The sequence below is a fragment of the Phyllobates terribilis genome, unplaced genomic scaffold, assembly GCF_046119375.1.
Source record: "Phyllobates terribilis strain yellow unplaced genomic scaffold, ASM4611937v1 Scaffold_12__6_contigs__length_324123572, whole genome shotgun sequence".
In the NCBI taxonomy this organism is placed as follows: domain Eukaryota; kingdom Metazoa; phylum Chordata; class Amphibia; order Anura; family Dendrobatidae; genus Phyllobates; species Phyllobates terribilis.
This window is the reverse complement of record NW_027362772.1, coordinates 31,205,719-31,277,807: the sequence shown is the minus strand read 5'-3', so window position 1 is coordinate 31,277,807 and position 72,089 is coordinate 31,205,719. Positions and strand designations below refer to the sequence as shown.

General features: G+C 42.7%; 1 protein-coding gene across 2 annotated transcripts; it reads right to left on the bottom strand.

Moving 5' to 3' along the window:
• Positions 1–14,579: 14,579 nt before the first annotated feature.
• On the bottom strand, positions 14,580–67,167 carry LOC141171985 (phospholipase A2 inhibitor and Ly6/PLAUR domain-containing protein-like). 2 transcript variants are annotated; one of them, XM_073655732.1, is made up of 5 exons: positions 66,583–67,167; positions 53,073–53,207; positions 40,342–40,488; positions 38,090–38,233; positions 14,580–15,183 (listed from the first exon to the last, which is right to left on the bottom strand). In XM_073655732.1, the coding sequence occupies exons 1-5, from the start codon at positions 66,623–66,625 to the stop codon at positions 14,996–14,998; spliced, it is 657 nt and encodes a 218-aa protein (XP_073511833.1). In that variant the 5' UTR covers positions 66,626–67,167; the 3' UTR covers positions 14,580–14,995. The 2 variants fall into 2 exon arrangements, with proteins under 2 accessions (XP_073511833.1, XP_073511834.1); XM_073655733.1 differs by lacking the exon at positions 66,583–67,167 and adding an exon at positions 56,031–56,064.
• Between the last annotated feature and the right edge of the window lie 4,922 nt (positions 67,168–72,089).

Here is a 72,089-nt window from a genome sequence, read left to right as displayed (position 1 = left end):
TAGAGGAACAGCCTACTTTTCTCCTTCCACAGTTGCTTAGTCTCCTCTGGGGCGTCTGGGTCCAGACTGGCATCGGCTTGGGTCAGCATTTCCTTCACCAGGCGGACTGCAGGATCACTGTCTTGCGTCTCCGCCCAGTTGTAGTGGGGCAAGGGATTGAACGTCGCGGAGCGCCTGTCCTTCACACGGTTGGAATACAGGGTAATCCCATGACGGTGGAACGCAGGGAGCTCAACTTCTTCCAGATCTTCTGGATCTTCCCCTACGTCCGGTAAGTTCGGCATTCTAGACAGGGCATCCGCGTTGGCATTTGAGCGTCCTACCCGGTATTTGATGGTGAATTCAAAGTTGGACAGGCGGGCCATCCATCTCTGTTCCAGGGCACCGAGCCTTGCAGTGTCCAGGTGTGTCAACGGGTTGTTATCCGTGTACACAGTGAATTTGGAGGAGGCAAGGTAATGCTTGAAACGTTCGGTCACTGCCCACACTACTGCCAGGAACTCCAGCTTAAATGAGCTATAATTCTCAGGGTTCCTCTCCGTGGGCCGTAGCTTTCGGCTTGCGTAAGCGATTACCCGTTCTTTCCCCTGCTGAATCTGGGACAGTACGGCTCCTAGCCCAATGTTGCTTGCGTCCGTGTGGAGGATAAAGGGCTGGCTGTAGTCTGGATATGCCAGGATTTCATCCCCCGTGAGGGCCATCTTCAGCTGGCAGAAGGACTTCTCTTCCAGCTTTTCCCACCTGAAGGGCGGCTTCTGGTTTTTGGCTTTCCGAGATTGACCTATCAGGAGGTCCTGCATAGGGGCTGCCATTTTGGTGAAACCGGGAATGAATCTTCGGTAGTAGCCTACCAACCCGAGGAACTGCCGCACTTCCTTTATGCTGGAGGGTCTTGGCCAGTCCTTAATTACGGTGATCTTATCAGGGTCGGGAGCCACTCCGTCAGCACTCACCACGTGTCCCAGGTATTGCACCTTTGGTTTCAGGAGGTGACACTTGGAGGGTTTCACCTTTAGGCCGTAGTTTGCCAGAGCTTCAAACACTTCCGCCAGGTGTTTCAGGTGATCCTCGTAGGTCTTGGAATAGACGATGACATCGTCCAGGTATAACAGGACCGTCTCGAAGTTCCGGTGTCCCAGACAGCATTCCATCAACCGTTGGAAGGTTCCTGGTGCGTTGCAGAGCCCGAACGGCATACAGTTAAATTCGCTGAGACCCATCGGGGTGGTGAATGCGGTCTTCTCCCGGTCTGCCTCTGCTACAGGAACCTGCCAGTACCCGCTAGTGAGATCCAAAGTAGAGAAGAAGTTAGCAGATTTTAATGCAGCTAAGGACTCTTCTATCCTTGGTAACGGGTACGCATCTTTGTGTGTGATACGGTTGACCTTCCTGTAGTCTACACACATTCTCATAGTGTTGTCCTTCTTTTTCACTAAGACTAGTGGAGCTGCCCAGGGGCTACAGCTGTCCCTGATTACCCCGGCCTCCTTCATGTCTCTAAGCATCCCCTTGGCGTGTTGGTAGTGTGCAGGGGGTACGGGTCGGTATCTCTCCTTTATGGGAGGATGGTCTCCCGTGGGGATGTGGTGTTCTACCCCCTTTACTCGCCCGAAGTCTAACGGGTGTTTACTAAACACTCTCTCGTACTCTTGAACCACCCGATAGACTCCCTGTTTCTGGTGTGAGGGAGTGGAGTCAGTACCCAAATGTAGTTGCTGACACCAGTCCTCCATTGGTTTCTTAGAGCCGTTACCTTCCTCTGGTTGAGATGGAGGCAAGGGTTCCACGGCCTGTACAGAATTCTAGTTTATGGTGAACAATTTAGCTAGCGTGGCATACCGGGGCAGGTGTACTTCTCTCTCACCGATATTTATGATGCGAACGGGCACCCTCCCATGGCGTACATCGACCACCCCCCGTGCTGTCAAAATGGTGGGCCTACTGTCTGAGTAGACGGGTTCTACCATTGCTTGGTAGTCTCTACCTCTTAGACCAATAGCTGCCCGGCACCAAATCATCATCTCACTTTTTGGGGGCATGGCAATAGGGAACGGGTCACACATTCTCACGCTACCTATCTCACCACCAGATAGTTCCACCTGTTGCCGCTTCATCAGTGCCCGGATCTCTTTTTGGAGCACACGCTGCTGGCCGGAACTGGCGTTCTTGGCAACCTGCTGTAAAATGAGAATCACCTCTGCAAGACAATTTTCAATTACATTGGTTCCCAGGGTGATTCTAGGGTGACTCTCATGACGGTCTATGTCCACTATAATCAGTCCTTGTGCCGCCAGTTCGACTTTACCGATTTTAATGGTCACCTCCTTGAATCCCACCTGCGACACGGGCTGACCATTGCTGGCGATGATACTCAGGTCGTCGTCTGGGTAGCGGGTTATGTCCGAATCATTCCAGTACTGCTTGAAGAGCACGTACGGGATGGTGGTGACCTGTGACCCAGTGTCTAGTAGGGCACTCATAGGAATGCCATCCAGTACCACAGGCAAGATTGGACGTCCCCCTACATATTTATCACGCCAGTTTGATGGGCCTGATGGTCTTATGCCTGGGGGTTGGCCCTCTACCCCAGGTTGTGCCCGTTTAAATGACAGTACCTTGCCACATGTCCGGGTTGATTACAGCGGCGGCAAATAGGTCGTCCGTCCTCGTTGTATCGATCGCTGGGTCTTTCTCTGGCCGGTGGGGTCCTCCTTGGTCGGCGCCACGGGATGTCCTCCGGTCCGGATGCCAGCTCGATCTTCCCTGCAGTAGAAACCTGTAAAGACTGCACAGTTCGGGTTAGCGCGGCAACGCTTTTAGTTAGCTCTTGGACCTGATGGTGCAGGTCTGTAGCCGGGTCACTGTTTAAAGCCTGCGCATCAGCTCCCACAGGCCCTGCAGACAAGGGCGCCGTCTCCTGGTGATAAGTGATAGCAGGGCGCCTGTGGGTCACAGCGCCACCTGGTGCCGGTTCTCGGAGCACCCGGATGGCTCTGTCCTTGAACTGTGCAAAGTCCAGGTCAGGGTCCTGTAAGGCCATTGCCCGCAACTGGGTTCGGTGGGCATTGCACAGTAGACCCTCAATGAATTGTTCAGTCAACAGCTTATCTTCATTTCCCACGCTGTCAGGGTCTGCCTGCTTAATGGCTCTCAGGGCCTCTTGTAGATTTAGAGCATAGTCTCTTATACTCTCATGTGCCCGTTGTTTGCACCCATAAAATCTTAGTTCTATTTCGGCTGAGGTGCGGGTGTCAAATGTGTCTTTCAGCCGGGTTAGTATGTCTCTGACAGTCCTCTTCCTCCCAGGTGGCCAGGACTTTACCTCCCTTTGGGTTGCCCCGATTAATTGGGCCACCAGGATGCTCACTTTTTGCGCCTCCGTGAGGGGATACACCTGGAAGAGGCTATCCAGCCTTTCTCTGAAGTCATTTAGGGTATGTGACTCCCCTGAGTACTGGGGTAGCCAGGCTGCCCACGGGATATAGGGCATGGTGAAAGGCATGACCGCAGCAGCGGTGGCGCTGGCGGCGGCTGTGGCGGTGAAGCTCTCCTCCGTATCCGACATTCTCCTCCCCCCTAGTGGACCGTGGCCTACCTTGCGATGATCCTCTTCCGTAGGCCGCGGCTCCGCAGTGGATCGTCAGGGTTGAGGACCTTCCGTCGCGCTCCTGTGACGTCGGCGTCTGCTGGGCTCCTTCCAGGACCTTACGCAACATCCGGACGTGAGGCGGGGCTTCAGTTCTCGCGGGCTTTCGGAGTCCACGCCCCTCTTCTTCCCGCGCGGCGCCCTCAAGATGGCGTCCAATGGCGGGAAAACTCCACGGATGGCGGGAAGAAGGCAGAAGATGGCGTCGGATGGCGGGAATCGGCTCCAGATGGCGGGAAACGACTCCGGACGGCGGGAAACTTCACCACAGGTAAGTATAAAAGTCTCTTTTTTTTAGCAGGCACGCAGTACCCGGTGGTTGCGGGCACGTAATCCTGCCGACTACGCCAAAATTGACTCACCCCCTGGGCCAGTGCTGTAGTGCGGTGCGCGTGCGCGTGGGGGATACCCGGAGCCGGATCCGATGGGGGTAGTAGTCTTCGTGTGGCGGTGACCCGGTCCGCGCCCTGGGTGGTCAAACTAAGTGGCGGTTATTGGTATGATGGTATTAGTGTCAGACTACGCCACCCGTTGAATGCGGTTATGAAACCGCCGCTGCAGGGCAGACCGCTGAGGCCTTGGTATAGGTGTGCAGCAATGTTGATATAGCCCCCAACGGGAGAGGTATGGCCTCAGGGCAGCGGATGTGGATGATGTTGGGAGTGATGGTGTGGATGTCCCAGCACTAACGGTGCGACAAGGAAGCACGGAAACGCGAGGGTACAGTTCAGGGTCTTTACTGATGGTACAAGGCAAATTCCCCCCGGGAGTACTGGCTAGTAGTTGGGGCCTGGTTAGTCTGCGAGTAAGCCGGAGTCCCCCTGGCCAGGTGGAGTTGTAGGCCTTCCCGTTAGTCTGTACCCTTCCTGGCTACCCTGCTTTCGGCGGTTACAAGTAGCCCACGTCCCTGGGTATACCGTGTGGTGCTCACCCGTATGGCTGGTGACCTGGGGCCTCCTATTAGCCTCCGCTCCGGGATGGCGGTGCTGGTCCCTTCGTTGTGACTGAGCCTCCGGGCTTTTATGGCCAGAGGACCTGGAATCCCCTGCCGGATGGATTCTGCTGCTGGGTATATCTTAGTCCCCACAGCCTCGGACTCCTGTGTCCGGTTTTTGTACCTTCTCCCAGGGCGAGCTCTGCACAGCTCCAGCCCCTGGCGCTTCTCCTTGGCTCCTACAGAGCTCCTGATGTCTATCTGTCCCTGTTTCTGCGTGTCCAGACCAGACTCCGTCTCTGTCTGGAACTCCTCTCCCTAACCCTGCCTCAGCCCCAGTTTATATAGGGGAAGATCTTCCCCTCCCAGGACTGGGCAGGAGGTGTGGCATGCTTAGGATTCCTGCCCAGGAGACCTCCCACCTGCTCACAGACGTAATATTGCTATTACTGTGGAAACCAGACCCCTGGGGTGCCACATATGTCTCTCATCCTGAGCTCACCTGGTATATATGTCCCCCATCCTGGGTCCATCCTGGTATACATATGTCTCTCATCCTGAGCTCATCCTGGTATATATGTCCACATTCTGCTATATATGTCTCTCAACCTGGGCCCTTCCTGATATATATGTATCTCATGCTTTGCCCATCCTGGTTTATATGTCTCTCATCCTGAGCTCATCCTGGTGTATATGTCTCTCGTCCTGGGCCCATCCTGGTATATCTGTCTCTCATCCTGGGCCCATCCTGGTATATATGTCTCTCATCCTGGGCCTATCCTGGTATATATGTCTCTCATCCTGAGCCCATCCTGGTATATCTGTCTCTCATCCTGGGCCCATCCTGGTATATATGTCTCTCATCCTGGGCCTATCCTGGTATATATGTCTCTCATCCTGGGCCTATCCTGGTATATATGTCTCTCATCCTGGGCCTATCCTGGTATATATGTCTCTCATCCTGGGCCCATCCTGGTATATATGTCTCTCATCCTGGGCCCATCCTGGTATATATGTCTCTCATCCTGGGCCTATCCTGGTGTATATGTCTCTCATCCTGGGCCTATCCTGGTGTATATGTCTCTCATCCTGGGCCCATCCTGGCATATATGTCTCTCATCCTGGGCCCATCCTGGTATATATGTCTCTCATCCTGGGCCCATCCTGGCATACAGTTTATGTCCCCCACCCTGGGCCCAGCCTGGCATATGTCCCTCATCCTGGCATATATGTCCCCCACCCTGGGCCCATTCTGGCATATGTCCCTCATCCTGGCATATTTTTCCCCCATCCTGGGCCCATCCTGGGATATATGTCCCCAATCTTGGGCCCATCCTGGCATATATGTCCCCCATTCTGGTATATATGTCCTCCATCCTATGCCCATCTTAGTATATATGTCTCTCATCCTAGGCCCATCCTGGCATATATGTCCCCATCCTGGCATATATGTCCCCATCCTGGCATATATGTCCCCCATCCTGGGCCCATTCTGATACTCTAGTGAGGTGCAGTTTCATAGCATATAATATATGATTCCCTTTTACGAGTAGCTGTTTCTAAGCTTACAATCAGTGATACTCTCAGCCAAGCTGCTGTTTCATGGTGGATCAGTAGCTTGCCCTATATTATTGCTTAGCAGTTAGAGCAGAAATTTTTCAGCTTTGGGGTCCTGGGTTCAAATCCCATTAAGGACAACATCTGCAAGGAGTTTGTATGTTCTCCCTGTGTTTGCGTCTGTTTCCTTCGGGTTCACCGGTTTCCTCCCACACTCCAAAGACATAATGATAGGGAATGTAGATTGTGAGCCCCGATGGGGACAGTGATGATAATGTCTGTAAAGCGCTGTGGAATTAATGGTGCTATAAAAGTGAGTAAAATAAATAAACTATTTGTAATGCTCCCACTTTATTGCTTCATCTTACGTTTCTTTTGGTAATTGTCACCTGTGTTATTCCTGTGTGACTTGTGAGGTTTACACTCCGCTGCGCGGAGCTGTAGACAGAGAGGATCATGTGAGCTCTGCTAAGAGCGAGCGGCTGGTGCTGCACATGTGAGAATCCACGCCGGACACAGTCATGAAACTAAAATAAGTCTGAACTTGTCCTCCATGATTCATTTCAACTGTTCCTAGAAAACCGTCTTGCTTTGACTTATTTAGATTAATTAATAAACCAAAATCACCACCTTAATCATCAGCAAACTTCCAACAGCTCAGCCGAGCACCTGTAATGCAGCGGGGCAGGTCAGTGTCAGATGAATGAGCGATCACTGGAGAAAAGAAGACAATTCCCAAAGCGTAAATCACTATGACTGAGAAATATTATGCTGCAGAATTATTATTACAGCTCTGTTGAAAAATATGGGGTTTATGTATGTACACAGTGACTGCACCAGCAGAATAGTGAGTGCAGCTCTGGAGTATAATACAGGATGTAACTCAGGATCAGTAATGTAATGTATGTACACAGTGACTGCACCAGCAGAATAGTGAGTGCAGCTCTGGAGTATAATACAGGATGTAACTCAGGATCAGTAATGTAATGTATGTACACAGTGACTGCACCAGCAGAATAGTGAGTGCAGCTCTGGAGTATAATACAGGATGTAACTCAGGATCAGTAATGTAATGTATGTACACAGTGACTGCACCGGCAGAATAGTGAGTGCAGCTCTGGGGTATAATACAGGATGTAACTCAGGATCAGTAATGTAATGTATGTATACAGTGACTGCACCAGCAGAATAGTGAGTGCAGCTCTGGAGTATAATACAGGATGTAACTCAGGATCAGTAATGTAATGTATGTACTAAGTGACTGCACCAGCAGAATAGTGAGTGCAGCTCTGGAATATAATACAGGATGGAACTCAGGATCAGTACAGGATAAGTAATGTAATGTATGTACACAGTGACTGCACCAGCAGAATAGTGAGTGCAGCTCTGGAGTATAATACAGGATGTAACTCAGGATCAGTAATGTAATGTATGTACACAGTGACTGCACCAGCAGAATAGTGAGTGCAGCTCTGGAGTATAATACAGGATGTAACTCAGGATCAGTAATGTAATGTATGTACACAGTGACTGCACTAGCAGAATAGTGAGTGCAGCTCTGCAGTATAATACAGGATGTAACTCAGGATCAGTACAGGATCAGTAATGTAATGTATGTACACAGTGACTGCACCAGCAGAATAGTGAGTGCAGCTCTGGAATATAATACAGGATGGAACTCAGGATCAGTACGGGATAAGTAATGTAATGTATGTACACAGTGACTGCACCAGCAGAATAGTGAGTGCAGCTCTGGAGTATAATACAGGATGTAACTCAGGATCAGTAATGTAATGTATGTACACAGTGACTGCACCAGCAGAATAGTGAGTGCAGCTCTGGAGTATAATACAGGATGTAACTCAGGATCAGTAATGTAATGTATGTACTCAGTGACTGCACCAGCAGAATAGTGAGCGCAGCTCTGGAGTATAATACCAGATGTAACTCAGGATCAGTACAGGATCAGTAATGTAATGTATGTACACAGTGACTGCACCTGCAGAATAGTGAGCGCAGCTCTGGAGTATAATACCGGATGTAACTCAGGATCAGTACAGGATCAGTAATGTAATGTATGTACACATTGACTGCACCAGCAGAATAGTGAGTGCAGCTCTGGAGTATAATACAGGATGTAACTCATGATCAGTACAGGATCAGTAATGTAATGTATGTACACAGTGACTGCACCTGCAGAATAGTGAGCGCAGCTCTGGAGTATAATACCGGATGTAACTCAGGATCAGTACAGGATCAGTAATGTAATGTATGTACACAGTGACTGCACCAGCAGAATAGTGAGTGCAGCTCTGGAGTATAATACAGGATGTAACTCAGGATCAGTACAGGATCAATAATGTAATGTATGTACACAGTGACTGCACCAGCAGAATAGTGAGTGCAGCTCCGGGGTATAATACAGGACGTAACTCATGATCAGTACAGGATCAGTAATGTAATGTATGTACACAGTGACTGCACCTGCAGAATAGTGAGCGCAGCTCTGGAGTATAATACCGAATGTAACTCAGGATCAGTACAGGATCAGTAATGTAATGTATGTACACAGTGACTGCACCAGCAGAATAGTGAGTGCAGCTCCGGGGTATAATACAGGATGTAACTCATGATCAGTACAGGATCAGTAATGTAATGTATGTACACAGTGACTGCACCTGCAGAATAGTGAGCGCAGCTCTGGAGTATAATACCGGATGTAACTCAGGATCAGTACAGGATCAGTAATGTAATGTATGTACACATTGACTGCACCAGCAGAATAGTGAGTGCAGCTCTGGGGTATAATACAGGATGTAACTCAGGAACAGGACAGGATCAGTAATGTCATGTATGTACACAGTGACTACACCAGCAGAATAGTGAGTGCAGCTCTGGAGGATAATACAGGATGTAACTCAGGATCAATGCGGGATAAGTAGTGTAATGTATGTACACTGACTGCACCAGCAGAATAGTGAGTACTGCTCTGGAGTATAATACAGGATGTAACTCAGGATCAGTACAGGATCAGGAATGTAATGTATGTACAGGATCAGTAATGTAATGTATGTACACAGAGACTGCACCAGCAGAACAGTGAGTGCAGCTCTGGAGGGTAATACAGGATGTAACTCAGGATCAGTACAGGATAAGTAATGTAATGTATGTACACAGAGACTGCACCAGCAGAATAGTGAGTGCAACTCTGGAGTATAATACAGGATGTAACTCAAGATCAGTACAGGATCAGTAATGTAATGTATGTACACAGTGACTGCACCAGCAGAATAGTGAGTGCAGCTCTGGAGGATAATACAGGATGTAACTCAGGCTCAGTAATCTAATGTATGTACACAGTGACTGCACCAGCAGAATAGTGAGTGCAGCTCTGGAGTATAATACAGGATGTAACTCAGGATAGGTAATGTAATGTATGTACACAGTGACTGCACCAGCAGAATAGTGAGTGCAGCTCTGGAGTATAATACAGGATTTAACTCAGGATCAGTACAGGATCAGTAATGTAATGTATGTACACATCGACTGCACCAGCAGAATAGTGAGTGCTGCTCTGGATTATATTACAGGATGTAACTCAGGATCAGTACAGGATCAGTAATGTAATGTATGTACACAGTGACTGCACCAGCAGAATAGTGAGTGCAGCTCTGGAGTATTATACAGGATGTAACTCAGGATCAGTACAGGATCAGTAATGTTATGTATGTACACAGTGACTACACCAGCAGAATAGTGAGTGCAGCTCTGGGGTATAATACAGGATGTAACTCAAGAACAGTACAGGATCAGTAATGTCATGTATGTACACAGTGACTACACCAGCAGAATAGTGAGTGCAGCTCTGGAGTATAATACAGGATGTAACTCAGGATCAATACGGGATAAGTAGTGTAATGTATGTACACTGACTGCACCAGCAGAATAGTGAGTGCTGCTCTGGAGTATAATACAGGATGTAACTCAGGATCAGTAATGTAATGTATGTACACAGTGACTGCACCAGCAGAATAGTGAGTGCAGCTCTGGAGTATAATACAGGTAGCACCTCAGGATCAGTAATGTAATATATGTACACAGTGACTGCACCAGCAGAATAGTGAGTGCAGCTCTGGAGTATAATACAGGATGTAACTCAGGATCAGTAATGTAATGTATGTACACAGTGACTACACCAGCAGAATAGTGAGTGCAGCTCTGGAGTGTAATACAGGATGTAACTCAGGATCAGTAATGTAATGTATGTACACAGTGACTGCACCAGCAGAATAGTGAGTGCAGCTCTGGAGTATAATACAGGATGTAACTCAGGATAAGTAATGTAATGTATGTACACAGTGACTGCACCAGCAGAATAGTGAGTGCAGCTCTGGAGTATAATACAGGATGTAACTCAGGATCAGTAATGTAATGTATGTACACAGTGACTGCACCAGCAGAATAGTGAGTGCAGCTCTGGAGTATAATACAGGATGTAACTCAGGATCAGTAATGTAATGTATGTATACAGTGACTGCACCAGCAGAATAGTGAGTGCAGCTCTGGAGTATAATACAGGATGTAACTCAGGATCAGTAATGTAATGTATGTACACAGTGACTGTACCAGTAGAATAGTGAGTGCAGCTCTGGAGTATAATACAGCATGTAACTCAGGATCAGTACAGGATCAGTAATGTAATGTATGTACACATTGACTGCACCAGCAGAATAGTGAGTGCAGCTCTGGGGTATAATACAGGATGTAACTCAGGAACAGGACAGGATCAGTAATGTCATGTATGTACACAGTGACTACACCAGCAGAATAGTGAGTGCAGCTCTGGAGGATAATACAGGATGTAACTCAGGATCAATGCGGGATAAGTAGTGTAATGTATGTACACTGACTGCACCAGCAGAATAGTGAGTACTGCTCTGGAGTATAATACAGGATGTAACTCAGGATCAGTACAGGATCAGGAATGTAATGTATGTACAGGATCAGTAATGTAATGTATGTACACAGAGACTGCACCAGCAGAACAGTGAGTGCAGCTCTGGAGGGTAATACAGGATGTAACTCAGGATCAGTACAGGATAAGTAATGTAATGTATGTACACAGAGACTGCACCAGCAGAATAGTGAGTGCAACTCTGGAGTATAATACAGGATGTAACTCAAGATCAGTACAGGATCAGTAATGTAATGTATGTACACAGTGACTGCACCAGCAGAATAGTGAGTGCAGCTCTGGAGGATAATACAGGATGTAACTCAGGCTCAGTAATCTAATGTATGTACACAGTGACTGCACCAGCAGAATAGTGAGTGCAGCTCTGGAGTATAATACAGGATGTAACTCAGGATAGGTAATGTAATGTATGTACACAGTGACTGCACCAGCAGAATAGTGAGTGCAGCTCTGGAGTATAATACAGGATTTAACTCAGGATCAGTACAGGATCAGTAATGTAATGTATGTACACATCGACTGCACCAGCAGAATAGTGAGTGCTGCTCTGGATTATATTACAGGATGTAACTCAGGATCAGTACAGGATCAGTAATGTAATGTATGTACACAGTGACTGCACCAGCAGAATAGTGAGTGCAGCTCTGGAGTATTATACAGGATGTAACTCAGGATCAGTACAGGATCAGTAATGTTATGTATGTACACAGTGACTACACCAGCAGAATAGTGAGTGCAGCTCTGGGGTATAATACAGGATGTAACTCAAGAACAGTACAGGATCAGTAATGTCATGTATGTACACAGTGACTACACCAGCAGAATAGTGAGTGCAGCTCTGGAGTATAATACAGGATGTAACTCAGGATCAATACGGGATAAGTAGTGTAATGTATGTACACTGACTGCACCAGCAGAATAGTGAGTGCTGCTCTGGAGTATAATACAGGATGTAACTCAGGATCAGTAATGTAATGTATGTACACAGTGACTGCACCAGCAGAATAGTGAGTGCAGCTCTGGAGTATAATACAGGTAGCACCTCAGGATCAGTAATGTAATATATGTACACAGTGACTGCACCAGCAGAATAGTGAGTGCAGCTCTGGAGTATAATACAGGATGTAACTCAGGATCAGTAATGTAATGTATGTACACAGTGACTACACCAGCAGAATAGTGAGTGCAGCTCTGGAGTGTAATACAGGATGTAACTCAGGATCAGTAATGTAATGTATGTACACAGTGACTGCACCAGCAGAATAGTGAGTGCAGCTCTGGAGTATAATACAGGATGTAACTCAGGATAAGTAATGTAATGTATGTACACAGTGACTGCACCAGCAGAATAGTGAGTGCAGCTCTGGAGTATAATACAGGATGTAACTCAGGATCAGTAATGTAATGTATGTACACAGTGACTGCACCAGCAGAATAGTGAGTGCAGCTCTGGAGTATAATACAGGATGTAACTCAGGATCAGTAATGTAATGTATGTATACAGTGACTGCACCAGCAGAATAGTGAGTGCAGCTCTGGAGTATAATACAGGATGTAACTCAGGATCAGTAATGTAATGTATGTACACAGTGACTGTACCAGTAGAATAGTGAGTGCAGCTCTGGAGTATAATACAGCATGTAACTCAGGATCAGTACAGGATCAATAATGTAATGTATGTACACAGTGACTGCACCAGCAGAATAGTGAGTGCAGCTCTGGAGTATAATACAGGATGTAACTCAGGATCAGTAATGTAATGTATGTACACAGTGACTGCAGCAGCAGAATAGTGAGTGCAGCTCTGGAGTATAATACACGTAGCACCTCAGGATCAGTAATGTAATGTATGTTCACAGTGACTGCACTAGCAGAATAGTGAGTGCAGCTCTGGAGTATAATACAGGATGTAACTCAGGATCAGTAATGTAATGTATGTACACAGTGACTGCACCAGCAGAATAGTGAGTGCAGCTCTGGAGTATAATACAGGTAGCACCTCAGGATCAGTAATGTAATGTATGTTCACAGTGACTGCACTAGCAGAATAGTGAGTGCAGCTCTGGAGTATAATACAGGATGTAACTCAGGATCAGTAATGTAATGTATGTACACAGTGACTACACCAGCAGAATAGTGAGTGCAGCTCTGGAGTGTAATACAGGATGTAACTCAGGATCAGTAATGTATTGTATGTACACAGTGACTGCACCAGCAGAATAGTGAGTGCAGCTCTGGAGTATAATACAGGATGTAACTCAGGATCAGTAATGTAATGTATGTACACAGTGACTGCACCAGCAGAATAGTGAGTGCAGCTCTGGAGTATAATACAGGATGTAACTCAGGATCAGTAATGTAATGTATGTACACAGTGACTGCACCAGCAGAATAGTGAGTGCAGCTCTGGAATATAATACAGGATGTAACTCAGGATAGGTAATGTAATGTATGTATACAGTGACTGCACCAGCAGAATAGTGAGTGCAGCTCTGGAGTATAATACAGGATGTAACTCAGGATCAGTAATGTAATGTATGTACACAGTGACTGCACCAGTAGAATAGTGAGTGCAGCTCTGGAGTATAATACAGGATGTAACTCAGGATCAGTACAGGATCAGTAATGTAATGTATGTACACAGTGACTGCACCAGCAGAATAGTGAGTGCAGCTCTGGAGTATAATACAGGATGTAACTCAGGATCAGTAATGTAATGTATGTACACAGTGACTGCAGCAGCAGAATAGTGAGTGCAGCTCTGGAGTATAATACAGGATGTAACTCAGGATCAGTAATGTAATGTATGTACACAGTGACTGCACCAGCAGAATAGTGAGTGCAGCTCTGGAGTATAATACAGGATATAACTCAGGATCAGTACTGGATCAGTAATGTAATGTATGTACACAGTGACTGTACCAGCAGAATAGTGAGTGCAGCTCTGGAGTTTAATACATGAGCATAGCGGAAACAGCTGTATTATTAGAATCTCCGTTTTCTGTAAGACAGAATTTGAAGTTGTGTGAGTCATAACAAGTCAATGGTAGTGAAACATTTATGAACGTCTAAAGGGAATGTGTCTTTTTTGTTTAAATCAGAACTTGATTATAGGGTGCCAGTCATGTTGAGCATGTACCAGCTATTGCTGTCTATGCTCCATGTGGCTCCTGTAAAGCATATCCTTCAATGCTATTGTCAACAGCTGAGACGGCCATCCTATAATCAAGAATGAAAAAATAGCAATAAAAAAAATCAATTAAAATAATACTATCAGAAAACAAAGAGAGATTGCAAAAAAATATGCAGTTTCACTGTCTGATTGTAACTATTCTAATAATATAGGTGACACATTCCCTTTAAAGTAGTTTTCTCATCATTTCCTGGCTCACTCGGGTGGTAGAAAGCAAACAGGCAAAGTCAAATTATTGTTACAATTTATGACATTAGTAACTAAAGTCCATCAATTTGGTATTAATGATCAGTCTTTTTAATGAAAAAGCAGTGCAGGAAACATATATATTAAATATTAATTTTTCACATTACATTTTCGGTGGTCTACATAAGTTGCAGATTTATGGAGTAGGTTATGATCACTAAATACATATATTTCATTGGACAAGGACCGGCTGTCCAAAAAGTTACAAAAATGATTTTAATTGGCTTCTCAATGACCATACTGGTTGACTGACTTATATAATACCCAATCCCCCGATGTTGGTTGTGTCTAGGTCTAAGACTAAGCTTCTGAGATCTGGTCCTACAAAAAAACAGAATGTGAAATTTTCATTTTCGAAGTCCTTTATGAAGCATTTGGTTAGTGAGGTCTTTGAGAACAGATACAATGAGGAATCCCACAAGTCATCATTGCCAATCGATGACCCTAGTGCGAGTATATCGATAGTGTGATGAGCATAGCCAGGAATGGTGGAAGAAGAGCATTGTGTCTCAGAGGCTCCACGTTATTTTTGTTGTCCCCATGCACAGAGACTGAACATCCACGGAAAGCAGCTGTTCCTTGAGATTTTTCCATGCTTTCCGAGGCACAACCGGCCACCGTGACGGTAGATCCTAAAAGAGAACATATTAATCAGTCATCATTCTACACTCTGAAGTTTGATATTACATAATGGTGGAAATGGTTTAGGTCACATTACATTTAGCAAAGGACAAAATGGAATATAGAGAGTATTTTCTCTAATAAAGAGGTGTTCCAGAGATAGTCAACGATATTTTTAATTTTTCTACAAGATAAGGCTAATTGGCTAATTAGTAGATCGGTGGGGGTCTGATAGCTATGACTCCACCAATTTTCTGAACACAGAGCCCGAAATGCCTGTGTAAATTGAGTTGTGGTTGAGCATACGCCTTCCATCTATTTACTGATGATGGAACACTGATAAAGATAACCAAGAACAATAATATCCCCAGCAGCTCCATATACTGTGGATAGATTAGTAGAGCTCATTCTCAGCCTCCGATCTATTATGACATGGAATTTAGGAACCACAGTAATGGTGACTGGTTTGCACCCCAACCGATCTACCATTTTTCACCAATAGAAGGGGGAGAGCAAACCTCAAAGGATTGGCGATCCATCACAATTGAATATAAAAATATTAATTTTATTGAACCTAACAATTGGGGTGAATAAACGTATACAAAGTCACACTGTGGATAAAAATGATGCGCGCAGTAGAGACAGAGATATCATACAACTATGATTGTGGTAATTCCTGCTGTATATGATGATATCCACCTGCCCACGGGCAGACTATTGCAATGTGAATATATGACAATTATTACCTTTCTACTAAATACTGCAATATGATAGATACTTTTAGTATCAGTGTGCAGGTTAATATGCAGGTCAATATGTACATGTCAGGAATACCGATTTTTACTATGAATTTTTGACAATTTGATTACCAAACATATCGTGACAATCATAGTTGTATGATATCTCTGTCTCTACTGCGCGCATCATTTTTATCCACAGTGTGACTTTGTATATGTTTATTCACCCCAATTGTTATGTTCAAAAAAATTTATATTTTTATATTCAATTGCTATGGATCGCCAATCCTATGAGGTTTGCTCTCCACCTTCTATGCATGTTATGTTGTGGTGATCATCCTTCATTATCTGGTCTGAGGTGGGTGGCATACTATGATGGAATTTTATATATACAATAAGTATATTATATATTTTCTGCCCAAATCTGTCAGATTCCTCTTTCCATTTTTCACCTATGCAGTGAAAAATAGTAATATTGCTTGACAGCTTTGAATACACCTTTAATAGGTTTTTAACCACTTCGCACCAGAGCCTGTTTTTGCCTTCTTGACCGGGCCAATTTTTTAAATTCTGACCACTGTCAATTTATGAAGTAATTACTCTGGAACGCTTCAACGGATCCCCCTGATTCTGAGACTGTTTTTTCGTGACATATTGTACTTCATGATAGTGGTAAAATTTATTCGATATCACTTGTGTTTATTTATGAAAAAATCGAAAATCTGGTGAAAATTTTGAAAATTTTGCAATTTTCAAATTTTGAATTTTCATGCCCTTAAATCAGAGAGATATGTCACACAAAATAGTTAATAAATAACATTTCCCACATGTCTACTTTACATCAGCACAATTTTGGAACCAAAATTTTTTTTTGTTAGGGAGCTATAAGGGTTAAAAGTTGACCAGCGATTTCTCATTTTTCCAACAAAATTTACAAAAACATTTTTTTAGGGACCACATCATATTTGAAGTCACTTTGAGGGGTCTTTATGACAGAAAATACCCAAAAGTGACACCATTCTAAAAACGGCACCCCTCAAGGTGCTCAAAACCACATTCAAGAACTTTATTAACCCTTCAGGTGCTTCACAGGAATTTTTGGAATTTGGAAGAAAAAAATTAACATTTAACTTTTTTCACAAAAATGTTACTTTAGACCCAATTTTTTTTATTTTCGCAGGGGTAACAGGAAAAAATGGACCCCAAAAGTTTTTGTGCAATTTCTCTTGAGCACGCTGATACCCAATATGTGAGGGAAAACCACAAATTGGGCGCACTGCAGGGTTCGGAAGGGAAGGAGCGCCATTTGACTTTTTGAATGTAAAATTTGTTTGAATATTTAGCAGACGCCATGTCGCATTTGAAGAGCCCCTAATGTGCCTAAACAGTGGAAACCCCCCACAAGTGCCACCATTTTGGAAACTAGACCCCTTAGGGAACTTATCTAGATGTGTGGTGAGCACCTTGCACCCCCAGCTGCTTCACAGAAGTTTATAATATTGAGCCGTAAAAATAAAATTTTCACATTTTTCCCACAAAAAATGTTTTTCATTCCCTAATTTTGCATTATCATAAGGGTAACAGGATAAATTGCACCATGAAATTTGTTGTTCAATTTCTCCTGAGTACGCTGATACCCCATATGTGGGGGAAAACTACTGCTTTGGTGTACCGCAGGGTTCGGAAGAGAAAGGAGCGCTATATTGGTTGGGATAGGTTGCAGACACCATGTCACATTTGAAGAGTCGCTGACATGCCGAAACAGCAGAAACCCCCACAAGTGACCCCATTTTGTAAACTACACCTCTCAAGGAATTCATCTAGGAAGTAGTGAGTATTTTTTAATTTTTAAATTTATACCATTGGGCAGTGAAGAAAACATAATTATATTTTTACCACAAAAAATGTTTTACCATCAGATTTTACATTTTCACACAGGGCAATGGGTAAAAATGGTGCCGAAATGTGCCACACAATTTCTTCTAAAAGTGGCAATACCCCATATGTGGCTGTATCATACCGCTCAGCCATACGGCGAGATCTGGGGGGGATGGAGTGCTATTTGACAATTGGAGAACAAATTATTGTAGAATAGACATTTGGATTTGGGAGCACAAAATTTTTTGAATTTCTTTTGGGGGGCAAGGACCATTTCGCTTTTCCAGTGCCTTTCTGCTACCAGTAACTTGGAAGTCCCTTATATTTTTAACAGATGACGGACCTGAGTGGGGACTAGCTTTTTTTGAGGACTGAGTTGAAGCTTTTATTGGGAACATTTTACGTAACATTTATCCGGCGCTCTAGGCTGAGCACTTACATCGGGGTTTCCTTCTAAATTTCCAAGTGATGTAATTCAGATGAAACCCCTGCGGGATCCATTCACTGTAATGAGGCAGCAGAGTTACTCTGGACTCCGTCTGGCCTCTGTTTAGCGGTGTCCTTTTTTTCAGAAGTGCACAAAACTGTGGCCAACCGCACTTTTATGCACGCCTAAAACAAATGACACCGTGGGATCCCAGGCTAGACGGCGTCCACAGTGGCCTATATGTGGTCTGAATCACGTATTTCAGAGATTTACATGGAAACTCTGGTGTAAGCGCTTAGCGCAGAGCGCAGGATAAATGTGAGCAGAGCCTTACTGCGATCTTTGGGAGACATAATAAACAAATCAGTAGCAGGTGAAGAATTGGTTTTATTTATTTTTTACGCCGTTCCTCGTGCGGTATAAGTGATGAGATTACTTTATTCTTCGGGTCGGTGCGATTACAGAGATACCAGATTTATATCGGGTTTTTATGACTGACAGCTTTCACACACTAAGAGACGCTTTTTTTTGCAAAATCTAGTTTTTGCATCGCCATATTTTGAGAGCTATAATTTTTCCATATTTCGGCTGACAGAGTCATGTGATGGCTTGTTTTTTGCGGGATGAGTTGACATTTTTATTGGTACCATTTATGGGTACGTGACGTTTTTTGATCACTTTCTATTCCGTTTTTTGGGAGGTAAAATTAACAAAAACCAACAATTCAGGAATTGTTTTTTGAGGTTTTTTTTATGCCGTTCAGCGTGTGGTAAAAGTGATCAGGCAGCTTTATTCTTCGGGTCAGTACGTTTACAGCGATACTACACTTACTGTATATTTTTTTTATGTTTTGGCGCTTTTACACAATAAAACAATTTTATAGAAAAAATATTTTTTTTGCATTGCCTTATTCAGAGCGCTAGAACTTTTTTATTTTTCGGCTGATGGAGCTATATGGCGGCTTTTTTTTTGCAGAACAAGATGACGTTTTCAGCTGTATCATTTTTATTTCCATTTTGCTTTTTGATCGCATTTTTTTCCCCTTTTTGTTTGGCGATATGATGAAAAAGCATATTTTTTTGCTCCGTTTTTTATTTATTTTTATTACTGTGTGCACAGAAGGAGTTAATTAGTGTGACAGTTTTATAGCTCGGGTTGTTTCGGACGCGGCGATAGCAAATATGTGTACTTTTTTTGGTTTTGCATAAATATACGGATTTATTGGTTTAATATTTTATTTATTTTTATTTATTTTGTGATTTTTTTTAACAGTTTAAAAACATTTTTTTTTACTTTTTTTTACATTTTTACTTAGTCCCTGTATGGGACATTAATTTTTATTTCTCTAATCACTGATCTCATCCAATGTAATAGACATGTATTACATTGGATGAGATCTTTGCTGACTGTTTCACAGTCAGTGTGTCCTGCCAGGCTTCAGCTGCAGGCTGAGCCTAGCAGGACACCATATATGGCAGATCTGGAGGCGGTCATGTGACCTCCAGCTGCCATAGCAATGCCAGGTCCTGGAAGGTATCAGGGGTCGTCGGAGAGGTAAGTATGCGACCCCCTCTCCTCTCACTATATTCTTTATGCCGCGATCACTATAGATCACGGCATATAGAACATAGCAAAGGGTTAACATCATTGGGACCTGATCCAATCAGGTCCCGATGATGTCCCCTGTCAGAGCTATCGCTCTGCACCGGAACCGCAGAGCTTGCAGGACCCTGAGGGTCCTGAGCGCTGCGGGACCACCCACCGTTTTTAAACGTCTGCGCTGCACAGAGCCCAGGCAGCGCGGACGTTTATCTACAGTGGGCCGTCGCGAAGCGGTTAAAATTGGGCGATGTACATTTAAAATAGTAAAATTACTCGGCTGACAAAAAATGATGACCACAGTTTAGCTCCTCCTTCTTCTTCTCCCTCTCTGCGCAGTCACCTCTGCACATCTCACAGAGTATGCCAACTGCACTCTACCATAAAATACTATACAGTGGGTACGGAAAGTATTCAGACCCCTTTAAATGTTTCACTCTTTGTTTCATTGCAGCCATTTGGTAAATTCTAACAAGTTCATTTTTTTCTCATTAAAGTACACTCTGCACCCCATCTTGACTGAAAAAAATAAAAATGTAGACATTTTTGCAAACTTATTGAAAAAAGAAAAACTGGAATATCACATGGTCATAAGTATTCAGACCCTTTGCTCAGACACTCATTTTTAAGTCACATGCTGTCCATTTCCTTGTGATCCTCCTTTAGGTGGTTCTACTGCTTCATTGGAGTGCAGCTGTGTTTAATTAAACTGATAGGACTTGATTTGGAAAGGCACACACCTGTCTATATAAAACCTCACAGCTCACAGTGCATGTCAGACCAAATGAAAACCATGAGCTCAAAGGAACTGCCCAAGGAGCTCAGAGACAGAATTGTGGCAAGGCACAAATCTGGACAAGGTTATAAAAGAATTTCTGCATTACTCAAGTTTCTTAAGAGCACAGTGGCCTCCATAATCCTTAAAAGGAAGAAGTTTGGGACCACCAAAAGTCTTCCTGGAACTGGCCGTCCAGTCAAACTGAGCAATCGTGGGAGAAGAGCCTTGGTGAGAGAGGTAAAGAAGAACCCCAAGAAAACTGTAGCTGAGCTCCAGATATGCAGTAGGGAGATGGGAGAAAGTTCCACAAAGTCAACCATCACTGCAGCCCTCCACCAGTCGGGCCTTTATGGCAGAGTGGCCCGACGGAAGCCTCTCCTCAGTGCAAGACATAGGAAAGCCCGAATAGACTTTGCTCAAAAACACATGAAGGCCTCCCAGACTATGAGAAATAAAATTCTCTGGTCTGATGAGACGAAGATAGAACTTTTTGGTGATAATTCTAAGCGGTATGTGTGGAGAAAACCAGACACGGCTCATCACCTGCCCAATACAATCCCAACAGTGAAACATGGTGGTGTCAGAATCATGCTATAGAGGTGTTTTTCAGCTTCAGGGACAGGATGACTGGTTGCAATTGAAGGAAACATGAATGAGGCCAAATACAGAGATATCCTGGATGAAAACCTCTTCCAGAGTGCTCTGGACCTCAGACTTGGCCGAAGGTTCACCTTCCAACAATACAATGACACTAAGCACACAGCTCAAATAACAAAGGAGTGGCTTCAAAACAACTCGGTGACCATTCTTGACTGGCCTAGCCAGAGCCCTGACCTAAACCCAATTGAGCATCTCTGGAGAGACCTGAAAATGGCTGTCCACCAACGTTCACCATCCAACCTGACGGAACTGGAGAGGATCTGCAAGGAAGAATGGCAGAGGATCCTCAATCCAGGTGTGAAAAACTTGTTGCATCTTTCCCAAGAAGACTCATGGCTGTACTAGCTCAAAAGGGGGCTTCTACTCAATACTGAGCAAAGGGTCTGAATACTTATGACCATGTGAAATTTCAGTTTTTCTTTTTAATAAATTTGCAAAAATGTCTACATTTCTGTTTTTTTCAGTCAAGGTGGGGTGCAGAGTGTACTTTAATGAGAAAAAAGTGAACTTTTTAGAATTTACCAAATGGCTGCAATGAAACAAAGAGTGAAAAATTTAAAGGGGTCTGAATACTTTCTGTACCCACTGTAGGTAATTTTTAGGGATGAGCGGACCCGTGGAAGTTCAGGTTCTGGTTCACGACCCATACTTTATTTCAAAGTTTTGTTGGGGTACCAGAACAGTACCCAAACTTTAACCAGAACCCAAACCCCACTGAAAACAATGAGGACCCCAACTTTTGAGCTGGAAAATTCACTCTCTCTCACTTTCCTCGGAACTTCGAACATTGCAACGTACTTCTGGGTGAAGTCTGTGTTTGGTGTTTTGCACTGTCCGGTATGAGCGCTGAACTTTAAACTTCTGGTTTGCTCAATTCTAGTAATTTTTATTAATTTTCTTACAATTAAAAACAAATTAGTTCTTAAAAAAGAGAAGAAATAATAAGGTCATTTTCACCCTTTAAATAGAGGTGACATTTCAAGCCTCCAATTACTGAAGTCCTCCATAAGCTGCTTACTTTTATTTATGGCCCTGACTTCTACAGATGTATCTGAGGTTTAAAAAGCTTTTATTTCTCATGTGTGAGACTGAAGATTCGTTATACAGGGTGTGACCTGTGAACCTAAGACACAGACAAAAGGTTAAGACATTGTGAAATTGTTACTTCTTCCAAAATCTGTTGGGAAATTCGTACAATTACAAATTTTAACTGTAGTAATTAGTAGTTGCGACATGGCTCCTAACAATAAAAAGGCTTCTGTCAAAAACTAGTATGAGTCCAAGCCTAATCATTATTTATTACTTACAAGGCAGTAGCACTTCCTAGCTAAAGATTTCAAAGTTAATGGATGTGGAAGAAGACTTTGGACTTTGTTACCACCACATTGGCTTCGCTCAGCCAGACCCTTATTCCACCCAGCCCAATGATAACGCATACTATCTGGACATAGTTGACAACATTCGATGCCATTCTACTGTGGTCAAGTATGAATGAAGCCCCTAAATCTTACGTGCCAAACTCTGGCCCATGGGCCAAATCTATCCCTCAGGGTGATTATATTTGGCCCGCAACACCAGAACCACCACCCCTATGTCAGGCCCATTATTCTGCATGGAGGACTATGTGGGGCCTATTATACTGTATGGAGGACTATGTGGGACCCATTATACTTCATGGAGCACTATTTGGAGCTCATTATACTGCATGGAGGACTATGTAGGGCCCATTATACTGCATGGAGCACTATGTAGGGCCCATTATACTGTATGGAGCACTATGTGGGGTCCATTATTCTGTATGGAGAACTATGTGGGGTCCATTATTCTGTATGGAGCACTATGTGGGGCCCATTATACTGTATGGAGGACTATGTGGGGCCTATTATACTGTATGGAGGACTACGTGGGGCCCATTATACTGTATAGAGAACTAAGTTGGGCCATTATACTGTATGGAGGAGTTAATGGGTCAACTTTTCTGCATGGAGGACTATATGGGGCCATTATTCTGTATAGAGGACTATGTGGGGTCCATTATACTGTATACTGGTTGGCCCATGACTTTAACCAAGTTTTTCATTTTGGACCTCTGTGTGTTTGAGTTTTACATCCCTGCCCTAAACAGAGATGAGGGAACCCAAACTTTAAACTTTGGGGGTTTTACCAGACAGCTAGTTTCTGTTGCTGAACTCCAAACATGGACTTCACCCAGAAGTCTTAGGCTAAGTGCCCACGTTGCAGAAATGCTCCGGGTATTTCCTGAGCGTTTCTGCATCTCCCTGGCAGAAAAAAAGCATGCGGATTGTACATGTATTTTTCCTCCCAGGGACAAGCGGAAGTGAAGCGTTCTTCACATGCATTTCCGCATGCAGGTTGTCAAGCGCTTTCCAAGCGATTTTAGCATCACTTGGAAAGTGCTTGACAACTTGGTCACACTATATAAATCCATGCAACTGGCATGGATTCATATAGTGTGACTGTAAAAGAATGGTAAAAAATAAAAAATAAATATTATACTTATCTTCTGATGGCCCCCGGAGTCCTTATTTGATCTGTCCGGTGTCCCCGGTGTCTTGCGGTGGTCTAAAGGGACCTTCCAGGACGTCATTTAGTCATGTGACGGGTCACGCGACCTCCTACGTCAGCAGTTGCGTGACCTGTCACATGACTAAATTACGTCATGGCAGGTCCTTTTAGACCATCGCGAGCTGCCGGGAAGCCAGGACGCATCGCTATGAAGACCAGGGGCCATCAGAAGGTGAGTATAATGTATATTTTTTATTCTATTCTTTTTTTTTTTTTTTACTGGTTCTATGGTACCCGGGTCCGGAAGAGAGTCTCCTCTACTCCAAATCCGGGTACCATCTGCACATTGAACTGCATGATATCCGGATGTGCACATGTAGTCCTGCGGATATTATGCAATTCAATGCAAGTCAATGGCAGCGAAAACGCCGCAATTCCGCAAAATAATTGGTATTGCTGCGGATTTTTCCGCAATGATAATCCGCAGCGGAAATTTCCTCAGCATGTGCACAGAACATGCGGATTATCATTGGGGAACATGGCAGACCTTTTACCAAGCGTTTTTTAAGCGTATCTGCAGCGGAATTGCCGCTGCGGAAACACTTAAAAAACGCATAGTGGGCACACCGAGTTCCGAGGTGAAATCCGGAGAACGAGAGAGAGAGATCGGGTCTCTATTGATCTGAATGTGGTTTGGGTTCTGGTTAAAGTTCGGGTACTGTTTTGGTACCTTAACCAAACTTTGTACTGAAGTTAGTTCAGTTACCAGAACCTGAACTTGCACAGGTCCACTCATCCCTACCCCTAATGAAATATTTCTTTGAAACTTGACCTCCTCAATCTTTCAGCTGTTTGATCCAATATTTGTCCTAATAAAATGGGCGTGGTTATTGGGGCATAGGGATTTTTACATTGATCTTATCAATATTGCTAAAAATTAGAGATTACAGGAAATCCCAGTGGACATAAATCCTTATTTTTCTAGGTATAATCAGTGAATTACCTTAAAGAGGTTGTTCACTATTTTTACATTGATGGCCTATCCTTAGGATAGGCCATTAATGTCTGATCGGCTAGGGTCCAACACCTAGTACCCCCATCAATCAACTATCATCGGTGCTGGCGGGGACGGAAGTACTTACTTGTTGAGCTTTGCCATCCTCTTGTAGTGGCCGCCGCAGGGTACTACACACCCTCCTCCTATTGGTTTGAATAGGAGGTGGATTCGTAGAGCCCTGTGGCAGCCACTACAAGAGGATGACCAAGCTCGGCAGGTAAGTACTTCCGGATGGTGGCCGCCGGCACCATTAGCAGCTGGTTGGCGGGGGTGCCGGGTGTCGATCAGACATTGATGGCCTATCCTAAGGGTAGGCCATTAATATAAAAGTAGTGGACAACCTCTTTAAAGTTATTCATCTGTAATAGGAAGAAACCTATACCTTCTACTCAACAGAGAAACCTTTTACACAGGTTTGTTTTGTCTTATTTGACAGGTAATATTATTGTGGTCCTCACTTAACACTTCATGGAGACTCTTGAGAATCATGTATCGGCCTGTGTATTTACTGTAAGGGAAGTGAGCGATGGAGAACATTCAGGTGCAGAACTGCACAAACAGAATTGTTTGCTTTCTGCACATTTTTCCTTTTGTATCTGAACAAAACCATGCAAACACCTCCAATAATAGAGGAGATTGGATCCAACACGTTCAAGCAGAGAAAGAAAGAAACACAACGAATAAGCCATGTATGATTAATTCAAACTATTCCTTTACCCTACATGGAGCTGAGAATTTTGAATATGTAGGAAGGGATTATGAAGTTAGCATACATTCTTTTAATCTTGTAATTAGATTAGAGCGAATCTTTTGAAATTTGAATTTGCCAGTTTTCACTAATCTCTTTTCTTCACAGATTAATCATGTTCACTGCTGTTACACAATATCTGAACAGTTACTTCAGTGTTTTCTGTCTTTATCTTCGTATATCTATGGTTAAACGGAACCTGTCACCAGTTAACGCCCATCGCACCAGCTAGTCCGGATTTACATACAGCGTGGGAGTAATTCAAATAGTATACTTGGAGTATACAGGTGAAGTAAGGAGATAATATACAAGTTTATGGAATGCAGCACAGGCACTGATAAAGGTGTTGGTGCTGGTTCATACACTAAAAAAACTGGTGACAGGTTTCCTTTAAGCTGTGAGCTGTGACATCCTATTACTGTCCAGATTCACCATAAAATGGCTGCTGCATTTCCTGTTTCTCTTTATAAAGGATGTGATAGTCTTTCTTGATTGGCTGCATTATCTCATGTGATGCATGAGCTGCAATTTTGTAATATGGTAGAGGCCATTTTAGGCAATTCCTGAAAAGAAAATTACAAATTGTTCAAATTTGCCATGAATTAAATTTGAATCAATTTGCTAAGGTTTACTTGTAATATAAAAGTATTTATGGTAACAGCAGATATAGACAATGTATGTAGTACAAGAAAGTGACTAGATATACAATGACGGGGATAATTAAAAGCTCTAAAAATGAATTCTCAAAAGCTATAGTTTACACTTTGATTTGTAGGTGGAGCTGAAAAGAAAACTAAAGCAATTTTGGAATTAAAGCAGATGCATAGCTGATCTTTTTTATCTTTCCTTTTCCTTTCATACCATGGGAACGTCTACATATATCTTTTATTATGTCTTGTAATTATTGTTTCTGAACTTTTCTGTACACTTAATACTCTGAGGAAGTCTGGGTACATTGTACAGTAGTTTGAATTGAGACGCTAACAAGAAAAACTGCCTTCTATACAACTCTATTAACAGAAGAACAAAGCAGTTAAGAAAACTGAATCACTGCATGATAAGGATTAATTGTGCATTTATACCAGAGAGGAGAAACAATAGAACTTATCAATTATCTCATTCATGATAAGCAACTTTTTTGTTTAAAGGCCAATACACTCAATTATAATACCAGCACGATATGTACTGTACAAGAATATAATGTGTAAGATAACTGCCGCATTTGTTGAAGGAGTACAAATACTATAATACTGGCCCTACGTACAAGAATATAACTACTATAATACTGGCCCTATGTTCAAGAATATAAATACTATAATACTGCCCCGTATGTACAGGAATATAACTACTATAATACTGCCTCTATGTACAAGAATATAACTACTATAATACTGCTCCTATGTACAAGAATGTAACTACTGTAATACTGCCCCTATGTACAAGAATATAACTACTATAATACTGCCCCTATGTACAAGAATATAACTACTATATTACTGCCTCCTATGTACAAGAATATAACTGCTATAATACTGCCCCTTTGTACAAGAATATAACTACTATAATACTGCTCCTATGTACAAGAATGTAACTACTGTAATACTGCCCACTATGCACAAGAATATAACTACTATAATACTGCCCCTATGTACAAGAATATAACTACTATAATACTGCCCCTATGTACAAGAATATAACTACTATAATACTGCTCCTATGTACAAAAATATATCTACTATAATACTACTCCTATGTACAAGAATATAACTACTATAATACTACTCCTATGTACAAGAATATAACTACTATAACACTGCTCATATGTACAAGAATATAGCTACTATAATACTGCTTCTATGTACAAGAATATAACTGCTATAATACTGTTTCTATGTACAAGAATATAATTACTATAATACTGCCCCTATGTACAATAATATAACTACATTAGTACTGCTCCTATGTACACGAATAATACTACTATAATACTGCTCCAATGTACAAGAATATAACTAAAATAATACTGCCCCCTAGGTACAAGAATATAACTACTATAATACTGCCCCTATGTACAAGAATATAACTACTATAATACTGATCCTATGTACAAGAATATAACTACTATAATACTGCCCTCTATGTACAAGAATATAACTACTATAATACTGCCCCCTATGTACAGGAATATAACTACTATAATACTGCCCCCTATGTACAAGAATATAACTACTATAATACTGCCCCCTATGTACAAGAATATAACTACTATAATACTGCCCCTATGTACAAGAATATAGCTACTATAATACTGCTCCTATATACAAGAATATAACTACTATAATACCGCCCCCTATGTACAAGAATATAACTACTATAATACTGCCCCTATGTACAAGAATATAACTACTATAATACTGCTCCTATCTAAAAGAATATAACTACTATAATACTGCTCCTATCTAAAAGAATATAACTACTATAATGATCTTTTTATTTAAAAACTGACAACCAAATATTACAGAATAATTACATTAAAATCACAAAATAATACATATTAAAGAAAACAAATGCTGTGTTGTTACATCACTTACCCAATAACATTAAATAACATTGATAAGTCCAGCTACATGAATGTTCCTCCAGTTCACATTACCTGAGTTAATCTTTATATCCGTCTTATATACTGACTTTAGACTTTCCAGGTTCTTATACCTGACAGTATCACAGGACAGGACCTCCTTATTGACCTTGCACACCACAGATGATAGATGGTCACCACATCAGTACAGCAGCTGACCATAAGACTGTCCCACCAGGTGCTGTAACTTTAGGGACAAGGACACAGACTCCCATACCTGCATACTAAAAGGACACTCTAGAAGCAGATGCTCCATAGTCTCCTGTATACGGGGGCACTCTTCTCTAGGACAGGATCTGTCTGATACATTCCTGCACATTAGGTTATCTCTGACGTACATCTTACCATGGAGCCCCAGCCACGCCACGTCTCTCATATGAGGGGGAACTCTGGGATCTAGCACATTTTTTACAGCCTGTTTTACATCTAGACTTGGGGCGCCCCTCAGTTGTACATGGACACTAAAGTGAGATGACAGCACGTTCTTATACAGCTCCATCCTACTGAGCTGCCTGACGTCCTCTTACAGGATCCTCCATCTAACGACCTTACTTATTACATGGACTCCATACCAAGAAACATTATTCTTTAGTCGTCCTGAGAGTCTCTTGATGGGGTCACCTACCGACCACACGGACACAAACTGCTGGATCTGGCCCTTAAACAAACAAGACCATGGCGTCTTCTCTGAATTCTTACAAAATGAAAAATTCTTCATAAGAAACATGAGATTAAAGAAGAGCTCTGGACAGGTCATGGAGAGACCACCCTCCTTATGGGGGAGATAGACAATGTTTCTTCTGACCACATTCACTCTGTTACCCCACAAGAAGTGAAAGAAGACATTTGTATGTCTGGGGAGTAAGGCATCGGGCACCGGAAACACCACACTGATATAGAGGAAGAGCGGGAGCAGGAAGGTCTTCAGCAGGCGGATCTTCTCCAGATACGTCAGCTTCCAGTGTCTCCAGCTCTGCACCTTCTGCTCATACACCACCAGCTTCTCGTCCCAGTTCACCTTCCCATCATCTACAGCACCAAACACTACTCCCAAAATCTTTATCTGATTCTGAACTATTCTGAAGGGCACAGAGAAGACATCACTGTCACCTCCCAACCACAATGACTCGCTCTTCTCCATGTTCACAGAGGAGTTAGACACATTGGAGAAGGCTGTGATCTCCTGCTGTAGAGCCGCACAGTCATCTCTAGAAGAAACCACAACCGACACGTCATCCGCATAGGCGCAGAACTTTACATCCTCCACTGAACTCTGCAGGTGACACCTCAGCCCTGTAAAATCTCTATGATCCTGCACTTTTCTGAGGAAAGGATCCAGACTAAGTACATACAACAATGGGCTGAAAGGACAGCCCTGCCTCACCCCTGACATAATCCTGAAGGGCTCGGCCAAGTGATCATTAATCAGCGTCAGGCTTACAGCCTCCTTCTATAGAACCTGCAGCCACTGCACAAACCGCACCGGGAGGCCATAGTGTTACAACACCTGGTACAGGTAGTCATGATGGACTCTATCAAAGGCTTTACTCTGGTCTAAGCCCACAATATACGCCCCACATTGTGCTGCTTAATGTACGTCACAGCTTCTCTCACCAGCAGCAATGAGTCCTCTATCGTTCGACCCTTCACACCACACATCTGGTTGGCGATGATCAGCTCACCTGCCACCTCGCTCAGCTGATAATACAAGATCTTGGCCAGGATTTTATAATCGGTGTTTAGCAAAGACAGTGAACGCCAGTTCTTTATATCTTTTAGATTTCCCTTCTTTGCCAGGAGAACCAGAACAGAGCTATACTGGGAATGTAGGAGCTTCCCTGCAAAGAGGCAATCATTATAGACCTGCACCAGGTCAGGAGCCAATAAGTCCCTGAACTCTCTGTAAAACTCGCTGGTCAGGCCGTCCAGCCCTGGGCTCTTCTAGGCCTTTAAGGAGTCTATGCTCCTCTTCACCTCATCCTCAGTTATGGGATCGGCCATACTATCTGCCTGCATCGGGTCTAACATTGGTAGGGATGCCCCCTTCAGATAGGCTTTAATGGCATCCCTATCAATATGAGCCCCTTTATACAGATCTCTATAATAATCCCCAATGATCCTGTGGACTTTCTCCGGCTCTGACTGCTCCACCCCATTCTCATCTAACAAGCCAGTGATCAGCTTCTTACTGACGCTGTTCTTACAGGCAATAAAGGCATCTGGATTATGGACGCCCCAACTATCAAACTGTCCCTCCGCCTTGAGAGACTTGAGGCGATTGTACTGCAGCTCCCTCATCCGCTGCTTTATATGGCTGACATTCTGTCCGTCCACCTCCTCACCACCATTCATCCTGCTGTATAGCCGGCTGAGGTGCAGTCTCAGGTCTGTGTATCTCATATAATCCATATTACTACATCTCCTGGCTGCTCGTATAATAAACTGCTTGATGTCACTCTTCATGATTTCCCACCACTCATCTGTATCATCACACATACAGTGGGTGGTCCTACGTTCATTATAGAATGTGGTGAAGGCCTCTCTGAACCGTGGATCTTGGACTACAGAGCTGTTCACCTTCCAGTACCCCTTTCCACAGACCATAGCTTGGGCCAGATCCAGTGTCACACTCACCATACAATGGTCCGAATATTCCAGGGGGCTGATCCTGTACTGAGAGCATCTCACCTCTCTCTTTATATACACCCGGTCTATCCTACTGGCATTACCACCCTTATGGTAAGTGTATGTCTTACTGGTATGATGAGACCTATAGGGGTCTACTAGGTGGGCCTGCTGGACTATATTATTAAGGAACGTCTCATCATATCTTAGTTTCTTATGACTGCTAGATCTGTCCAAATTACAGGACACATTATTAAAGTCCCCACACAATATAAATACTTTAGATGTAAAGCAATATGGTTTCATGTGATCAAATAGTTCCCTCCGCTCTTTCCTGGCCTGCGGAGCATAAATGTTTATCGCTCTATAATGGATGGAGTCCAATGTAAAGCCAGCATCAGACAGCGGCCCGGACATATCTCCAGGACTCTGTCCACCTGGACATTCATGGTATTAATGAGGATCCCCACACCGTCATTTCTCTCCAGACAGAAGTACCAGTATGACGGCCCAAGTCTCCAGTCTCTCTTGGCTGCATACACATGAGCATTACACTTCAGATACGTCTCCTGCAAGAAGAAGACGTCAGCTCTGTCTTCAGACAAACGCTGGTAAATCGCCTGCCGCCGACTCGCAGTCCTCACACTGTTCACATTAATGGAGCTTGTTCTCAGCTGCATCCTGATCACTTAGACTTTCTGGTCTTCTTCCTCCTTCCACTGCTGTCACCTGCAGTGCCCCATCTCTTCGTGGACACGGGAGGGTCAGGATCCCCCTCATCAGAGACATTTTCTAAGATGCATGAAGGACTTTGCTCCATTTGTGCCTCTTCTTCTTGGTTGTCTTCTCCCAGCACATTGTAACGTCCAGGACTTATCGCCATCACTGGAGGTTCAGAGGTTTTCTGTACTGTTGTGACTTTTCTGGTGGAATCCACAGATGCATTTTTTCTTTTCACGGTCACAAAGCCTTCCTCATCCACACTGGACAGTGCAGGCAGACTAACTGCTTGCACAGATGTACTGGGCTGATGCTTGGATGGTTTGGTGACAGGCTTTCTGGACACCTTAGGCCTCTCTTTAACAACTGGCATTTTAGGCCCTACTTTAGTGGCTGATCGAAGCTTAGGTCTTATTTTAGTGGCTGATGGCGGTTTAAGTCTTTCTTTAGTGGCTGGTGGGCCTTTAGGTGGTTCTTTAGTGGCTGGTGGTCCTAGTAGTGCGGCATCCGTTAGTACATGAGACTCTGGAGCAGGTTCACTGATACTGTGACTTCTATCCTCATCCATACCGGCTTCTGGGACATCAGAACCTCTGGTGATATCTTCCTGTATAACTTCTGAGGAGGTCTGGCCGTTGTATTCATTATGTTCTGCATGCCGGCAATCCCGGAACGTATGCCCTGGTTCTGAGCACAGATTACAGATGACGGGTCCTGTGCATTTGTCCTTTGTATGACCGAACTGTCCACATAATGAGCATGTGATATGAGAGCAGTTTATGGCGAGGTGCTGGCCCCCACATCTATGGCACAGACGTGGCTGACCAGGGTAGTAGCATATCTCCCTCTCTGAGCCCAGGTAGAAGGAGTGCGGCAGGTGTCTGGTTACACCGCTCTCTTGTAAAAGCTAGATTTTCACTGTATATCCTCCATTCCATATCAGCTTCTCATCATAGATCTTGTCGGGATGACTTCTCACTATGCACTGCCGGTTCAGCCAGTGCTACAGATCCGCCAGCGCCACCACTTCAGACTGGAACAAGACAGTGGCTGTTATCTCCTGCGGCTTAGACAGCTGGATACAATGGAGGTCATCCCAGATCTTATCTTCTCTGGTGTCATTATAAATATTCCAGAACAAATCCAGATCGCACTGGAGCTTAAAGCTGATGTCATAGATCCTGCTGGATGGGAAATGGATCAGAGCGTAGACCTCAGACGCATTGAACTTCATGAAGTCTTTCAGGAGAACTTTCCCAATGTCAATTCTGGATGGGATGTTCTCCTCTGATCCTGTGTATTTTATCCTGACTGCGTTCCTCCTCTGAGGTGGGGGGTTCACTGGTCTGGTGACATTAGAGAACAGTCTCCTGAACTGATGGTCAGCACATGGATCAGTGCTGGAGCTTTCCCAAGCCACAGGTGGATCAGTGCTGGAGCTTTACCCAGCCACAGGTGGATCATTGCTGGAGCTTTCCCCAGCCACTGGTGGATCAGTGCTGGAGATCTCCACCGCTGCTGGAGGATCACTGCTGGAGATCTCACCAGTCCCATGATTACTGACACCTGACTGTGCTGCAACAACCCCCAGATCCATTACTGTTTGTTGAACAATGTGGTCTCCATTCACTGACATGGATGGTTGAGAGTCTATTACCACTGCAGTGTGGTCTCCATCCGCTAACATACATGACATAGAGTCCATTACCACTGATTGCTGCACAGTATTGTCTCCATTCACTGACATGGATGGCTCAGAGTCCATTATAATATTGGTATTATCTGTTGCAGACAGACATTCGCTAGCACCAGTGAGCGGGGTCTCACTCACAGCGCTGAGGGGGGTCTCACTCACAGTATCAGTACAGGGTGCACTTTCTTTCTCACTCTCAGCAGCTGAGCTCACTTCATTGCTGCATAGAGAGGTCACTGCAGTTAACCCCTCGTTTGCTGGCACACTTTCCTCTGCAGCACTTTCTGGTGTCTCGGACCCCTCACATTGTGCCCCTGATATCAGCGCTGCACTTCTCACTGGGCTTCCTTGCTCCACAATGCTGTACACAGTTTTATATTTAATGTCCTTATTCCCTATGAAGCGTTTTCTGCTCACAGTCTGGGCTCTGGATTCCTTCTTTCTCTCTTTAGCCCAAGTCTCCTTTCTGGGCGCAGAGTTTAAACCTTTCTCCAGTTTTTCTTTCCTGATCAGCAGCTCTCGGCTGCAATCATCCAGACACTCGCACTTCATCAGCTTTACCTTAGGATCAGTCTCTTTCTTCATTTCTTCTTTAAGTTTGCTGATTTGTAATTCCAGCTTAAATATACTTTGCCTTGTAACTTTAGCATTTAATCCTCCAACATAACAAGCAGGTTTAGAAGACTCACCAGCCACCATCTCCAGCTTTCCATTACCATCAGGTACATGCTGCAGGCCAGACTCCAGACCAGGGGCTTTCCCTGGATCATCAGCCCAGCTCCCCTCCCCTCCACCTGGGTCAGAAGCCATGCCTCCGCCCTGCTGAGAGCTCTAAAGCACACGTCTATCCTCTCCTATGGACAAGAATAGAACTACTATAATACTGCTCCCATGTACAAGAATATTACTACTATAATGCTACCCCCTATGTACAAGAATATAATTACTATAATACTGCCCCCTATGTACAAGAACATAACTACTATAATACTGCCCCTATGTACAAGAATATAACTACTATAATACTGCTCCTATGTACAAGAATATAACTACTATAATACTGAACCTATGTACAAGAATATGACTACTATAATACTGCCTCCTATGTACAAGAATAGAACTACTATAATACTGCCCCCATGTACAAGAATATAACTATTATAATACTGCCTCCTATGTACAAGAATATAAGTACTATAATACTGCTCCCTATGTACAAGAATATAACTGCTATAATGCTGCCTCCTATGTACAAGAATATAAGTACTATAATACTGCTCCTATGTACAAGAATATAACTAATATAATATTGCCCCCTATGTACAAGAATATAACTACTATAATACTGCCCCCTATGTACAAGAATATAACTACTATAATAGTGCCTCTATGTCCAAGAATATAACTACTATAATAGTGCCTCTGTGTACAAGAATATAACTTCTATAATACTGCTCCTATGTACTAGAATATAACTACTATAAAACTGCTCCTGTGTATAAGAATATAACTACTATAATACTGCCCCCTATGTATAAGAATATAACTACTATAATACTGCTCCCTATTTGCAAGAATATAAGTGCTATAATACTGCCTCCTTTGTACAAGAATATAACTAATATAATACTGCCCCTATGTACAATAATATAACTGCTATAATACTGCTATATACAAGAATATAGCTACTATAATACTGCTCCCTAAGTAATATAATATAACTGCTATAATACTGCTCCTATGTACAAGAATATAACTATTATAATACTGCCCCTATGTACAAGAATATAACTGCTATAATACTGCTCCTATATACAAGAATATAACTACTATAATACTGCTCCTATATACAAGAATATAACTACTATAATGCTGCCCCCTTTGTACAAGAATATAACTACTATAATACTACCCCTATGTACAAGAATATAACTACTATAATACTGCCCCTATGTACAAGAATATAACTACTCTACTACTGCTCTGTATGTACAAGAATATAATACTGCTCCTATATACAAGAATATAACTACTATAATGCTGCCCCCTTTGTACAAGAATATATCTACTATAATACTACCCCTATGTACAAGAATATAATTACTATAATACTGCTCCTATATACAAGAATATAACTACTATAATACTACTATGTACAAGAATATAACTACTATAATACTGCCCCCTATGTACAAGAATATAACTACTATCATACTGCCCCTATGTACAAGAATATAACTACTATAATACTGCTATATACAAGAATATAACTACTATAATACTGCTATGTACAAGAATATAACTACTATAATACTGCTCCTATATACAAGATTATAACTACTATAATACTGCTCCTATGTACAAGAATATAACTACTATAATACTGCTCCTATATACAAGAATATAACTACTATAATACTGCTATGTACAAGAATATAACTACTATAATACTGCCCCTATGTACAAGAATATAACTACTATAATACTGCCCCTATGTACAAGAATATAACTACTATAATACTGCCCCTATATACAAGAATATAACTACTATACTACTACCCCTATGTACAAGAATATAACTACTATAATACTGCCCCCTATGTACAAGAATATAACTACTATAATACTACCCCTATGTACAAGAATATAACTACTATAATACTGCCTCTATGTACAAGAATATAACTACTATAATACTGCTATGTACAAGAATATAACTACTATAAAACTGCCCCCTATGTACAAGAATATAACTACTATAATACTGCTCCCTATGTACAAGTGACATCTTAAGAAATAAATGATTATTATTGATGTTTATTGCTTAGGTTTAAAGTGAACACAATTAGGTAATTTTCAAGTGAAAACATTACTTAATTAGAGAAAGTATTACCAAATCCACAGCAGTAATTATATGAGGAGACAAGTCATGTATTTACTGTATGTAAGAAAACATTGGAGCATATTTATCAAAACTATCTAACTCTGATCTTATTTTATCTGACAGCCTTAAAATGCGTATACTTTAGTACTTTAGTATTGGCAATATTGTGGGATGGAACATAACCTTTATCATAAGATGCATCTTCTGGTTTCACTTCATAGAATCTCTACTTCTAGTTTAAACATGTTTTCTCTCTAGTGACATTACTAAGTTACCAGACATAAGAAGTAATTCATCTTAATGGATGTCCTGATCATAAGTCCCTTTAGCTGAATGAATAGAATTATCCTAATGTTCCTTTTCTGTACGACTTATCAAGTGCCAAAACTTGGGAAGATGTTATCCTTTTGAAGTTTGGTTAGCGTCCTTCCACTTTTTATAAGTGAAGATTGATAAAAGTAAAATTGTAACATTGATTAAAAGAAAATAAGAAAAAACATGGGCTTGGACACGTAACTCTATGTCCGGCATCCACCCTTTCCTTCAAAACATCTACCCTACTGTCTCTGTGTATACAGAGAGTTCCTATTTGGCAAAAAAATTAAGCCAAATCTAAATGTCTAAAACATCTTAAATATTTAAGGAATTTTAATGTATTGAACAGCCAAGAAACTTCCCTCTGGGGACAAATTTAGGAAAACAATGGCGAGTTCTTGTAAAATGTTCCCAATGATAAAAAATAAGTAATTCTATATTACATAGTTTAGTTACACTAGAAAAGAGTAAAGAGTAGGGATGGGCAAACCCGACCGGTAAAGTTCGGGGTCCATATTTGACACCTAGTGTTCGTGCATGGACCCTGAACATGGACTTCTCACAGAAGTTACTGTTCGGGTTCAGCGGCCCAATCAAAACTTGTTGAAAGGCTGCAGCACAGACAATCAATAATCTTTTCCGGTGTCGGCTCTTCCAGCTCAATCACAACCATGTCAAGATAAAGCTGACAGCTGAGGGCTGCAGCCTGCAGATGTCAGCTTTACCTGCACTGGTTATCAAGAATAGAGGGACCGCATGCAATTTTTTTCCTTTATTTATTTATTAGCTAAATACATGTGCAGTAAAATATACATGCACTGCACTAATTATTTCACTGACATATTTATAACTATGTACAGGCGCTGGCTGGTGAATACTTTCATCAGCGTACGCCTGCTCTCACTGCTATGGATAGCAGGGGCGGGACAAGCTGTCAGTGCTGTATTTGGGTTTCATCCAGGTGTTTTCCTTTAAAGATAATTGACAGGCTATTTAACTGACTGGCAATGTCAGATCATTACTAATTGTAGCTTCAGCTCTGTGGTGAGCCTTCTCTGGGCCCTATATTTTGATATTCTGATCTTTTGTTGCTGGACCTTGGATTTGCCTTTCGACTACCAGTTTGTATAACACCTTTGCCTTTGACACATTCTGACTTGAGTTACCAGATCCCGGAATTTGCCCCTGACTATCCACTTGATTTATCCCTCTGCCTTTGACATTTCTTCCTGGCTTTTGACCTTGGACCTCTTGACCACCTTGCCTCATGTCTAGTACGTGAGTAGTCACTAGCGTCACAGTTTACTAAATTATTTTTTTGTTAAAAGTGCTTCCAGTTTTATCAATGAGCCCCAGAATTTACAGGGCTACCACTAAAGGTATTTTTTTCTGCTACTTAGGGTATGACATTGATTACAGGGGATGTTTGTTACCTGGCCTTCCTAATTAGCAATGTCTCATGGGCTTTGAGTTAAAGAAGTTCCAAAAATCTAAGCAATAACTAATGATGATCAATATTCTAAGCGAAAATAATGGAGGAAGAGGAGGAGAAAGCAATCTGTCAATATTGAGGATGTGAAAAGACATGAGGGAGAAACCCAACCCCCACTGAAAGATCTGAAAACCACTTACCTTGTTCTCGGCTGGCTGAATAATGAACGCAATGGTTTTCATTCCCTATGCAGTTTACTTGAGTTTTCACATTACAGGTTTGAGAACTTTTTACGAAACATGATGGGCAGGTCATCCCATTATTGGTAGAATTTGGTGGTTTCCCTAAAACATTAATATTAAGTTTAAAATTTAATAAAAAAAACTTGTATGTCTAAAGTAACCCACCTTTTTTTTGCATTAGAGCTAATAAAATGCTTAAAAAAGTCAATAAAGTTATTTTTCTTATTTTTCTTTCCAAAAAATACTCTACACCCAAACTCTTGATTTTCATAATCCTACTCCTATATTCCTTAACTAGAGATGGGCGGACCAGTGGAAGTTCTGGTTATGGTACTCGACCCAAACATTTTTTCAAAGTTCAGTTTGGATAGCAGAACAGTGCCCGGACTTCAACCAGAACTCGAACCCCATTGAAAATAATGGCTACCCGAACTGGGAAATCTCCCAGTGTGTCTGTGTGCACCAAGTTCTGTTGGTGTTTTGGGTTACACTCTGTGTATAGTTGAGGGTGCAGTTATGGACACTCAGGGTCAGCCAACATCGAGTGGGGACACCATTGCATAATTTTAGGGTACCAACCTCTGCGGTTAGGAAGGGACAAATCAAGGTCATTTTAGGGATTTTTGTAGTCAGTATAGGAACCTGTGATGTGCAGGTTGATTATCTCCGCTGGTTTTCTCCCGGTGTGAGTGTTAGGGCTCAGTCATAACAATTTCAAAACACGGCCTATCAATACCAAAAATTGCTACTGGAGAGACCATAAGGGAAGTAATGGGGACAACGCTCTATAGTGTTAAAGAGATTTTTCGCATTGTTCCGACCTACAACTGCTAATCACAGCTAAATATTATCTGGAAAATGCCAAAAACCTAGACAACCACTAAGCTTGCATCAGTGGACATAGAGGTTGGTGGTGGTGCATATTTTTATAAGCAGTAAAATTAAGATGTTAGACTTGTTCAATATTAGTAAGTCTTCAAGGACTATCCTTGTCAACGGACACTTCCAGGACTCAAAATTTAAGAGGCGGTTTTGGTTAAAAACCATCAAGGGTCTGGTTCAAAATGGGTCTTCAAGACTGGACCAATCGACTGTCTCCCGACTTCCTGCAGCCAGGTGCCAATAGCTCCTGATTGAGTGACCAGTTGGCCCACCAGCCCAAATTGTGAAGTCTGAAATGCAGCTTTATCTTTCCAGCATCAGAGTGGCACAGTGGTATTGAAGCTGACCAGATCTGGTGATCCCGGACAGCTCTGGAGAAGAGCCTTGCCCAGCCTACACTCCTTGCCCAGTAGACCAGCCACCTCTGATAGATTGGGGAAGGAAAAAAAGGTAATCTGCTCATCTTCCAGGGAGAACAATTTAGTGTGAATACAACTTGTATTCACGTAGGAACCCTTGTAGACCTTGTTTGGTCAGGGTGTGGTTCAGGGAGTGTCAGAACATACCAGGCTGGTATCCAGATCAGGAATGGAAGAAGGGTCCATGAGGACTGGGCACCTATGAGAAAATGTTAATACATAACTTTTACTGAACAACATAGTGGTAAAAAGCAAAAAAGATAAAAAAGATTAAAGATCCATAAGCTTTCGCATTTCGGGTTGACTGCTGAAGCCATGAATAAGGGTTGCTAACCCAAAATGCGTAAGCTTAATCTTTTTTATCTTTTTTTTGCTTTTTCTCACCATGTTTTTAATTGTACAGTAGAAGTTATGTTTTAATATTTTCTCAATGGTGCTGGAGCCCAGTCCTCATGGACCCTTCTTCCACAAATGATAGCCTGCAGCAGTGGCCATTGACCTAGCCAATAAGCAGTACACAATGGTGAAATTGGAAATGTCTCCATCTTGAGAACGGAGAGGATTTTTAAGAAGACTTAAACTGCAAAGTCCCTTGTTTTTACAAGCACTTTGCAATTTTATCCATTTATGATGTTTCTCCAACAGGCAGGATCTGCTGGGATTGGGAGAAGGATGGTCTTATTTTGGTTGTTCGATCCCCCCTCCACTTATATGCACTTTAGATGGATTTCGAGATTGAACGTAGTCATGTTTCAGACAAGGTGCGTGAGACATGACCGTGAGAAACCCAACAATTATCTCCTTAAAAATTTAAAGCAATATGCAACTCAAGAAATCATTTTACCCACGCCATACACATTCTTCTTTAAAGAAAGAGAAATATGTTAAAAAGCCTTGTAAAGTAATTACAGTTGATGGTGACATTGTTGCAGAGGTCGTGATCACAGCACATTGTGGTCACTCGCACACGGAATTCCTTTGTGGTCAGAGTCGCCGGATGGCTGCAGTTATAGATGCTGCCACAGGATTTCTCCAACACGGCGCTTCTAATTTCTCCTAAAACAGAACAGAGTAAAAGGAAAACACCCGTCAGGTTTATTCAGATTATCTATTGTTTACACATGACTTATCTTTGTTTGCAATAAAACCTGATTATTTTCATCGAAGAATATCACATCACAATAGTATATACAAAAAATATCTTATAACACAACATTCACAATAGGTGATGTCATAGCTCACCTCCTCCTCCTGCATAATGACTGATAACTAGTGTTGAGCGAGCACTAAAATGCTCGGGAGCTCGAAGCTCGGTCCGTGATACTCGGGTGCTCGACCCGAGCAATGAGCCCAATGTTAGTCTATGGGAGACCCGAGCATTTTTGCGGTGGCACCTGAGGCAGTCTGTAGAAAGCCTAAAAAGTGCCCAAAACGATAGTGACAGTGCTCAAATGACATGGGGACTGCATGGGGATTGCCCCAGGAAGCATTTCTGACCCCCAGGTCACTGTTGTCAACAACATGGTCAGAGGTATTAAGCCACTTTTAGGGTATGTGCACACGATGCAGAAATGAAGCAGAAAATTTCTGCATCATTTCTGCATCTCCCTGGCAGAAAAAACGCATGCAGATTGTGCATGCGTTTTTCCTGCAGAATACATGCGGATCCACATGCAGATTCACATGCGTTTCCGCATGCAGATTGACAAGCGCTTTCCAGGCGATTTTAGCATCACCTGGAAAGTGCTTGACAACTAGGTCACACTATATAAATCCATGCAAACAGCATGGACTTATATAGTGTGACCCGAGAGAGTGTATATACTTACCTCCGATGGCCCGCGCTGTCCTGCTCACTCCGTTCTCCCGGCTGCCGGCAACTTTGAATTGAAAGACCTGCCGACGTCAGCGTCACGTGACCCGTCACATGACTCTGACGTCAGCGCAGGTCCTACAACTCACTGCAAGTGCCGGGAACCAAGCGGGAGCGTTGTGCGGGCCGACAGAAGGTAAGAATACATTTATTTTTTATTTTATTCTTTTTTTACAGCTTTTTTAATGGTACCTGGGTGTGGATGAGACTCTCCTCTCCTCCACACTCGGGTACCATCCGCATATTAGAACGCGCCAATAGCGCAAGTACAGATGCTGTCTTGCGGAATTGGCGCGTTTCCGCAAAATTAATTGACATGCTGCGGATTTTTGACCGCAGCGTTCACGCTGCGGAAAAATCCGCATCATGGGCACAGCACATGCGGATTTCCATTGGGGAACATTGCTTCCCTTCTACCATGCGTTTTTCATGCGTTTCCGCGGCGTTTACGCAACTGCAAAAACGCCGCGGAAACGCATGAAATACGCATCGTGTTAACTCAGCCTTACATGCTCATAATAAAACATTCAAAAGCAAAAGTGAAAATTTTTTCCTGTGAAATATGTTGAAGAATTTCTTTTCCAGGGTAAAGACTTGTGTATAAGGTAAAATAAATAACCAAAAACAAAAATATTCCTCCACACCTTGGGCTATGTTCATAAGTAGCATTTTTTATGCGTTTTTGCACTTTTGTATTGCTTTCAACTCTGAAAAATGCATTCACCGGGAAATGTCATTTTAACATTTTACAACCTTATCTGGCCATGTGCTGTGTGACACATGCATACAGTGCTGAAAAGACATGGGAACAGCATGGGGAAGACTCCTGGAAGCATCTCTGACTCCCAGGTCACTGCCTAAAAGTGTGCCCATCAGAAGTGATCCTTGCCGCATCAGAAGATGCAGACTTGCAACTATCCCCGTGCAAGTCCTTGTCCCAGGGCAGTGTTCAATTGAACCTCCCCCATTCTTTGCAATGCAAGTGAAAATATACAGCCAACCACCCACCCACCCCCAGGCTGCAATACCATACTGCTAGCTTGCACTTGAAATGGGGCCTTTTAGTTTTGAGGAGGCCGAAGCTGGCAACTACCTCATGGCTGCTTCGGCAGCAAGGTATCCATACTCAGTCCCCAGCCGCCCGGCGGCCCGGTGTCCGCGCTCGGTCCTCAGCGGCCAGGGGGCGGCCGGGTGTCCCGACTCCTCCAGTGGGCCCTGGCTTCTCCATCAGGTGAGTTGTTTGTGCCACGGTGAGGAGCATGATGATGATAGAAGTTAGCATCTGCTTTGTTTTCTTGGAATGCAAGCATAAATGTGCAACCTGCCACCCACCCACCCCCAGGCTGCAATACCATACTGTTAGCTTGCTTGCACTTGAAATTGGGCCTTTTAGGCTTGTGGAGGCAGACAAAGGCCACCATGTCATGGCTGCGTCGGCGGACCTTTTATCCATACTCAGTCCCCTGGCCAGGGGGCAGCCGGGTGTCCACACTCGGTCCCCAGCCGCCCCGCGGCCGGGTGTCCACACACGGTCCCCAGCTGCCAGGGGGCAGCTGGGTGTCCACACTTGGTCCCCAGCCGCCCCGCTGCCAGGTGTCCACACACGGTCCCCAGCTGCCTGGGGGTGGCCTGGTGTCCATAAATGGTCCCCAGCAGCCCCGATTTCTCCGCGAAACATCCCCACACACTTTTCTTAGACTGGCCTGCTTTTGGGCAGCATTCGACAAGCCCACCAGAGAACCCGACTCCTCCTGTGGACCCTGGCTTATCAATCAGGGGAGTTGAGAATGCCAAGGTGAGGAGCATGATGAGGATGATAAAAGTTAGCATCTGCTTTGTTTTCAAGGAATGCAAGCGCATGTATGTAGTAGCGGCTAGGCCTGAGGTGGTCAGCGTTTTGACGCATATCCTACCTCCTCTGAGGATTGCTGGATGGTTTCCTGCTACTATCCAAGTTCTATGACTCCCGTTAAAACAAAGCTTCAGGTGATAAATGATGGATGAGGTAGTAGCAAAGGAGAAAGAGCAGGAGGAACAGGGACCATTCACATCAATATCAGGCCAGTCAACCACATATGTCTTGTAGGATATGTTTCTGTAACAAAAGGAGCGGTTCGGCTACACAGTTATAGGGAACACAGTGAGTGCAATGCCTACCAAAAATTTTGAGGCACTCCAATGCCTCTTGGAAATGACATGGAGGTCAGAGGGCCTTAACTAAACCTTTTTTTCCATTTATAGCAACTGGGTCTCCTGTGCACTGTTGGCCTAAGCAGTGAATGGAAGGCTTTCTATAAATAATGTGGAACTGCAATGCCCCTTGAAATAGATGTGGATTACAGCGTACTAAAAGACTTCTACCCATTATTGTGGAGTTTGTCTCCCTTAGTTTTCACCTTTGCATTGAAAAGCAAAAGCTGACTAAAATTAGGAGGAAATGCAATGCCCATTGGAAGAGTCGTGGAGATTAGAGGTAAGATAATTAAAAACAAAATTTCAATGCCCCTTGGAAGAGACGTGGAGGTCACACTAGCTTAACAAGACGGTTTTAATGCCCCTTACAAGAGCCATGCATTACAGCATATTACAAACATTAGTCCCATTATTGGGGAGTGGGTCTCCCATAGTATTTACTTATGCCTTCCAAGCAAAAGCTTCCAAAAATTAGGACGGAGCAACTTGCAATGCCTCTTACAAGAGCCATATAGTACAGCATATTACAAACATTAGTCCCATTATTGGGGAGTGGGTCTCCCATAGTATTTGCTTATGCCTTCCAAGCAAAAGCTTCCAAAAATTTTGAGGAAATGCAATGCTCGTTATAAGAGTCGTGGAGGTCCCAGTAGCTTAGCAAGACACTTTTTTAATGCCCCTTGCAAGAGATGTGGAGGTCAGGAGTGGTATAACAAGACGCTTTTAATGCCCCTTACAAGAGATGTGGAGGTCAGAGTGGTATAACAAGACGCTTTTAATGCCCCTTACAAGAGACGTGGAGGTCAGAGTGGTATAACAAGATGCTTTTAATGCCCCTTACAAGAGACGTGGAGGTCAGTGTGGTATAACAAGATGCTTTTAATGCCCCTTACAAGAGACGTGGAGGTCAGAGTGGTATAACAAGACGCTTTTAATGCCCCTTACAAGAGACGTGGAGGTCAGAGTGGTATAACAAGACGCTTTTAATGCCCCTTACAAGAGACTTGGAGGTCAGAGTGGTATAACAAGACGCTTTTAATGCCCCTTAGAAGAGATGAGGAGGTCAGAGTGGTATAACAAGACGGTTTTAATGCCCCTTACAAGAGACGTGGAGGTCAGAGTGTTATAACAAGACGCTTCTAATGCCCCTTACAAGAGACGTGGAGGTCAGAGTGGTATAACAAGATGCTTTTAATGCCCCTCACAAGAGACGTGGAGGTCAGAGTGGTATAACAAGATGGTTTTAATGCCCCTTACAAGAGACGTGGAGGTCAGAGTGGTATAACAAGATGCTTTTAATGCCCCTCAGAAGAGACGTGGAGGTCAGAGTGGTATAACAAAACGCTTTTAATGCCCCTCAGAAGAGACGTGGAGGTCAGAGTGGTATAACAAGACGCTTTTAATTCCCCTCAGAAGAGACGTGGAGGTCAGAGTGGTATAACAAGAGGCTTTTAATGCCCATTACAAGAGACGTGGAGGTCAGAGTGGTATAACGTGATGCTTTTAATGCCCCTTACAAGAGACGTGGAGGTCAGAGTGGTATATCAAGACGCTTTTAATGCCCCTCAGAAGAGACGTGGAGGTCAGAGTGGTATAACAAGACGCTTTTAATGCCCATCAGAAGAGACGTGGAGGTCAGAGTGGTATAACAAGATGCTTTTAATACCCATCAGAAGAGACTTGGAGGTCAGAGTGGTATAACAAGATGCTTTTAAAGCCCCTTTACAAGAGACATAGAGGTCAGAGAGGTATAACAAGACACTTTTAATGCCCCTCAGAAGAGACGTGGAGGTCAGAGTGGTATAACAAGTCGGTTTTAATGCCCCTTACAAGAGACGTGGAGGTCAGAGAGGTATAACAAGACACTTTTAATGCCCCTCAGAAGAGACGTGGAGGTCAGAGTGGTATAACAAGACGCTTTTAATGACCCTTTACAAGAGACGTAGAGGTCAGAGTGGTATAACAAGATGCTTTTAATGCCCCTCAGAAGAGACGTGGAGGTCAGTGTGGTATAACAAGACGCTTTTAATGCCCCTTGGAAGACCCATACAGTACAGCATCTTAAAAATATTATTCCCATTATTGGGGAGTGGGTCTCCCACAGTCTTTGCTTATGCCTTCCATGCAAAAGCTGACAAAAATCTGGATGGAGGTACGTTCAATAATGGCAACACGGACCACGGTCACCCTGGTGGTATAGTGGTGGTGAAGGCTGAGGATAAGGAGAAGAACATAAAACAGCCGAAATGAGGAAGCGTATACACATGTGTGGGTGTGAAGCGATGCATGTGAATACACCTCCCAAAATAACACAGTGGATTTGACTTTATGTTACTCTGCTGTCATTTGGTGGTGATGAGAAGTCTGGCCCAAACCAGCCCTTGTTCATTTTGATAAGGGTCAGCTTGTCAGCATTGTCAGTTGACAGGCGAGTGCGCTTATCAGTTATAATTCCCCCAGCGGCACTAAAAACACGCTCCGATTACACGTTAGCGGCAGGGCAGGCCAGGACCTCCAAGACGTACAGAGCGAGTTCATTCCAAGTGTCCAGCTTGGATACCCAATAATTAAAAGGCACAGAGGAATCACGGACGACGCTGGTACGGTCGGAAAGGTACTCTCTCACCATCTTTTGAAACTTTCCATTCCTTGTGAGAGTATCCCGCGCCTCAGGGTCTGTCCTAAGGGAGGGTCTGAGAAAACTGTCCCAGAACATTGACAGTGTTCCCCTGCCTCTGCTGGATTGGATTTGCGTCTCTCTCGCATGTACGCATTGGTTGGGCAACAACGAACTGTGACCTCTGCCGCTAGCATGTTCAGATGGGAATTTTTTTAACAGTTCTGCAGCAAGGGCCTTCTGGTACTGCCCCAATTTTGTAGACCTCTCCACCTCAGGAATAAGAGAATGAAAGTTCTCCTTGTAGTGGGGGTCTACAAGTGTCACCAACCAGTAATGACTGTCACCCAACATTTTGACAACGCAAGGGTCACGGTTAAGGCAGCGTAACATAAAGTCAGCCATGCGTGCCAGACTGGTAACGGGCAAGATTTCCGTGTCCTCAACAAGATGACGACTGACCATGCTCTTCTTCTCCTCCTCCTACCCCCCACCCTGTCCTCAGGCCATCCACGCTGAACCGACGGTAAAACAGTTGAAGAGGTACTACCGTCTACAGCGCGTGATAGCAGCTCCTGTTCTTCCTCCTGGTCCTCCTCCTCCTCCTCTCCCTCATTGTCCCCCAATGCACGTTGGGATGAGATAAGGCTGGGCTGTGTGTAATCGCCCGCTATGGCTACTTGATCCATCTCATCATACTCTGGCTGCAATGCCTCCTCTTTAATTCTCTGCAGAAAACATTGCAAAAGACAGACAAGTGGGATGCTGACACTAATGATGGCGTCATCGCCACTCACATTCTTGGTGGCCTCCTCAAAGTTTGTCAGGATGGTACATATGTCAGACATCCGGGTCCACTCCTGGGGTCTTATGTGTGGAGTCTGACCTGAATATCGACAGCCTTGTTGCAGCTGGTACTCCACAACTGCTCTCTTCTGCTCACAAATCCTTAGCAACATGTGGAGGGTAGAGTTCCAACGTGTGGGGACATCACACACCAGTCGGTGTGCCGGAAGCTGCAAACGCTACTGCAACACAGCAAGGGAGGCGGAATCTGTAGCCGACTTGCGAAAATGAGCTAACAGGCGGCGTACTTTCACGAGCAGATCTGGCAACTCGGGGTATGATTTAAGAAACCGCTGAACCACGAGGTTAAGCACATGAGCCAGGCATGGTACGTGTGTGATCTTGCCTCGCCTCAGAGCCGCCACCAGGTTACGGCCATCGTCACACACGACCATGCCTGGATGGAGGTTCAGCGGTCTCAGCCACAGATCTGTCTGCTCTTTCACAGCTGTCCACAACTCTCAAGCAGTGTGAGGTTTATCACCTAAGCTTATGAGTTTCAGCACAGCCTGTTGCCGCTTGGCGGAGGCAGTACTGCAGTGCTTCCAGCTTGTAACTGATGTGGTGATATCTGAGATGGAGGCTGAGCATGAGGAAGAGGAGGAGGATGATGCGCAGGAGCTGTACACTGTGGGGGGCAACTCTGACTGACATAGGGCCCGCAATCCTCGGTGTGGGGAGGATGTGTTCCGTCCCAAGGTCCGACTGGGTCCAGGCTTCCACTATATTTACCCAGTGTGCCGTCAGGGAGATGTACCGTCCCTGGCCACAATCACTTGTCCACGTGTCCGTTGTCAGGTGGACTCTCCCAGTAGCTGCGTTGTTGAGGACACGGCAGATGTTTTGGGACACGTGCTTGTGTAGTGCAGGGATTGCACACTGGGAAAAATAGTGTCGGCTGGGGACCGAGTACCATGGGAGGGCCACCGCCATAAGGTTGCGGAAGGATTCTGTCTCCACCAGCCTAAAAGGCAGCATTTCCAATGCAAGCAGTCGTGAAATGTGAGAATTTAGGACTGTGGCCTGTGGGGCATTAGCTGCGAATTTCCTCTTTCGTTCAAAGGTCTGGGATATAGACAATTGAACGCTGCGGTGGGACGTGGACGAGGACGTTGACGCTGTTTTTTGAGAAACTGCCATAACAAGTGAAGACTGAGAGGAGTGGGCATCTTTACATGCAGTATGGACAGGGGATTGCCTTGCACACACAACAGGGGGTTCTATTGCTGACACTGGTCGTGGACTCTGGGGTTCGCCCCACAAAGTTGGAAGACCTACCGCTTGTACTGGCAACGTCCCTCGTGTTGGTGTTACGGGGAACGGTTACTCGCCTTCTGTCTGCGGCCACCACACTGCTTCTTCCTGCCTGTTGGGGTACTCTGCCTCCCTCCCCCTCTGTGCTGCTGGCCTCACTCTGCATGTCCTCCTGCCACGTTGGGTCAGTTACTAGATCATCCACAACCTCCTCCTCTTCCACTTGCGCATCACGATCCTCCTCCTCACTTCCTGGCAATTGTGTCTCGTCATCGTCCACCTCTTGTGACAAATTGCCAGCGTCGACTTCCTGTGGCCGTGGCTGTTCAAATATTTGAGCATCGCTACATGGGATCTCTTCTTCCACCACTTCAAGCAGAGCAGGTGAGGGGCACAAATATGGAAATGGACCAGTGAACAGCTCTTCAGAGTGTCCTAGTGTGGGATCAGTTGCTGTCTGACGACACTCGGCATGGTGGGAGGAAGGAGCATCAGGGTGAGGAGGAGTATGCGGTCGAGACTCATGGCTACTAACATTTGACCGTGTGGAAGACAGACCGGAGGTGGTGGTGTTCAGGTAACTGAAAGTATTATCTGCTATCCAATTAATAACCTGTTCACACTGATCAGTTCGCAATACTGGTGTTGTTCTGTGCTTCCCTAGTAATTCGGTCAAGAAGTGGGAGCGAGAAGATGTGGCTGTTGGTTGTGGCACATTTTCACCCTGGCCATGGCCCCGTCCTCTGCACGCACCATCACCAGAACGTCCAGTTCCACGTCCCTTGCCATGCGCCTTGCCCATTGTAAAGGAAGTAAAATAGCTTACACTCGCACTATCAATGGAAAAAGGGTAATAAAAAGTAGATTAGAACCGTGGAAGAGGAAAACCACAGTTCTATTTCTCTGGCCTACACCCGACTCTTTTAAACAATCAGAACAATCAGGGATAAACTATTCCTGTTTTTCTTTACGGAAAAAATACCAAAACCTGAAAAATAGAGATTTTTTACCTTGGAATGGCAAAACCACAGTTATAATTTACTGGTGTATACCAGACTTTTTTAAATATATAGATTTGCGGCTGAACAGTGAGCGACACACTCAAACTGTTTGTTTTTAGATACAAAAGGCCCAAAACTGGATACTACAGAGATTTGACCCGTGGAAATGCAAAACCACACTGGGATTTGTTGGGCCTACAACAGACTATTTTCAACAGATATATTTTTGTGTCACAACAGTCAGGAGACACTACAGTTTTTTTTTAAGGCCAAAAAAGCGAAAAGCAGGATAATAGAGATTTTTTACCGTGGAACAGCAAAACCACAGTTATAATTTACTGGCGTATACCAGACTTTTTTAAATATATAGATTTGCGGCTGAACAGTGAGCGACACACTCAAACTGTTTTTTTTTTAGATACAAAAGGCCCAAAACTGGATACTACAGAGATTTGACCCGTGGAACTGCAAAACCACACTTCTGTTTCTGTGGCCTATACCAGACTCTTTTCAACAGATATATTTGTGTCTGAAAAATCAGAGACACACTTTTTTTTTTGGGGGGGGGGCAGCAATAGGTTAATAAGATGGGTATTTGTACAGTCTGACTGAGGGGAAAAAAAAAAGAGGATTTAGATGAAAAAAAAAGGATTTTTCCTGGCCCCCGAGACCTGGAGCTGAGTCCAGCAATTTCAGAAACAGGAGCACACAGGACTGTAATGCAGCGCTTGCTGGTATAACCACTGCATCTCCTATACAGCCTGCCTGCCTGGTATCTGGGATGGATATTAGTCCAGAGAAGGACTGTTTGTTTGATCTGGCAGCCTTTACAGACCCTACACTAACTATTTCACAGGAAAAATCTCTCCCTGGCTCAGCAGCGCTGTCCCTACACTGTCTAATCCGGAGCGACGGTATCCAACATGGCGGCGCCCGGTTTTAAATACTCGAGGTGACGCTGAGCGGCCAGCCAATACCTGTAATGCCCACAAACAACATGGCTGCGGCATGACAGTGACTGGCTGGCAATCCCTGCATTTTCATTGGCTCTGTAAAGAGCGCCAAACATACAGGGTGGAGACCAGAGCTCCCGCCCGAGTAACCCGGAAATGCTCGGTGCTCGCCGAACATCCCGAGTAGCGTGATGCTCGGGCAAGTAACGACCAGTGTCGAGCATGCTCGCTCAACACTACTGATAACACCTCTACATACATCTGATACCACAGTATCCACCTCACAATAGATGATGTCATAGCTCATCTCCTCCTTCTGTACAATGAATAATAACACCTCTGTATACAGCTGAAAACACAGGATCCACCAATCACAATAGGTGTTGTCACAGCTCACCTCCTTCTCCTGTATAATGACTGATAACACCTCTATATACAGTAGAGAACACAGTATCCACCATTCACAATAGGTGATGTCACAGCTCACCTCCTCCTCCTGCATAATGACTGATCACACCTCTATATACAGTAGATCACACAGGATCCACCATTCACAATAGGTGATGTCACAGCTCACCTCCTCCTCCCCCTGTACAATGACTGATAACACCTTTATATGCAGTATAAAACACGGGATCCCCCATTCACAATAGGTGATGTCACAGCTCACCTCCTCCTCCTGTACAATAACTGATAACACATTTAAATACAACTGATTACTCAGGATCCACTATGCACAATAGGTGATGCCACAGTTCACTTCCCCCCCCTCCTGTACAATGACTGATAACACCTATATATACAGTAGATAACAAAGGATCCACCATTCACAATAGGTCATGTCACAGCTCACCTCCTCCTCCTGCATAATGACTGATCACACCTCTAAATACAGTAGATAACACAGGATCCACCATTCACAATAGGTGATGTCACTGCTCACCTCCTCCTCCCCCTGTACAATGACTGATAACACCTTTATATGTAGTAGATAACACGGAATCCACCATTCACAATACGTGATGTCACAGCTCACCTCCTCCTCCTTCTGTACAATGAATGATAACACCTCATTTTACAGCTGATAACACAGGTTCTCCAATTCACAATATTTTAGGTCACAGCTCACCTCCTCCTCCTCCTGTACAATGACTGATAACACCTCTATATACAGTAGATAACACAGGATCCACCATTCACACTAGGTGATGTCACAGCTCACCCCCTCCTCCTCCTGTACAATCACTGATAACACCTCTATGTACAGTAGGTAACACAGGATCCATCATTCACAATAGGTGATGTCACAGCTCACCTCCTCCTCCTGTATAATGACTAATAACACCTCTATATACAGTAGATAACACAGGATCTACCATTCACAATAGGTGATGTCACAGCTCACCTCCTTCTCCTGTACAATAACTGATAACACATTTAAATACAACTGATTACTCAGGATCCACCATTCACAATAGGTGATGCCACAGCTCACTTCCTCCCCCTCCCGTACAATGACTGATAACACCTATATATACAGTAGATAACAAAGGATCCACCATTCACAATAGGTCATGTCACAGGTCACCTTCTTCTCCTGCTGTAAAATGAACGATAACCTCTATATACAGTAGATAACTCAGGATCCACCATTCACAATAGGTGATGTCACAGCTCACCTCCTCCTCCTGTACGATGACTGATAACACCTCTATATACAGTAGATAACACAGGATCCACCATTCACAATAGGTGATGTCACAGCTCACCTTCTTCTCCTCCTGTACAATGAATGATAACACCTCATTTTACAGCAGATAACAGAGGATCCACCATTCTCAATAGGTGATATCACAGCTCACCCTCTCCTCCTGTACAATGACTGATAACACCTCTATATACAGTAGATAACACAGAATCCACCATTCATAAAAGATGATGTCACACACAGCTCACCTCCTCCTCCTGTACAATGACTGATAACACCTCTATATACAGTAAATAACACAGGATCCACCATTCACAATAGGTGATATCACAGCTCACCTCCTCCTCCTGTACAATGATTGATAACACCTCTATATACCGTAGATAACACAGGATCCACTATTCACAATAGGTGATGTCACAGGTCACCTCTTCCTCCTCCTGCATAATGACTGATAACACCTCTATATACAGCACACAACACAGGATCCATCATTCACAATAGGTGATATCACAGCTCACCTCCTCCTCCTCCTGTACAATGACTGATAACACCTCTAAATACAGTACATAACACAGGATCCATCATTCACAATAGGTGAGATCACAGCTCACCTCCTCCTCCTCTTGTACAATGACTGATAACACCTCTATATACAGTAGATAACACAGGATCCATCATTCACAATAGGTGATGTCACAGCTCACCTCCTCCTCCTGTACAATGACTGATAACACCTCTATATACAGTAGATATCACAGGATCCACCATTCACATTAGGTGATATCACAGCTCACCCCCTCCATTTCCCTGTACAATGACTGAAAACAGCTCTGTATATAGTAGATAACACAGAATAATGGCTGTAAATATTGGATGAAGGTCATCCCAACCCACCAATTTCTATGAGATCATTCTACTATTTTACGTATATGAGGGTATCCTAAACCCCCCTGATGTTAGGTATCGGGTGAATTAGATTGGATTTCACCATGCCTATTATTCCAACAGAGAATAAGCTGCCACCAGACTTTTTTCTCCCCTCTTTATTTAAAGGGGTTGACATCTTCATAATTGAAAAATTGCGATGTGCTTGTAAAAAGAAGCAACTTTGCAATTTACCTGTTTTTAGTAAATATTAGGACTAAGAACTAAGTAGATCTCTACTGTAACCTGAGATTAAGCTCCTAGTTACCTCTATCATCTTCGAGAGTGGTCTCGGTGAGGGTCACCATACAACGATTTTGTGGAGATTTACAGAGCTCATGATGATGGCCGGAACAACTGTTTGTGTTGATTGCGTAGCATACTTCACACTCCAGGGCGAAACCTGTGCGGGAAAGAAAAATCACATCTCAGTAAACTATACAATGGATTGGGCAGTGGAGGAAGACAAATGACTTGGTATTGATTGGTATTTATGACCTGTCCAACAACCTGGACACATTACAACTATCGGTCTTGACTCTAATGGACATGAACCTAACCCTAAAAGATTTTCTGAACCAATTTTGAAATCTTCTTTATAAATTTGCACCCTGACTTCATTCCCATGCACTTTGTGCTGCTTGTTTTTATTTTCAAGTGATTGTTAAAAGTTTAGATTCCTTTTGATACCTTCAATGGTGGCTCCAGTAGGCAGGAGTTTGGTGCCTAAAAACAAATTAGGACTTCTAGGTCCGTTTTATACAAAACAGAAGATGAAAGTCTGATTGTAGAACTACATTGAAGTTCTCCAATCAGTACCAAGAAAATATTTTGAACATTTCTGAAGGTTTATGTAAATGATGTTCACCCAAAGTGAGGAGTCTTTCAACCTACGAAGGTCTAGAAGCCCAAATGTATTTTCCGAGAATAGTTTACCAATACACACGCCTATAAATGTATAGTTTTTATTATTTTAAGGTCACATGTGACACATTTTACTCTTTGGCTAAAGGTCTGTCCAGAGGCATGGTTGAATAATTTTGACGATCTCCTACATAGTTAAATAAGTTGAAAAAAAAACGTGTTCCTAAAATTGAACCTTCTCTCAATCAACTTTCTCTTACTTCAGGGAAAGATACTCAATTATTTGGAGGCTACATTTGATAAGTTTTACTCTTTGGGTAAAGGTCTGTTCAGTGGAAATGTTGAAAAATTTTGTAGATCTCCTACAAAAATGTCCATAGGTTAAAAAAAATGGTCCATTAAGTTTTATATTAACACGAATATGTTCTTTTTCAGTAAATATTAGGACTAAGAAATAAGTAAATCTCTACTGTAACCTATGATTAAGTTCCTAGTTACGTCTATCATATTCGAGAGTGATCTCGGTGAGGGTCACTCACCATACAACTGGTCCATTAAGTTCAACCTTTCTCAATCAATTTTCTCTTAGGTCAGGGAAATATACTTTGCTATTTTGAGGCCACATTTGACAAGTTTTACTTTTTGGGTAAAGGTCTGTCCAGTCACATGGTTGAATAATTTTGTTGATCTCGTACAAAGTTACATAGGTTGAGAAAAATCACAAGTCCGTCAAGTTCAACTTTTCTTGATCAATTTTCTCTTAGGCCAGGAGCAGATAACTCCAGGTTAATGAATAATTTGTGTTCCAAAATAAATAGATTAGAAAACATCCATGCTTTCTGGATAATTTCAGTCTGCGGTTTTGGAAAAACACTGTTTTTTAGAAAAGAATAAAGAAAATAAACCTTTCAAGATAATTTTGTCAATTGGGCTTTTGGGAAGGTAACTCTTTTGTAGAATGTTTTTAACAATACGATAACACAACCCAAGAGTTTCTGGCAGAGCATAAAGTTAATCTAGGATTAATAAACCGGCTTCAGCTGTCGATGACTCGTTGGGTTTTAAGGCACCATGGAATAGTTCAACCTTGTGGCTGTGCCGCTGAGTCACTTCTCATGCAGAAGCCGTGAGTCGGAGTAGTCAAGGAGTCCAAGGTCAAGAGCCAGAAGGAGATGTCAAAAACATCTCTCTCTCTCTCTCTCTCTCTCTCTCTCTCTCTCTCTCTCTCTCTCTCTCTCTCTCTCTCTCTCTCTCTCTCTCTCTCTCTCTCTCTCTCTCTCTCTCTCTCTCTCTCTCTCTCTCTCTCTCTCTCTCTCTCTCTCTCTCTCTCTCTCTCTCTCTCTCTCTCTCTCTCTCTCTCTCTCTCTCTCTCTCTCTCTCTCTCTCTCTCTCTCTCTCTCAGCTGTCTATCAAAATACTGACAGCTTAGCACACCCCTGCACAAGACTGGACGACTGAGCAGTCACCCACTGCTTCCAAGACACACTGAGGGGTGGAATCGTAATAGTGGCATCTTACCATCTTAAAGGAGTTTATGGTTCTTTCATGGTTGTGTAAGGACCTTCAGGAGTACTGGGGGCATAACTGGAGGGTGGTGGTTATTAAGCAGCATGGTGGCTCAGTGGTTTGCACTGCTTGTGTGCAGCGCTGGGGTCCTGAGTTCAAATCCCACCAAGGACAACATCTGCAAGGAGTTTGCATGTTCTCCGTATGTTTGCATGGGTTTCCTCCCATGCTCTAAAGACATACTGATTGTCAGCCCCAAGAGTGACAATGATGTCTGTAATGTGCTGTAGAACATGATGGTGTTATATAAGAAAACATAATAAATAAGATAAACTGATCTATGTATTACGAAAGAAAAGTGCTTAAGGGCAAGATTTCACTAAAAATCTGAGACTTGTTCATTGTTTCAACACAGTTGTCAAGCAGTGGATCCATAACAATAAGAGCTGGATCAAATGAAATGAACAGAAAAAAGAAATATTTGGACTCTTTCATCTATCACAAGCCTTATAATTTTCAATATCTTCTTCTCCTCTCTCTTATTTTTTTCTTGTAACAAAAAAAAAAAAGAAGAAAACCATGAAATTCTTGGCAGTGTAAACACTGGATCCTTGCCAGGCTGTGGACACGTGCTATGATTTCCCTTGTGTTTGGCACGGCTGACAGTCAGGAAAGAAGTCAGCTATTTAGGTGGCATGTGCCAAGAGCAAAATGTTTCCACATGTTTCTACAGAGCAATAAGAACACAACATTGAACCGTAGATTGGTGAAAATGACTAAAACTACAAGTCAGGGTACAAGAAGTAAGTCACGTAGCACAGATCTGAATTACAATCATTTAATGAGCTGCTCTCACCTTCACCTTTGATGTTCATTGGCACGAATAAAGAACCCGACCAGAAGCTGGAGGGAAAAGTTCACACAAATTAGTTGGTCTATACATTGTGTCACGCATGCAGGTGGCGCACGTGGTTCATGAACCCACTGTGCCAGGGGGCCGGGCTTACCTAGGAGGGGCATAGCTAAGCGGATACCTGGTGTTCACTGGAGCTCCTGATGGTGGAGTCAGGCCAAAGCTGCTGGTAGCCGCCAGGTACCACTCCTAGGCAGTCCCCGGTACTGCAGCTACTGACCCCAGGGGTCAGGTACTCTGACACGGACTGGACTCGGAGTAACTAGCAGACAAGACTGGGACTCCATTCAGTCTACACAGGTCATTTATCCTCGGGCAGAACGGATACTGACACGGAGTCACAAAAAGGGCTAGATTCGGATCGTGGAACAGGCTCCGACAGTACGGACTCTGGAACTCTAACCAGGACTGACACAAGTTGCAGTTTCTACTACTGAGAGAACAGTTCGGACACTGCCAGTACCGCTTCAGGGTTCAGGTTTCACCAGTGCAGCTTCAGGGTTCAGGTACTGCCGGATGCAGTTTCAGGGTTCAAGTACTGCCGGATGCAGTTCCAGGTTCTGGCTCTGGCTACACAAGGACCAAAGATTCAGATTCAGGCTCTGGCCACATAGGGACCAGAGGATTCAGGTACTGGGACATGGCAACTCACTAGTTGCACAAACACTCACTAATGGGAGAGCGTTGCTCAGGCACCTCCTTATTGAGGAGGGTACCTTTTATATAAGATGCCTCCTAGCTATTGACTTGGGGCATTTCCAAACTACGCACATTGCCCCTTTAAGAGCAGGGGAGATCATGCTCACACTCTCACACTCTTAGACAGGCCACCATGATGTCTGTGCGGCATGTGACAGGGAGGTGAATGTGCCGAGAGACAGGGAGGTGAGTGTGCAGCCTCAGCTTTGAGTATGTAGGCGTCCCTGCATGTAAGGGGAACCGTGCAGGGGCGCCAGCATTAGAGATACACATTACATTATCATTAACCTGAAGGATCTTCTGCTAAAATTGAAAATCATTTATTACTCTTGATTGTCATTTGGTGGAAGGAATGGGACAATTTGGGACAATGTTTCGTGTTGAGACACATAAGTAATTTTTTTCTGATCTTAGAATGAGACTCCATTCAGGCATTGGATCACACAACCAGAGATCATTCTTTAAAAAATTGGGGATTTTTATCCCCTTTCCTATCTTTTGTAGGATACAAGGAAGGGGGGGCTTCCCTCTTTTTTACCCAAAATATGATGATTATGTAGAAGGGACAAGTGTTGGTAGTTGCAATTAGTGACAGACAAAGATGTTGGACTCCTACACTCTTTGAAAAAGTATTGGAACTCAGAGCTATCATCAGCAAATGATCTACTGTTAAAATCAGCTTTTATGTTGAATGTAATTTTTAAATATTATTTGTATTACTTTTCTTAATTTTTTATTTAACGGATTATATTTAATAAATAAAAATGCAATTCTCACACTGGCCACTAGGGCTATTCTAGATTTATATTTCTTGCTGTTTCTAGAAATCCATATAGACATTAGCAGCAATAGACCTGCTTAGACTCCATGTTTTATATTGAAGCATCGAATGAACAAAAGCAAAGGTCATTGTGAAGAGTGGGAAAGTAGGGTTAGCTGTAACATCACCCATTGTGTTTGGCATGGTGGATCCTGTTATATCATTTGGGTATAGAGGTGTTATCAGTCATTGTACAGGAGGAGGAGGTGAGCTGTGACATCACCTATTGTGAATGGTGGACCGTGTGTTATCTATTGTATATAGAGGTGTTATCAGTCATTGTACAGGAGGAGGAGGAGGTGAGCTTTGACTTCACCTATTGTGAATGGTGGATCTTGTGTTATCTACTGTATATAGAGGTGTTATAAGTCATTGTACTGGAGGAGGAGGTGAGCTGGGGCATCACCTGTTGTGAATGGTGGGTGTCCTATGTTATCTACTGTATATAGAGGTGTTATCAGTCATTGTACAGGAGGAGGAGGTGAGCTGTGACATCACCTATTGTGAATGGTGGACCCTGTGTTATCTACTGTATATAGAGGTGTTATCAGTCATTGTACAGGAGGTGGGGGTGAGCTGTGACATCACCTATTGTGAATGGTGGATCCTGTGTTATCTATTGTATATAGAGGTGTTATCAGTCATTGTACAGGAGGAGGAGGAGGTGAGCTGTGACTTCTCCTATTGTAAATGGTGGATCTTGTGTTATCTACTGTATATAGAGGTGTTATCAGTCATTGTACAGGAGGAGGAGGTGAGCTGTGACATCACCTATTGTGAATGGTGAATCCTGTGTTATCTTCTGTAAATAGAGGTGTTATAAGTCATTGTACTGGAGGAGGAGGAGGAGGAGGTGAGCTGGGGCATCACCTGTTGTGAATGGTGGGTGTCCTATGTTATCTACTGTATATAGAGGTGTTATCAGTCATTGTACAGGAGGAGGAGGAGGTGAGCTGTGACATCACCTATTGTGAATGGTGGATCCTGTGTTATCAGTCATTGTACAGGAGGAGGAGGTGGACTGTGACATCACATGAATGGTGGATCCTGTGTTATCATTTGTTGTATTCATGCTTGTGATGATAATGAAACTACTGAAAAGTATTCTAGACAGCACAGGAAGCATGCATTTAAAATAGCCCCATTTACCAATGTGAAAATTGCAAGATTTTGTGTTTAAGATTATGATCTGAAAAAATATACAAAAACATTATAATACTAAAAGAAAAATACATTTAACACAATATCCTCTTTAAACAATAGTTCATTTTCTGATGATACTTTCTGTTTAAAAGACACTAGGCCGAAAAATATTTTTTCCATAAATTGCCACCACCAGTTGTTAGATAATCTCTTGCACTTTCTAAAAGTTTCCATAGCTGCAGTAGAAGCAGAACTTGGTCAAAATCCTTTAATCCCTGCACATGCGGGATGTTAATTCGTTTACTGGAGTCAATGAGGAGGAAGCCACTCAGAAGACATGAAAAAAGCCATGATAAAGCCTATTCGATCTGCCTCAACAGAAGTTGTCAATCACTGTCTTCCTTTTTGTGCCCCATATCCAGTGAAGATTGGTGTACGTATCATACCCTAGCCACTTTGGCATACTTGCCCAAAAATGTACGAACGACAGATTGGATGGGCTTTGGGCATCACCTTAACCACTTAAGCCCCGGAGCATTTTTCGTTTTTGCATTTTCGTTTATGCTCCCCTTGTTCCCAGAGCCATAGCGTTTTTATTTTTTGGTCAATATGGCCATGTGAGGGCTTATTTTTTGCAGAACGAGTTGTACTTTTCAACGCCATTACTAATTTTACCATATCCTGTACGGGAAAACGGGAAAAAAATTCCAAGTGTGGTAAAATTGCAAAAAAAGTGCAATACCACAGTTGTTTTTTATTTATTTTTTTTACCACGTTCACTGAATGCTAAAACTGACCTGCCCTTCTTATTCTACAGGTCATTACGAGTTCATAGACACCAAACATGTATAGGTTCTTTTATATTTAAGTGGTGAAAAAAAATTCCAAAATTTGGTAAAAAAAAAAAATAAAAAAATAGCGCCATTTTCTAAGACCCGTAGCGTCTCCATTTTTCGTGATCTGGGGCTGGTTTATGGCTTATTTTTTGCGCGCCGGACTGACGTTTTTATTGATAACATTTGGGGTAGATCCGATGTTTTGATCGCCCGTTATTGCATTTTATTGCAATTTTGCGGCGACCAAAAAACGTAATTCTGGCGTTTAGAATTTTTTTCTCGTTACGCCGTTTACCGATCGGATTAATTCTTCTTTTATATTGATAGATCGGGCGATTCTGAACGTGGCGATACCAAATATGTGTATGTGGGTTTTTTTTTATATATTTTATTTTGAATGGGGCGAAAGGGGGGTGATCTAAACTTTTATATTTTTTTATTTTTTTTTATATTTTTAAAAACTTTTTTTTTCTACTTTTTGCATGCTTCTATAGTCTCCATAGGAGACTAGAAGCAGCAACTATCCGATCGCCTCTGCTACATACAGGGGACGAGCAGGTCCCCTGCATGCAGCAGAAATGGTCCTGTGCTATGAGCGCCGACCACTAGGTGGCGCTCATAGCGACAAGATCATGACAACCACAGGCGTCTGCTGCAGACCCTGGGTTGTCATGCACGCCCATCGGCGACCCGCAATCACGTGACGGGGTCGCCGGTGGGCGGGGCTTATGACGCGCTACCCGGAAGCGCGCGTTAAATGCTGCTGTCGGAGATTGACAGCAGCATTTAACATGTTAACAGCCGCGGGTGGATCGCGATTCCACCCGCGGCTGTTGCGGGCACATGTCAGCTGTAAGAATCAGCTGACATGTGCTCCGTTCAGTGAGGGCTCAGCGCAGCAGCCCTCACTGAACGGGGGGATCGCAAATATGCGTACTAATACGTCCCCGGTAAGTAAGGGGTTAATTAAAGAGGTTGTCCACTACTTTATCACTGATGACTATCTTTAGGATAGGTCATCAATGTCTGATCGGTCAGGGAACGACACACCCGGCAGCACCCCCTGTAGACCAGCCGATCTTGGTGTTGGCGGCGCAGGCCGGAAAAGCTCAGTTGCGCATCTGATCCATCTTATGATAGTGGCCACGGCTGGGTAATGCACATCCACCTCCTATTAATTAAGGATAGGTCATCAATGATAAAGTTGTGGAATCCTAGAATGTTAGAGTTGGAAGGAACCTCCAGGGTCATCGTGTCCAACCCCTGCTCAATGCAGGATTCACTGAACCATCTCAGATAGATGTCAGTCCAGACTATTTGAAGACTTCCAATGAAGGAGAACTTCTCAACACTTCTCATGGCAGCCTGTTCCACTCATTAACAACGTCCTTAACTTTTACCCTCAATTGTTCCATCTCCTTAACTCCAACTCTTCTACTTGTGGAAGCAAAGATACCTTTTGAAAGGTAGTTTCGAGAGAAAAATACTTTCCATGAGGTTTCCTTTAAAGGTTTTGACCCAAGCTGGTTAATCAGCTGAGTTATGAGATGTCATTACTTAGGGAATGTTAATTTCTTAAGTCCAGGAAGGTTATGCTCTCCAGTCTCAGTTCATGACTGTATGTACTAAGTTATAGAGTGTACTTAGAGTTTTCCTTCAAGACATTGATAAGAGGTCATACATATTTTCCTGGTAGCTGGTGCAAAGATTGTTAACCATGATCTATTGAATAGTCTCGATGACTAGTTCTACTCAATACCTTGGGAGGCTGTCCTTTACTCTCCCATTCAGCCACCCAGCCCTAGGCATCTTCTTAGTTTGCTTGATGGTAATGTGATCTGTTCCAGTAGGTAAATCTGGAAATACAGGTTTGAGTCTTGAAAATGGACTATATTTTCACTATTTAGCCCTCGTGTATTTTCTGCATACAAACGTCTATCGAAACCTACTGTAGTTGCAAACAGTTTCGTTCCCATTCTCTTCGCAGAGTGATCTCATTGGTTGTCACCTTCTATAGAGTTCTTTTACAGTAATCATTCACTGACAGACATAAGAGCCAGAAAACTCATTTCCCTCTTTTGGACTTTCCAAATCAAAAGGGTAATTTACTAAATAGTAAGAGAATCTCTATTTCTGTCAATCCAATAGTAGAAGAATGTGTTTTCAAGGCTTTAGTCACAATGTATCCTCACTCCTCTGGCCACATATTATTTGAAAATTATAGTGTCCTTTTCTCTTTCTACATGTGGTCTTCAAAGTATATGAGAATTACATGAGATATTTATCTTTTCTATTCCAAATTACTTATCCTTAAAAGGGTGGTCCGAAATCCAAATTCATTTTCAACCTAAATCCTTATCTAATGCCATAATCTAAACTATTTTCTAATATACTGTAATTAAAGATTCCCTGTCCTTTGCTAACTACACTAACTGCTTTTTTTTCCTGCTTCTTTTTTGATGATGCTTTGTTTGAGAATCCCATTTCATCAGGGGCAAAGGCTGCAGTTCCCTAAGCATCTGTCCCTTTCCTGAAATGAATCATCATCAGTGACATTTTTTTCAGAGGCTTGGTTAGCCACTGCGTGATGTGCACTGTGCAATGTACAATGACTACGCATTCTCTCACCAGATTAGATCAGCAGTTAAGAGCCAGTAAGAGAGTGCACTGTCAGTTCAGGGTGTCAGAATAACCAGAGTGCAGAGACCAGGGATGTCACTTGCAAGGGCAGCGCTGGTCTTTGCATGCTGGATATTCTGACACCATGCACTGACAGTGCGCTCTCCTGTCAGCTCACTATGGCTGATCTAAGCTGAGGAGAGAGCGCACTGTCATTATGCACAACATGTAGCCTAGCCCCTGAAATAAGCATCACCGATGATGCTTTGTTTCAGTGAGGGGGCAGAGGCTATTGCAGTGCCAGCATCCTCTACTCCTTGATGATGCCTCATTTGAGTATCCTTGCATGGACTGAGATTCTCAAACAAAGTATCATCAAAAACGAAGTATAAAAAAAAACAGTTAGATAGTGTAATGAGGGAAGGATAGGGAATTTTTAATTACAGTATATTAGAAAATAGCTTAGATTATGGCATTATATAGATAGGGATTTAGGTTGAAAATGAATTTGGATTTCAGACCACCCCTTCAACTTTTCACACTTGGATCCTACACATTGCCCTCCATAGTATCCTTTTTTTTACAGTTCATAGAAACCCTCATAATAGTTTAGTGATCTTTGCCTCCAAAACTTCAGCATTTACCATAAATTAGGCAGAAGATAAAAGGTTAGAAGAACCATTTCACCTCTATTGTTCACTTTCCATGGTGTTAGCTGCCTCACCCTGCTATTAAGTGTACTTGTCAGAGGTGTAATATGAGGCTTCTGGACATCAATATAAGCTCTTTGATAGGCCCTCCACCTGACTTGTGCCATTTGCAAAACATGAGCCAAATTAGAGTCTCCTCCAAAAATGAAAGGCACCTATCTGTAGACAGCTGTTTCGGGGTTATTTCCCTTCATTAGTACAAAGCAAGTCACTGGTTTCTAAAGTGGCTGTAATATCCTTAAGGTACCTATACACATAAGACTAAAGTCAGACTAACCTGCTGATAGCAGAGGGATATCTAAGGGGATCTCCTAACTTTCCCCTGACAGATGATGTTGGCGTCAGTGGGCTCTCGCCATTATAGCCCAGCAGCTTGTAAAAGATCATTCATGGACAGGCTTTGCACTTTCATCTAACAGATCCTAAGGGGAGCCTTGGCCTCCACAATTTAACCTCAATAGAGGGATCATGACTTACACAGGGGCCTCTGGGTTGCATCCACACAGAGGTTGCTGGCCAATGGAGAAGATTGTCAGAGGATGGACAGAAAGCCAAATCAATAGCAAGTGAAGAACGGGAACAGAATCATCAAGAAGTAGACTAGTCAAGACTTGGGTTCAGGTTAGAAACAAGAATCAAACTAGTAAAGCAGTAGCAGGGAAACTGGGTGTGAATCAATGTAAGTGAACTTATAACTGGCAACTAGAAGCAGGGAACCAGGAGCTTAAATAGTGTGAGCCCTGCTAAGGTTCATAGAAGGGAGTATTGAAATGACCAAGTACAGGATCAAAAAAATCCCAAGCTCTCTGCCGAAATGGCACCATGAGACCACAAACTGAACCACTGTACTGTCACTGGCAGAGGCAAAATCAGATCAGAGGGGGCAAGCACAGATATGGATTTAACGATTGGAGGGGAACAAGAATCTGAATCTGAATTTCAGTGGCTGGTCATTTAGTTGTATGTAGGCTAAGCCACCACCAATGGAGTCTAGCATTCATAGAAGACGTAGGAGCTCTCAGCTGAATAAGTCTTTGGGAAAGATAGCTTCTATCCAAACTATTGTTTGGCTTACAATTATGCAATGTGAATGGGGACCTTTAGTTATATTGCTAAGCTCTGACATTTACTCATAGGGTGGCTATCACAAATATGGGCCATTGAAAAACTGTTCTCCTTTCTTCTGGAAAAAAATGGTTAATTTGCATAGTCATTTTCCCCAGGGAGCGTTTCCTCGTCTAGGATATAGTCTCCTTAAGGAGAAACAATACCTGAAATTTATGTCCTAGGTACAGATATCACAGACCTAAGTCACCCAAAGCAACTCAAGGTCATGAAGTTTCATTTTCGGGTCTTCCAAAGAATAACAGATAAGCCAACTAAAGTTCCTTTAGCCTTTACGTTACAAAAAGAAACAAAGCAAGAATGCTACCTTCCTATGTATCGTATAAAAATATCCTCAGTTACAGGAAACAAGTGGTTGCTCCTCTCTAGATATTTGGTGTTGGAGGATGATGTCTCGCAGGAGTCCAGGAAGTCTCGAGCTGCATGGTGAGGACCTCATACTACAGAGATTTCTTTAACATGGAAGAAAAATATAGTCACCAGTGATGGCTGTGTAATGCTAACGAAACAAGTAGGAGACCTCTTCTAGCAGTCATTGGCTGCAGTGTTATATGAATGATGTAGATGATCCCACCATTGCAGAACCAGCAGAGGCCATCAGATTGCTGGGGAGAAGGTCAGAGAGAAAGTGAGATGATGGAACTCTATGGAACACAAAATTTTTTTTATCAACGACTATATGTAAAGGAGTACTGTGTAGAATATGTGGGAGTGTAGAGAGGGTCCCTATTAGTTGATATATATCCCCTAAAATGTTATACGATGACTGATACTTCTTTAAATCAGCGATGGTGGGATACACCTGGGATCTTTTCCCTGAGTCACATGCATGCATCTTCTCATACTCATTCCAAGTCCTCCAGACATATATTTATGCTCTCTTAAAGGGCACCATAACAGATGACATTTCAGGATCTTACTAGTATGTAACTCTATATATATACCCAGCCACAACCTGCTTGCTGGCAACCCCTCAAAACCTGCCCCAATAAGGTTTGTGTACTGGCTAAAACATGTAAAGAAGCCAAGGATAAAAATACTTCACAGATACAAAGAGGCCCCAATATCTTACTCAATTTGCCAGTTATGTAACAGGCCTCCAGTCTGTGATACCAGCTGTATGCATAGATGTAGCAGAGCTGAATGAGAGACATCACGATTTGTGATTTTTTTTTTAAAGAAACTGACTGCATCATCTCAACTGTAGAGAAGTCCAAGTGCCGACTTTGATGTAACAGAATTTGATTTTTTTAGATATTGCAGAGTTGACACGGTAGTGAATGACAAACTCAGCTCTACTATATCTCCATTGGTATTTCCAGTGGTAATAATTACTTGAATATATAACAAAATTCCCCAAAACATAAAAAAAATTGCCACCTGATGAAGAAAAGGCGAAACGTGCGTTGGGGTCTCCACGAAATTTTACATGGATGGATCTAATTATTTATTAATTTGACTCTATCTACACTATGGGTGTATACTTGTATTATACTGTTACTTTTAACATCATATCCTTTAATGTGGCACATGTTTTGAACTTATGACATGTTTCCCTATGAGCTGTTTTCCCTGTATATGCACAGCACCATGCTTCCTATTATAATGTATAATTTAGTGTTTAATTTGTTTTATTAATAAAAACATTATATTTTGGCAATGTTCTATCTATTAGTTTCAGTTTGAGCTAATTGCCCTTTACTAAAATCTGGTGAATCAGCTTTAAGAAATTCTCTTTATTTCTAATGAGTCATCATTTGTAACTTTTAGAAAAGTTGCAAAAATTGTCACACATGTACTCTGGCCACCATTCCCTTTTCTCAGAACTGATTTCATGTGCACCTGAAATGTTTTGAACAAGTTTTGTAACCTGACTATTTTTGGGCTAAAAGGTCACAAAACAGGTTAAAAAGCATCAATAAAGAATAGCTTCAGTTTCATTTTAATTTGTTAATTCATTAAGTCATGTTAATTTGGATAAAAAATAAAGTCGGCAAATGCCACGTGAAAAAAAAGTGACTTTTTTAATTTTTATCTAAAAATTAATTTATTTTTAAAAACAAATTATATAAATTTTTAAGATTTTTTTTGCACATTTTTTAATTTGCAATCTTTTTTTTTTCAGATTTTACCCAAACTTCTCCAAAGCAGAGATATAGCAGATCTGAACTTGTCACTTCTATCATGATATGTGGTGTTATATAGGAGGGAAAGTAAACTGCAATTTCTAAGCTATATAGATGCAGATGTGCTGAGTTTAATTTGTTAAAAAACTCAAAAAATTGCAAATTTGAGCTTATCTAATCTACTGCTAACTATAATAATGACACACCCAGATCTGCTATTCCTTGATACCGCTCAACAGTTAAAACAGTTATTAATTTAATATTTAAACATTAAAAAAAAAATTACAAAGTTACAAAGTTTTCATTTTCGTCCTCATTTTATCCAAACCCCTCCCATGGGATACAATTAGTGAACTGATTAAAATGTAGCTGAAGTTGAATAATAATAGGTAATCTCATCAAGGTACGCCTCATTACCTGCCGTTAGTAAAGCAGAACAGATAGCGAGGATGAAGATCATGGTGCTTCCTTCCCTCGGAGATGAAGCTGACGACGAGTGCCAAGAGTAACTCAATGAATAAAGGATCTTCGGATGAGTTCACAGAACTTTAAGACAAAGTTTCCATGTGTTCTTGTCTTGCTTCACCTTGTGTTTCCCCCAACACACCAGCTTCTTCAACCACAATGTAGCTATTTTCTGCTTTTATCCCCCAAGCGATAGTTGTAGATGCTCTTCTTCTACGAGATCAAACTGGAGAAATCTTACGTTTTTGAAATAATTCCAGATAGGTTGAGGTTAAGAGGCTACATGACATGTGTTTTTGGTAAGCAGATGTCCTGTCAAGACTTCTCTTTAAAATGATTCTTTAAGGGTCAAGGTCATATGGTCAGCCAGGGTGGAGGACAGCTGATGAAGCAGATGACATTCAAGTCCTACGAAGCAAGTGCACAGTGAGCACAAGAGGAAAGACTCAAGACTTCAAAGGGAGCAGTGAGGACGGTGCTGCTGCGTAGGAGATAATCACAGTACTTCTGGTCCCTGCTTTAGGAAGCGTACACACCCCTTGTCTGACAGGAGAGGGCTGAGTGTGCCAAAAAAATGCACGTCTGGGCAGGCTCATGCGGTGTAGCATTAACTAAGCATTTAACAGTGACTAATCATTCTGCAGGCTATAGATCAACTATATAGGAAGTAAGAGGGACAGAGGAAAATAAATATTTTTTAATCGATACATTGTTTTATATTTTGGTTCACAATCAGACTGGCCAACGGGAGAGCAGGTGAATCCCCCGGTGGGCCTCTGTGATGATTGTTAATGAGCACTGCTAACACAGGTGAATTAATATTTACAAATAAAAAGAAAATCCAAACATTCATCCAATAAACTATATAAATAAATACTATATTTACCTGTACTATCAAAATATCTACGTTCTATCAAAATATATAGTAAACTAATCCGATCGGTAAACGGCGTAACGAGAAAAAAAAATCAAGAATTATGCTTTTTTCACAGCCACATCATTGCAATAAAATGCAATAACGAGGGATCAAAACATCGTATCTACTCCTAAATGGTATCAGTAAAAACGTCAGCTCAAGGTGCAAAAAATAAGCCCTTACCCGAACCCAGATCCCAAAAAATGGAGACTCTACCAGCCTTGGAGAATTGTGACATAAGCAAAAAAAATTTTTTTTAACAAATTTCAGATTTTTTTTCACCACTTAAATTAAAAAAAAAACTATACATGTTTGGTATCTGCGTACTCGTACTGACCTGGAGAATCATATTTCCTGGTTAGTTTTAGCATTTAGTGAACATGGTAAATAAAAAACCCTAAAAACAATTGTGAAATTGCACTTTTTTTTGCAATTTCACCTCACTTGGAATATTTTTTTCTTATATGGTAAAATCAATGGTGTTGTTCAAAAGTAAAACTTGTCTCGCACAAAACAAGCCCTCGTACGGCCATATCGATGTAAAAATTAAAAAAAGGGAGAAAGGGAGGAAAAAGTGAAAACGCAAAAATGGAAAATCCCAAGGTAGTGACGGGGTTAATCTGGAATCCTATAATTGATTTGCATTTTTATTTGCAGTTATTCATGTATTAGTGAGTTTTATAAACTTTTGTAGGGCTGTCTAATAATCCAGAACATCTGATAGTCCAAGTGTTGGAGGGGTAGAAGAAGAAGAATGCAGCTCTCTAGAGCTCCAATACTAATGGTGCAATATACTGTATGCATTAAAAAAATACTAAAATTATGTAAGCATCTAATATATCACGTGTAATAACTGGTTTTCTCTCGAAGACACCGATAACACAACAAGTTATAAGATAGAATACTAATTCTGCTCTGACTTATGTCGACAACTCAAAACATTACAGACACAAAGGATCGTGATGTTCTGCCTCCAGTGATACTTAGACAAGTCCATAAAAGAAGAAGCATTGAATGATTTGCGCAGCATAAAATACCTGTCTTTACTTATAACACCCTCCATATTTATATTAGGCATCCTCTAGTGACTAACTATTATGATAGTACTCCAAATAAATGTTTAACATTCTCTTACCCTTGAGGTAAGACCTTCAGAATGATTTATAGGATACGGCCAACATTTTATCATTTTCATATAGCACTATTCTAAATTATATTTGATACAATATGTGAATATATTACATATTATATACTGATTTTGTGCTGAATCTGAGTTATATCCTAAATAATTATTCAAAGCTGTACTCACTATTCTGCTGGTGCAGTCATTGTGTACATATATTACATTACTGATCCTGAGATACATCCTGTATTATACTCCAGAGCTGCACTCACTATTCTGCTGGTGCAGTCACTGTGTACATACATTACATTACTGATCCTGTACTGATCCTGAGTTACATCCTGTATTATACTCCAGAGCTGCACTCACTATTCTGCTGGTGGACTCACTGTGTACATATATTACATTACTTACTGATCCTGAGATACATCCTGTATTATACTCCAGAGCTGCACTCACTATTCTGCTGGTGCAGTCACTGTGTACATACATTACATTACTGATCCTGTACTGATCCTGTTTAACATCCAGTATTATACTCTAGAAATGCAGTCATTATCTTGCTGATGTTGTCACTGTTTACATACACTGCTGATCCTGAGTTACATCCTGTATTATACTCCAGAGCTACACTCTCTATTCTGGTGGTGCAGTCACTATGTACATACATTCCATTACTGATCCTGAGTTACATCCAGTATTATACTCCAGAGCTGCACTCACTATTCTGCTGGTGCAGTCACTGTGTACATACATTACATTACTGATACTGTACTGATCCTGAGTTACATCCTGTATTATACTCCAGAGCTGTACTCACTATTATGCTGGTGCAGTCATTGTGTACATACATTTCATTACTGATCCTGTACTGATCCTGAGTTACATCCTGCATTATACCCCAGAGCTGCACTCACTATTCTGCTGGTGTAGTCACTGTGTACATACATTTCATTACTGATCCTGTACTGATCCTGAGTTACATCCTGTATTATACCCCAGATCTGCACTCACTATTCTGCTGGTGTAGTCACTGTGTAAATACATTACATTACTGATCCTGAGTTACATCCTGTATTATACTCCAGAGCTGCACTCACTATTCTGCTGGTGCAGTCATTGTGTACATACATTTCATTACTGATCCTGTACTGATCCTGAGTTACATCCTGTATTATACTCCAGAGCTGCACACACTATTCTTCTGGTGCAGTCACTGTTTACATACACTCTTGATCCTGAGTTACATCCTGCATTATACTCCAGAGCTGCACACACTATTCTGCTGGGGCAGTCACTGTATACATACTTTACATTACTGATCCTGAGTTACATCCTGTATTATACCCCAGAGATGCACTCACTATTCTGCTGGTGCAGTCACTGTGTCCATACATTACATTACTGATCCTGAGTTACATCCTGTATTATACTCCAGAGCTGCACTCACTATTCTGCTGGTGCAGTCACTGTGTACATACATTACATTACTGATCCTGTACTGATCCTGATTTACATCCTGTATTATACCCCAGAGCTGCACTCACTATTCTGCTGGTGTAGTCACTGTGTACATACATTACATTACTGATCCTGAGTTACATCCTGAATTATACTCCAGAGCAGCACTCACTATTCTTCTGGTGCAGTCACTGTTTACATACACTGCTGATCCTGAGTTACATCCTGTATTATACTCCAGAGATGCACTCACTATTCTGCTGGTGCAGTCACTGTGTACATACATTACATTACTGATCTTGTACTGATCCTGAGTTACATCCTGTATAATACTCCAGAGCTGCACTCACGATTCTGCTGGTGCATTCACTGTGTACATACATTACATTACTGATCTTGTACTGATCCTGAGTTACATCCTGTATTATACTCCAGAGCTGCACTCACTAGTCTGCTGGTGCAGTCACTGTGTACATACATTACATTACTTATCCTGTACTGATCCTTAGTTACATCCAGTATTATACTCCAGAGCTGCACTCACTATTCTGCTGGGTCAGTCACTGTGTCCATACATTACATTACTGATCCTGATTTACATCCTGTATTATACTCCAGAGCTGCACTCACTAATCTGCTGGTGTAGTCACTGTGTACATACATTACATTACTGATCCTGAGTTACATCCTGTATTATACTCCAGAGCTGCACTCACTATTCTGCTCGTGCAGTCACTGTGTACATACATTACTGATCCTGAGTTACATCCTGTATTATACCCCAGAGATGCACTCACTATTCTGCTGGTGCAGTCACTGTGTACATACATTTCATTACTGATCCTGTACTGATCCAGAGTTACATCCTGCATTATACCCTAGAGCTGCACTCACTATTCTGCTGGTGCAGTCACTGTGTACATACATTACATTACTGATCCTGTACTGATCCTGAGTTACATCCTGTATTATACTCCAGAGCTGCACTCACTATTCTGCTGGTGCAGTCACTGTGTACATACATTACATTACTGATCCTGTACTGATCCTGAGTTACATCCAGTATTATACTCCAGAGCTGCACCCACTATTCTGCTGGTGCAGTCACTGTGTACATATATTACATTACTGATCCTGAGTTACATCCTGTATTATACTCCAGAGCTGCACTTACTAATCTGCTGGTGCAGTCACTGTGTACATACATTACATTACTGATCCTGAGTTACATCCAGTATTATACTCCAGAGCTGCACTCACTATTCTGCTGGTGCAGTCACTGTGTACATACATTACATTACTGATCCTGAGTTACATCCAGTATTATACTCCAGAGCTGCACCCACTATTCTGCTGGTGCAGTCACTGTGTACGTATATTACATTACTGATCCTGAGTTACATCCTGTATTATACTCCAGAGCTGCACTTACTAATCTGCTGGTGCAGTCACTGTGTACATACATTACATTACTGATCCTGTACTGATCCTGAGTTACATCCAGTATTATACTCCAGAGCTGCACTCACTATTCTGCTGGTGCAGTCACTGTGTACCTACATTACATTACTGGTCCTGTACTGATCCTGAATTACCTCCTGTATTATACTCCAGAGCTGCACTCACTATTCTGCTGGTGCAGTCACTGTGAACCTACATTACATTACTGATCCTGTACTTATCCTGTTACATCCTCTATTATAACACAGAGCTGCACTCACTATTCTGCTGTAGGAGTCACTATGTACTTGCATTACATTACTAATCCTGAGTTACATCCTGTGTTATACTCGAGAGCTGCACTCACTATTCTGCTGGTGCAGTCACTGTGTACATACATTTCATTACTGATCCTGTACTGATCCAGAGTTACATCCTGCATTATACCCTAGAGCTGCACTCACTATTCTGCTGGTGCAGTCACTGTGTACATACATTTCATTACTGATCCTGTACTGA

What these genes read in the sequence shown, in the direction of transcription:
- LOC141171985 (XM_073655732.1), bottom strand. Translation starts at nt 66,625, where the DNA reads ATGATCTTCATCCTCGCTATCTGTTCTGCTTTACTAACGGCAG. An exon ending in CACTCTCGAAGATGATAGAG is followed by an intron (nt 40,489 to 53,072) that starts GTAACTAGGAGC and finishes GTTCTGTTTTAG; the next exon opens with GAGAAATTAGAAGCGCCGTG. An exon ending in CAACAATGTCACCATCAACT is followed by an intron (nt 38,234 to 40,341) that starts GTAATTACTTTA and finishes TTAATGTTTTAG; the next exon opens with GGAAACCACCAAATTCTACC.